The sequence below is a fragment of the Humulus lupulus genome, chromosome 9 (assembly GCF_963169125.1).
Source record: "Humulus lupulus chromosome 9, drHumLupu1.1, whole genome shotgun sequence".
NCBI classification, from domain to species: domain Eukaryota; kingdom Viridiplantae; phylum Streptophyta; class Magnoliopsida; order Rosales; family Cannabaceae; genus Humulus; species Humulus lupulus.
This window is the reverse complement of record NC_084801.1, coordinates 128,417,036-128,489,124: the sequence shown is the minus strand read 5'-3', so window position 1 is coordinate 128,489,124 and position 72,089 is coordinate 128,417,036. Positions and strand designations below refer to the sequence as shown.

The 72,089-nt window shown below is 39.4% G+C and overlaps 2 protein-coding genes and 1 long non-coding RNA gene across 20 annotated transcripts; all 3 read right to left on the bottom strand.

Moving 5' to 3' along the window:
- Positions 1-4,814: 4,814 nt before the first annotated feature.
- On the bottom strand, positions 4,815-8,546 carry LOC133802422 (uncharacterized). 2 transcript variants are annotated; one of them, XR_009877318.1, is made up of 4 exons: positions 7,801-8,546; positions 7,443-7,548; positions 5,444-5,500; positions 4,815-5,082 (listed from the first exon to the last, which is right to left on the bottom strand). It is a non-coding gene; the product is annotated as an uncharacterized LOC133802422 (long non-coding RNA). The 2 variants fall into 2 exon arrangements; XR_009877319.1 differs by lacking the exon at positions 5,444-5,500 and having other exon boundaries at positions 7,801-8,542.
- A 17,858-nt stretch (positions 8,547-26,404) lies between these two features.
- On the bottom strand, positions 26,405-53,613 carry LOC133802419 (uncharacterized). 17 transcript variants are annotated; one of them, XR_009877310.1, is made up of 8 exons: positions 53,338-53,613; positions 52,687-52,822; positions 46,554-46,630; positions 45,613-45,830; positions 32,388-32,445; positions 32,092-32,167; positions 27,317-30,719; positions 26,405-27,242 (listed from the first exon to the last, which is right to left on the bottom strand). XR_009877310.1 is itself a non-coding variant. In XM_062240720.1 (7 exons), exon 7 carries the CDS (start codon positions 29,314-29,316, stop codon positions 28,360-28,362), a length of 957 nt encoding a protein of 318 aa, XP_062096704.1. In that variant the 5' UTR covers positions 29,317-30,719; positions 32,092-32,167; positions 32,388-32,445; positions 45,613-45,830; positions 46,554-46,630; positions 52,687-52,747; positions 53,338-53,613; the 3' UTR covers positions 26,405-28,359. The 17 variants fall into 17 exon arrangements, 1 of the variants encoding a protein (XP_062096704.1); XR_009877308.1 differs by having other exon boundaries at positions 52,687-52,784; XR_009877313.1 differs by having other exon boundaries at positions 52,698-52,784.
- Positions 43,693-45,606, bottom strand: LOC133802418 (uncharacterized). Its single transcript, XM_062240718.1, has 3 exons — positions 45,276-45,606; positions 44,477-45,189; positions 43,693-44,380 (listed from the first exon to the last, which is right to left on the bottom strand). The coding sequence occupies exons 1-3, from the start codon at positions 45,433-45,435 to the stop codon at positions 43,853-43,855; spliced, it is 1,401 nt and encodes a 466-aa protein (XP_062096702.1). The 5' UTR covers positions 45,436-45,606; the 3' UTR covers positions 43,693-43,852.
- Positions 53,614-72,089: the final 18,476 nt, after the last annotated feature.

Below are 72,089 nucleotides of genomic sequence, written 5' to 3'. Positions count from 1 at the left end.
ATTTTTTTTCTTTTTCCTTTTATTATTATTTTTTCTTTCTTTATTGTTTGTCTTGCGAGGAACTTGAGATGACTCATATGCAAGTCCTCATGAATTTTGTTCAACTTGACTTTGAGCCTTTATACAAGGCATGGCGGAGATAAAAAGCTTTGATAATGAGGTTCCCATACCATGGTTTGTCCAAAGAGGTCAATTAGAGGTCTTCCTTAATGGGTTGAATGTCGAAGCGAGAGAATGGGTAGAAAGAGGAGATGGTACCACCAATTTCTACCAATTATACGTGGATGAAGCCTATTGGATGTTGGAAGACATGGTAGAATACAATGAATGGTGGTATTGGAATTGTTCAATGACCAACCAAGGGTGGGAGAGCAATTATAACAATATGGAGCCAACTTTTAACAATTGCACTCAAGGATCAAATGAGGAAACTTGGGATAATTTTCAAGAAGTAATTATAGAAGAGAAACCTCACCAAGCGGCTCAATCATGTTCATTGGAGGTATTGATGATGGAGTATATGGATAAAAATGAAGCCTTAATTCAAAGCCAAGATTCATCATTGAGGAATTTGGAAAATTCAAGAGGGAAAGAGCAAAGTGAGGAGGTCAATTTGGGGAATGGTGAGGAGATGGAGCTACCAATGGAAGAATTTGAACATCAAATGGAGACCTCTTCAATCCAAAGTAAGGAAGAAAAGGGAGAGAAAATAGTAATGTCGAATGCTATCTCTACCCAAGATGTGGATAAATTGTTTGAGCAAAGTAGTGAAGAAAGGCTGCATCCACCATCACACTCCATGCAACAAGTACTCGATCCTCAATATACTGAGCTAATGATAATGGAAAAGTACACATATGACGATCCTTATAGGCCACCACCATCTCCACCTCCATTAGAATCATTCGTTTGCATACATCATGCTTATATTTCCAAAGAAAGTCAAGTTGAACATTGGAGCTCATCAATTCCAAATCTAGCCAAGCTTGAGGGCATTCACAATGACAACCTTCAAGTTGTCTTGTATGCCGCTTATTATGGGCGTCAACCACTTATTGATGCCTCGACGAATAATTTTATATTTGCAACCTAAGGAGGATAGCAATGAATGTCACTACAATGGAGCAACGCATGGATTACAGGGAAGTTTCTCTTTTCCTTTTCTTTTATTTATACATTGGGGACAATGTATTACATAAGTTTGGGGGAAGAGCTTTGTTGCATTTATATTGCGTAGGTTTTCTGTAATGTCTTTGTTTTCTTTATTATGTAGTTTTTTTTAGGTTGTGTTGTGTCTAGGGTGTTTAGAATGTTTGATCAGTCAAGTTGATAATGATTAGCTGATGATAATGAATGAATGAATTGCTCATATAGTTTGATGAAATGAAAGCCATAAAAATTGAACCAAATCTGTGTGCTTGGTTGAATATTTCTTTGAGTTGCTCGGGTCCATTTAAATATGTGAGAGCTTGATCATGATTTTTAGATAAATTTTGTGCATTTGATGATATTTATGCTTGCTAAATTATGGTTTAAGGAAAGATGGATGATTATGCTTAGAACTTGTTTGCTTGTTACTTGAGACGAAATCCTAGATAATGCATGTTTAGGAAGGTGATTTAGGCCATTTTTGGAACGATTGAGCCTTTCAAGCCAGCCTTGATTAATTTAATCCCTAGTTTCCTTCTTTTTGAGCCTTACGTTAAATTTTTTGTCGTGACACCTATTTTGAGCCTACTTCAAAGACGTTATAATGTTTCTATCCCATGAATAATTACCATGAGCATATAAGTGAATGATGATTGGGGATTTGTTTTGTAATGGTGTGTATTTTGGATTGGGTGTTATCAATAGAAAAAAAATTTGAAAAAAAAATAGATTGAGAAATATTCTTAAAAAAAAACAAATATTGAAAGTAGATTACACTCTTTTTAAACATGGGGTGAAAAGAAAAAAAAAACAAGTTGGGGGAGTGTAATTTTGAAAGAAAATGAAATGTAAGTGTGAATTTTCTCAATCTAAAAAGAGAAAAAAATATTGGGATTGTCTTTGGGCTGTAATGTGGATATCAAGTTTGGTTCGTATGGTTTGTATGCTTATGGTAATTTTGAGCTTAAATGACATTTCATCTACCTATGCCTAAGCCTATCGTTATAAGCTATAAAAGTCCTATTGATTCTTGGGCATGTGTTGTCTATATTAGTGGAGAGTAGTAAGTGAAGCAAGCATATGAGATAATAAGATTTCATGGTTTGTGGTGAGAAATTTGGTAAGTTTAAATGGATTCAAATGCATGTTATTTATTTATCATGATTAGGAGAGCATATATTTGTTTTGATTTGAGTGAGTTGAAGAAATATTTTGATCAAAATTCTAGATTATCATTATGGTTGTATTCTTTTTCTGAAAACTATACGAGCAAGACAGACATAATTTGGAGGCTTAATTTGTTGTTGTCAACTTGATTTGTTTTTGTTTGGTTGTTTAGGATTTTTAGGATTGTTTGGAGTTCTTTACTCGAGGGCGAGTAAAGGTTAAGTTTGGGGGAATTTGTTAGGGTCATTTTATGTTTGTTTTAGAGATCGTTTTAGGTTGTGTTTTTAGTTATTTAGGATTGTTTAGTGCAGATTTATGCTTGTTTTCTTCTTGTTTCAGGTTTTAATGGTCAATTACATAATATGGAGTGAAATGAGAAGAAACATGTTAAATATGATAAATAAGATGGATTTCGTGTTGATTGTGGAGTTTTAAGACATTATGTGTGGAAAATACTACATTGAAGATGCTCAACACACGTCGTTTATGCTCTATGACGCAAGTATGAGACTTTAAGCCGCATTTTGACCATGATTTATTCACTTTCTGGAAATACTTCTAGAAATAGAAGTTGTAGATATTTCTTTTAGCTTTCCATTGAATCATTCAATTCGGAGTTATATCGAAGATGTTATGATCAAAATACGATGAGCTAACGCTGCAGGTTGTTCGAAACGAGTTTCTTTCTATTCTGACTTTAGCGCTACAGCGCCATAATAAGAGCGCTACAGCGCTGGTGACACGATTTTCAGATTTTAGACGACTTTTTGAAGGGTAATCTGGTCTATTCACTTGGGAACACTTGAGGGCTATTTAAGGGACATTATTCTGCGATTATAGGGGGACTGGAAGTTTTATAAACCCTAGATAAAAAGAGGCTGCTATAATTATTTTCTCTGTTTTTTTGTTTTTCATCTGAATTCTTTAGGTTAATTTTATGAACAATTATCTGCAGTTTATTTTCATCATGTTATCTATGAACTAATTTCTTTTATCTAGGAATTAATGTAGTCACTGAGATTTCTATTTAATTTTATTATGATTTTCTATTGATACTTATTTTCTATTCTAATCTATATGATGTGTGTTTAATGCTAGTAAATACTTGATCACTATTTGCTTGATTTAATGGTTTTGATTCAAAATTCGAAAGATGAGAATTGAATATGCTATCATTTTATAGACATAGGGTGCATATTGGACGAAAGTACCTATATGACTTGTGTAGTAATTAGGTTTCCATGTTTAATGCCTTTTATATGTTCAAGTTTATCACAGAAATGTAGAAAACTTACATATAGATTGAGATCTTATATCTTGAAAAAGAATAGGAATCAATTATATTAACCTGACATTAGAATAGAAAGAAGAGATTTAGAATTGATTATTAAAATTAATAGAATGAACAGTTGATGAAATTAATTCCTAGGTTGTTTTTATTATTGATTCTTAAGTAGTGATTCATTGTTTTGTTTCCAGTTCTTTAATTTTGGTTTATAGTTTATAGGATTTCTTTTATTTTTAATCATTCACTTAAATTTTAATTAACCAAATAGAATTCAAAAATAAATAAGTGGTATTTGGGAGATAGTCTCTGTGGGACGATATCCGTTCTTACAGAATTTACTACTTGACACGACTACGTATACTTGCGTAGCTTTAAAATTTCGCAACAAGTTTTTGGTGCCGTTGCCAAGGATCGAACCCGGGTCACCCGCGTGACAGGCGGGAATACTTACCACTATACTACAACGAATTCATTAAAATTTTAAATTGCACGTCATTCATCTTTTGTTTTCTAAAACTTAAAATTAATTAATTTTAAAATTTAAAACCAGGCTATAAGCCTAATCAAAATTATATATATCCAAAAATAAAACACATATACATTATTTCAAATTATTATATATGTTAAACTATCACCAGTAACTATTTCTTGGACTACAAAAAATTTTACACATAATTAATAATAAGAAAGTAGAGAAATTACATTAAAAAAATTATAGTGTCATAGTGCTGTAAATACTACTACAAAAGTGGGATTTCCCAACAGTTTTTAACTGTCGCTATTGAGCAACGATGATAGTCGACTAACTGTTGTATTTGCCTATGCCGGCGTAGGGGTAGTTACGCCGACAATTATTAGGTGTTACTGTCGTTGGCTATGCTGACAGTTATTAGGTATCGCCGTTGCTGGCTACGTCGACAATTATTAGGTGTCGGCGTTGCTGGCTACGACGATAGTTATTAGATGTCGCCGTTGCTGGCTACGCCGATAGTTATTAGGTGTCGCCGTTGCTGGCAACGCCAATAGTTATTAGGTGTCGCCATTGCTAGCAACCACGACAAATTTTTTTTAGGATGCGCAATGTGTGCCCTTAAAAGTTATACTTTTAATTTTTAAAAAATTAATTTATATTTATTTTAAATTAAAAAATTATGATTTAAATGAAACATTTATATACAAATCTAGAAACTTATAGATTACAATAATAAAATCTTTAGAAGGAGCTAATTATATTAACAATTTAATTGTCTTCTTTTTAAAAAAAAAAAAACTAACTTTTACAATTGAAATTAATCTATCTATTACATACAATGGTAGAACACAACAAAACTATATACATAAATAAAAACCTCACTGTACATAATTCTTACAAGCAAGAAAGAAAATAATACCTAACAACTTGAAGAAGAATTTCTTGTTGCCTTGGTTCTCTTATATAATTGTCTTGGTTCTCTTAAATATCCAAGTAGAGTTTTAGCCTACAATACAGAATAAACACCATTAAAGTCAAACCAAAACTAAAATAAATTTCAAAACCCATCAGAACTTCCAAGGCATAATCAATATGATATATCTATTCTTGAGATTTTAAAAATTAATTATGATTAAATTGGTATACGATAATTAGTACATCACAAACTTAGATAAGGCCCCATGAAGTTATGGCCAATGTGGTGAAACATGTAGATACAATTGTTTTCACTCTAAATTTTAACAAAGACAGACACTCTGGGAAGTCACAAATCAGAGTTAGAATACAACAAACAATACAAGCTTATATATTTTGGTTCCTTTCTTTCTTGAGTTGAAAGAGAATCAGTAGAGTTCATCACCACTCACCACTAACACTGAGAAGAGAAGCTGAACAACTCCTTCACATGCATGAGTCATGCCTCACTGATGGAAATGCATAATGAAAATTATACAATAATTTATCAGCATGAAATGAATGTAGCGGAAATATACCAAACAAACCACACATAAACCATATCACTTTTCTATCTGAAACAGCTAAGTGTAAGTCTATGCCAACCTGTTCAGCAGCTTAAACTTAGAATAAGGTATAAATATATAATAAATAATTAAACGCCGCATAAATTTATATCAACTCAGTAACTAATTCAAGTACTTTACTTTGTATGTGAGAAGACACTTCAATTTAGTCAACCCATAGCAAAAAGCAAGAGAATAGCCGAAAGTAGTTTCTGTGGTGCAATTACAAACATCAACCGTACAGCTCTTCAATAATTAAAAGTATACTTCCCAAAAAACAATTTAAAACCATAAATGAACTCAAAGAAACATATAAACTTTATACAAACCATTCAAGTTGTGATGGTCTCCACTCATACTAACTATTAATAGTGTATTATACTCTTCAATGTAGTGACACCATGTTTCTAATTGTATATTAATTTATATTTAAGCTGATGTCACATCTACCAAATGCATGTACTCCCAATCAAGTTATCAAAAAAAACAATGTTATATATTACAGATGATTTCTTTATTTCCTTTTGAGTTATGCAAAGCATACAAATTCTATTATTTTTTCAATATGTACTAACTAGTGTCTACATATATAATTATAATAGTAATATGTCATAGCGTTTTATATCTATTATCAATTCTTATAAACTAATCACAAACGATTACCTATGATGACTTTTCAAAATGTTTTCTCAAAATACTATAATATTCATAAAGTGCAATCTAATAGTGTTGATGACAATTGTAAAAAATATTAAAAATCATTTGATCACAAGGTTTGCAAGTTGTAAAATCTTTTACTATAGTATTTCCAACACCTTTTTTTTTATTTTATTTTTAACCTTTGCCAATAATATTATTTATTATTTGAAAACCACATGAATATAGTTAACTCATAATATTTAGAAATCACATGAATGTTAAATTCTGCAAAAGTAGGCACCAAATAAAATTAGAAAGAGATCCAATTCGTTTCATTCCTGAAAATATCAAGGTACCAAATACACATAAGGACTGAGTATGACTGCCACAAATAAGCACAAATTTAAGGCACTCAAATACAATACATCAAGCAAGCCCAAGTGAAAGGTCGAGTACAACTACCACAGGTAAACTATTTGTTCAGTGTATTTTGTTCAAGTAAATTACTTTAAGTGGGCAATATTCTATTTCCTACAAATTTAGAAGGATTAATACTATAGTCAAAGACTTTTTCGATCTTTTTTTTTGGCACCTGTTCATCTCTCAGACAAATGAGAAAATAAATTAGTTGGTGATAAAGCTCATCAGTAACAATATGTAAAGAGATTTTACCAAGAAACATAGCAGCTTAAAATTTGATTTTCTTTTAAAATTAAACTTCATGAAAATTTAATGACTGACAACATTTAGCTACATTAGTCTTATTGTTTAGTAAGATTTCTTATGTCTTAAAATAAGGTGTCAAAAAAGCAATTAATAAGATTCTTACTATTGATTTTCTCCTCTATCTCCAAGTTCAAAAAGTAAATTTAAGTAGAAGATGAAAGGAAACAACAAACAAAGAATAAACATTTTTTTGAAATAGAATGGACCACAGTTCAATACAAAAGGCATCATATTGCAACTTCAGTCAATAAATCAGCTGTTAAAAAAATATCAACGAATGAAGAAAATATTGAATTCAACAAAAACATTGTCTAATCTTAAAGCATAAATATGAGAATAGATAATGATTGTTAGAATGATTTAGAGGGATTGAAAACCAAATAATTAAAAAGAAATTGAGATATACCCAATTACATTTGATCAAAATGGAAAGTAATCAAGATATAATATAGAATTTGTAAATAATTTTGACTGAACTCACCTCACCTGACCAAGAGAAGAGATAACAATTTAAGTCTAGTCCACCACCATGAGCAGAATAGAGAAGGTCCCAACGTCTTGTGGTCTGAGAAAATCAAAACTTGAACCTATAAAATAGCCATTTTTTACAACACAACTTTAGAGATTAAAAAAATACTACAGCTGCCATTTTTTACTCTAGAAATTTAGCGATTCCAAAACCAAAAAACAACTACAGTAGGCCTTTGTAAATTTCAAACCAAATAAAGGAGACAAACTCAATATCGTAAAATATTTATGCCTTTTATTAAAAAATTCATATCTATAGAATCATATAGGTATACTACATCCGAAATTAAATAGAGAGATTCATATTTTACCAAAATTTCAAGAAGAAAGAAGAGGGGGCTCAGACCCCTCTGCGAGACCGAGCCACCTACGACCCCTCTGTGAGACCGAGCCACCCACCCCCTCTGCGAGACCGAGCCACCCACCCCCTCTGCAAGATCGAGCCACCCATGACCCTGAGCCCGTCGTTTGCATCATTTTCACAAGACCCACGAGCCCCTGTCATTTGCGCCATTTACCGATGACCGGCCCCCGAGCCCCCACCGTTTTCCCAATACCCATCTCTGCCAATGAGCCTGCATCTGGCACAAGGAAGACCACGAGCCTAGACCCACACCTCTTCCTCATCACCCACGACCTCTCCGCTAGCCCAAGCCACCCATGACCTCTCTGCGAGACCGAGCCACCCACGACCCTCTGCGAGACCGAGCCCTCCAACCCCGTCCATAACCCCATCCTCGATCCACGACCCTCCGCAAGCCCGACCCTCCACGAGGGTAAGTAGATAAGGGATATATATAGAGAGAGAGAGGGAGGAATTTGGGAGGTGTAGGAGAAGAGAGAAGAAAAGGAGAAAGAAAGTGGGAGAGAAAGAGGGAGTAGTCGGGGGTTTTGAGGAAGAAGATAAGTGAGAGAGAGAGAGAGAGTGAATCGGGGAAGAAGGGGAGAGAGAAAAAGGAAAGCCATTTTTTTTCTTTTAATTTACTTTGTTTGAATTAAAATATATTTCTTATTAGTTTCATATTTTAGTGTTTTATTAATAAATAATTTAATATAATATTTAATTAATTATTAATATAACTTAAGGTAGTTTGGTAATTTTTAAAAAATGAGTTCCAAAATTAAATTTAGGATACCAAATAGGTACAATTTGCAATTACAAGGTATCGAATGAGTATTATTGAAAACATAGGATACCAAGATTACAATATTTTTCCAATCAATAAAACAACTCATTTTTAACTAATACTAATTTTATAAACATGTCAAACAATCATATAGTTAAATTAAATTAAAGTATTGTTACTCTTAATATCATAATTAATTTAAAGTTTGATATAAAAATTACTATAAATACAAAAGTTAATAATATGAAAAAAAATTTTAAAAAAAAATCTAGTTTGAAAAGTTTTTAATAAATACATAATTTTAATAAATATATATTTACATAATTTAGTTTATTTTTAAAATTTTATTATTCATTAATTATATTTTTAAATTTTTTAATTGAATTTTAGCAATATTTTATAACTTTCGGCATTGGTCTCGAATTAACTGTCGACATTGGGGTCAATAGCGTCACATTTTAACTGTCGGCATTGGTCTCGAATTAACTATCGGCATTAGGGTCAATAGCGACACATTTTAACTGTTAGCATTGGTCTCGAATTAACTGTCGGCATTGGAGTCAATAGCGACAGTCAAAAGTAACGGTGATAGTTATTAGCTGTCGGCGTTGGTCTCTATGCCTATAATTTCTAACTGTCGGTTGTATTTTAGTATATGAAAATGTGAAATTGCTCCCTGTCCGTGTATCTATTGAAAGATTTGATTCTAAATATAGAAAAAATACAGTTTATTGAAATAAAATATTTATGAATTTAAAATTTGGAAATGAATTTGATCAGTACCATTGATTGTTTAATTTTAAAATGTAAAAATGAATTAAGTTTATATTTTAAAATTACCCAATTATATCTGAAGAAAATCTTAATAAGCAAGCTAGATATATATTTTTTAACTATATATATGACGAGTACGTATATTACTTGGACTATAAACATTTATATAATATAGAGATCATTCGAGAAAACTCGCGCAGATATATTTTCAAAGAACATAACACAAAAAACAAATACATTTCGACGTGAACATGGATATGGAGATGATGAAGATGAAGATGTTGGATTGAAATCCTATTATGGGCACATATATTTTAATTATGATGTTATTATCACTACTACAAAAATGAGATTTCCCGACAGTTTTTAACTGTCACTATTGAGCAACGACGACAGTCGACTAACTATCGTATTTGCCTATGTCGGCGTAGGGGTAACTACGCCGATAGTTATTAGGTGTCGTCGTTGCTGGCTACGCCGACAATTATTAGGTTTGTCATTGCTGGCAACGCCGACAGTTATTAGGTGTCGCCATTGCTAGCAACGCCGACATGTAATGACCCAACTATTCTAAGACCTTGGACCATTAGAACTACTAAACATAGCTATTACTTTGAAGAACATATGCATAAGAAATAATAACAACTTTATTAAAACTTCAACATAATATTGTGAAAATTACAAAGTAAAATAGAATTTTGGTATGGGTACCCATTGTTTAAAACATAAAACATAATTTTAAACTAAAGAATTTTTTTTTTACAAAACTAAATGCGGAAAATACATAGAAACATAATTAAATAGAAAACTAAAAATAACGTCATCCTCAATTGACTCGCAGCCCATTCATTCCATTCATCCTCAATACACAAGTCAAGCCACCAAAAATCCTCCCGCCTCCGTATCTAGTTTCTTGCATCACACTAAAGAAAAAGGAGTGAGCATAATGCCCAATAAGGAAAATATACTAACAAATATAACATAAAACATAAACATACGACTATAACAAAAAAAAACATATACTATAATTCTAACCCATGTACATGGTAAACATTGAGGTTTACTAGCTAAGCAACTATAAGCCTCAAAATACATTGAGGTTTGCTAACTAAGCAAATATAAGCCCCAAGGAACATAAAAGTATTGGGGTTTGCTATTTAAGCAACTATAAGCCCCAAAAACATAAATATCATAACATATAATAGCATATCATAAAATAACATACTATAATAACATATCGTAACATAACATACTATAGCATAATCATAACATATAAGCATATAATAACTATCCTATTTTCCTTACTGAAACCGGGATATTTGAGAACAAATGCAAAACTTGGAACACTCCTAAAACCAACAATAAGAATGGTGAGTATTTCTAAAGGCTAAAGAATAAATGTGGAAACTAAACCTTCAAGAAGAAACTTACCAAGAAAGATCTTTAAGTTTCAAGAACCTAATGAAAACCAATAACAAAAGTTAGGATCTGAATAAAAGAAACTAAAGAAAACTAAGGAATTTTAAAGAACTGGACTTAAAGAATAAGAGTACCTTAGTTGACCTTATGGATTGGTCTAACTTCAATACCGAAATACTAAACCTCACTTCTCAAGTGTTTTATAAAGCTTAAGAATGGCAAATCTTTTTCCCAACCCAAGTGTTTATCACTCTATGGTAGCACTAGCACCTCGGAGTCTCTGATCACAGCTTGAAGAATGAGAGGAAGGGCTGGGTACTAGGTCCTATTTATAGAGTTCTAGGATTAAAATATCTTCTTATTGGCTTGAATAAAATAATGAATATTAAATGAAAATATTTGAATATTCGTCAGTCAAAGGCTTAAGACTCGGTCAAAACATTCAAAGGTAGGTCTAAGTAGTCAAGGCTTGATTTTAAAATTAAAAAATATATATATATAACTTGGGGTGATATATCACCCCTATGTGGCGATATATCGGCTCTGCCCTAATCCCGAGCCTCTGTTCGTACGTTCGTGCAACGTCAACGTGTTTTCCGTATCCTTCGTCAGGCGATATATCGGCTCCTAGCTGCGATATATCGGCATACGTGAATATTTTAAACACGTAATTGCACTTTTTCAGCATTATTAAGGTTGGATAACTGCTTTGACTGAGTCAAAATACGACCCTAACAGTTTCTGGTAGGTGCTAAGGCTGCTATTTCTTTTTTTAATCATTAAAATACTTAATTCCTTAATAATCATGCTTATGACAAGTGTCATATTCTTATTGGCTCTATCTAAACCTTAGGTTATAATAAATAATATATCTAGGACCAGCAATATTAATCAAACCTTATGTTATAATTAATATTCTTAAACTATAGGTTAAACTTATAAAATCCATAATTGTTGCTATGAGTTTCCAACTAAGTCCCGGTTTGAACCAAAATCCAAGAAATCTAAAGTACTACAGCTACTACTAACTAGCTAACTAAGTAAACAATTTGGGACTCTACAATTCTCCCCTACTACAAAGAATTTCGACCCCGAAATTTACTTACCAAACAATTCCGGATACCGAGCTTGCATGTCCTCCTTTAACTCCCACGTTGCCTTTCGTTCAAAACTATTTCTCCATAGGATTTTGACTATCGGAATACTCATAGACTGTAATTCCTTCATCCCTCTATCTAGGATGCTAACCAACTGTTCCTCATAACTCAAATCTTTCTGGAGTGATATCGTATCATACTTGAGGACGTGAGATGGGTCTGACACATATCTATGCAGCATCGAGATGTGGAACACATTGTGACTATCTGCTAGAGCTGGCAGTAGGGTTAATCTATATGCAACTGCTCCCACTTTGTCCAATATCTCAAAAGGACCTATAAACCTGGGACTAAGCTTTCGTTTCTTCCCGAACCACTTCACACCTTTCATAGGAGATATCCTTAAGAAGACTTGATCTTCGACTTTGAATTCCACATCACGCCGCTTAGTATCCGCATTACTTTTCTGACAACTCTGAGTAACGAGCATACGTTGTCTAATCAGCGCTACTACATCCTGAGCTTATCTAAGAGCTTCAGGTCCAAGTAGTTGCCTTTCTCCTACTTCGTCACAATGTAACGGCGATCGACATCTCCTTCCATAAAGCAACTCATAAGGTGCCATCCTGATTGTTGACTGGTAGCTATTGTTGTAGGAGAGTTATATCAGTGGAAAATACTTACTCCATGATCCTTCGAAATCAAGTACACAAGCATGCAACATATCTTCTAAAATCTGTATGGTACGCTCGGACTGACCATCTGTCTGAAGATGAAAAGTTGTGCTAAGACTTAACTTGGTACCCATGGCTTGCTGCAGGCTTCCCCAAAACCTCGATGTAAACACCGACCCTATATTGTCTTAGGGATTCCATGCAATCTTACTATTTCTTGAACATAAATGTCTACATATTGCTCTGTTGTATATGAAGTCCTGATAGGCAGAAAATGAGCTGACTTGGTTAATCTATCTATTACTACGCAAGTCGAGTCGTGCTGCTTATTCGTTCGAGGCAAACCCATCACGAAATCCATGGCTATGTCGTCCCATTTCCATTATGGAATGCTAAGTGGTTGTAATAAGCCTGCAGGGCGCTGATGTTCTGCTTTTACTTGTTGGCATACCAAACATTTAGACACGTACTCCGCTATGTCCTTCTTCATTCCTGGCCACCAATACATTGCCTTAAGATCGTGAGTCATCTTGGTCGACCCTGGGTGAACTGAGTATGGGGTATTGTGTGCTTCTGCTAAAATCTTCACCTTAATCCCTTGATTATTTGGCCCACATACTTGATCCTTATATCTCAATAACCCTTGACCTGATATTGAGAAATTTGTGGCTTTCCCTTCTCTAATTGCATCCATATGTGCTACTAACGTGTCATCATGCCATTGCCCAATCCGTAAATCTTCTAACAGACTTGACTTGATGGACAAGTTAGTCAGTTTACCAATGACTACTTCTATTCCAGCATTGATCAGCTCCTGCTGTAGCGGCTTTTCTATTCCGGCTAATGCTGCTAGACTTCCATAATTCTTCCTACTTAGCGCATCAGCAACTACGTTTGCCTTTCCCGGGTGGTATAAAATTTCACAGTCATAATCCTTTACTAGTTCTAACCATCTGTGCTGCCTCATGTTGAACTCCTTTTGCATGAAGAAATACTTTAAGCTTTTATGGTCCATATAAATCTCACACCGTTCTCCATAAAGCTAATGGCGGCAGATTTTTAATGCAAAGACCATCGCTGCCAACTCCATATCGTGTGTTGGATAGCGTTGCTCGTACTCCTTCAATTGCCTTGAGGCGTAGGCTATCACCTTGTCATTATGCATCAGCACACAACCCAATTCTTGCTTCGATGCATCACAGTAGACTACAAACTTGTCATTAGGTGCCGGTACACAAAGTACTGGTGCTGAGGATAGCTTATCCTTAAGCAATTGGAAGCTCTCTTCAAACTTATCTATCCAGTTGAACCTTTGCTGCTTCCGGGTGAAGTTGGTAAGTGGAGTGGCTATCTTAGAAAATCCCTCTATAAACCTCTGATAATAACCTGCTAGTCCCAGAAAACTTCTTACTTCTGATGCATTCTTTGGTCTTGGCCAATTCTTCATAGCCTCTACTTTAGATGGGTCTACAGCAATTCCATCCTTGGATACTATGTGACCGAGAAATGCTACCTGTGAAAGCCAAAATTCGCACTTCTTGAATTTGGTGTATAGTTGATGCTCATTTAGTCGCAACAAGATTAACCTTAAATGTTTCTCATGCTCGACTTTATCCTTTGAGTACACCAAGATATCGTCAATGAATACTACGACAAATTTATCCAAGTAGTCCTTAAAGACCCTATTCATTAAGTCCATAAATGTGGCTCAGCGTTGGTAAGACCGAAAGACATGACTAGAAACTCGTAATGCCCATAACGAGTTCTAAAATTTGTCTTAGGAATGACTTCTTCCTGTACCTTGAGCTGATGATACCCGGACCGTAAATCAATCTTTGAGAACACGGTCGCTCCTCGGAAATGATCAAATAAGTCATCAATCCGGGGTAGCGGGTACTTGTTCTTAATTTTCACCTTATTCAGCTCACGGTAATCTATGCACATCCGCATACTTCCATCCTTCTTCTTCACAAATAGAACCGGTACTCCCCTTAGTGAATGGCTCAGTCCAATGAATCCCAAGTCTAAGAGTTCTTGTAGTTGCGTCTTTAACTCCTTGAGTTTGGTAGGTGTCATTCGATATGGTGCCTTGGAGACAGGCTCAGTGCCCGGTACTAGTTCGATTGTGAAGTCAATTTCCAGAGTCTATAGCAACCCCGGTAAGTCGTCAGGAAATACTTCTGGAAATTCCTTTACAATATGAACGTCTCCAACTTTTAGCGGTGTTTCTCTTACCACATCCGTAATGCTGGCTAAGAATGCTTGACATCCTTTTTCTATCATCTTCTGAGCTTTGAGTGACGAAATAAGCAGTGTGCGTAGTCCTGAAACCTTTCCCATAAAGCATAGTCTCTGACCGTCAGAAGTCTCGAACGTTACTTTCTTGCGTTTGCAGTCGATGGTTGCGCCATGCATTGCTAGCCAGTCCATTCCTAGTATCACGTCGAAGTCTTTAATCTCCAGTTCTGTCAGGTCTCCTTCTAGTTCTATGTCCTCAATCTTGATCAGTACGCCTCGTACTACCTATGATGATAGGATTATTTCACCTGAAGGTAGTTCTGTTTCAAACCTAGTTATAAATCTTTCACAAGGTTTGTCTAATTTTTCTATCATTCCTAACGAGATATACGAATTAGTGGCCCCCGAATCAAATAATACAAAACATACATTATTGAGGATAGAAACCTGGACTATAACCACTTTATTGCTAGCATCAGCTTCTCCTTGGGTTAAGTTAAAAACCCTGGCAGGAACCATCTTGTCATCTCTTTTTCCCTCTGGCTTGAGCTGGGGACACTCTTTCTTTCGGTGACCTTCCTGACCATAGTTGTAGCATCCCTCAGTGTTTGCACGGCACTTACTAGGATGTTTCTTTTGGCATTTAACACATTGAGGGTATTCTACATAACCCGGCCTATTACCTCCATTGTTCGTCCGTGCCATTTTATCGTTGTCGGACTACTTATTATTAGGATGCCGTCTCTTTTGACCATTACTATTGTTGGGCTGCTATATGTTGTTGTTGTGATTGTTCCGATCAATCTGAGGTTGACTTGGCTGTTAGGCTCAGGCTTACTGGCCTCCTCTTTACTAACATTCGCCTGAAGCCTTTCCACTTCTATTGTCGTTTCTATAACATCGGCATAAGTAGTATTTCCTAGGTTTGCTAGCTTAACCCCTAGCTCGTCGAAGTCCTCTAACGAACTTGGCCACCCTCAGAAAATCAGTTGGAACCATCTCTGGTGAAAACTTGGCTAATCGATCGAACTGCCGAGCATATTCTACTATTGATAAACTCCCTTGCTTCAGACCAGCGAATTCCTCGACCCTTGTAGCGATGACAGCTGAGTTGTAGTACTTTTTGTGGAACAACTCCACAAATCTGGTCCAAGTCATGGTGGCGACATCGTGAGTCTGTTGTACTAGGTCCCACCATATTCTAGCATCCCCCCATAAGGACCTACTTAATGGGGTGCTTGAGCCATTTGCTGAGGTTGTGGTTGCGACTGAGTCTGAGTCTATTGTCGCTGTTGTTGCAGTAATTCCTCAACTTGCTGTCGTAGCCTGGCAATTTCTGCAGTGTTGTCAACCTGCGGCGGCGATGCACCTTCATTAACAGCAGCATTGGTTGCACGCCTTCCCCTTCTGCAAACTGGAGGGGCTTCATTGCTCTCAGGAGCGGCGTTGGAGACATTGACATTGTTGCGAGCAGATCTTATGAGCGACATCTTCAGCAGAGTTCTAACAGTCGAGAAAAACATGTTAGAACTTACCTTAATAGGCTCTAAAACAAAACTTAATCTAAGAAAACATAACTCAGACCTATTAATTATGACTTCTTATGAAAATAATTGTATAAGCCTTCTTTATAATTAGGGTGTATTTCTAAACTTAGAAAGAAAAATAAGCCATCTTTATTATTTTCTAAGTATGTTTCTAATTATCCTATATGACTTAATTCTCAGGCTCGAAACTCATCGTTGATCCAAAGCTAACCATACTGAGAGAGGGCTGGGATCAGTAAAATAGTTCCCACTACTATGGCCCCTTAACTCTCAATATAGAACCCTGGTTAATTGATTTGTATCCACCCTCACCGAACTTAGTCATTATTTATTAAATTTATTATTTATTATGATCGTAAAATAAAATCAAACTCATATTTGTCATCAAAATAACAATGATATTAATTTGGGAAAAGGTTTTCACTATATACAATCATAATTGCAAAATAATAAATAAAGAAATAAACTATAACACATAAACATAATAACTATAACTATAACTGTAACTATAACATAATAACTATATCATAAACACTTACATTGGCGGTTAGATTCGGAGCTTGAGCGTGTGTATCAAGGAGAACTTCATGGATATGAACCGTTTCTCTGATACCAACTGTAATGACCCAACTATTCTAAGAACTTGGACCATTAGAACTACTAAACATAGCTATTACTTTGAAGAACATATGCATAAGAAAAAATTATAACTTTATTAAAACTTCAACATAATATTGTGAAAATTACAAACTAAAATAGAATTTTGGTATGGGTACCCATTGTTTAAAACATAAAACATAATTTTAAACTAAAGAAATTTTTTTACAAGACTAAATGCGGAAAATACATAGAAACATAATTAAAAAGAAAACTAAAAATAACGTCATCCTCAATCGACTTGCAGCCCATTCATTCCATTCATCCTCAATACACAAGCCAAGCCACTAAGAATCCTCCCACCTCCGTATCTAGTTTCCTTCATCACACTAAAGAAAAAGGAGTGAGCCTAATGCCCAGCAAGGAAAATATACTAACACATATAACATAAAACATAAACATACGACTATAACAAAAAAAACATATACTATAATTCATGTACTATAATTCTAACCCATGTACATGGTAAACATTGAGGTTTACTAGCTAAGCAACTATAAGCCTCAAAATACATTGTGGTTTGCTAGCTAAGCAACTATAAGCCTCAAGGAACATAAAAGTATTGGGGTTTGCTATTTAAGCAACTATAAGCCCCAAAAACATAAATATCATAACATATAATAGCATATCATAAAATAACATATCGTAACATAACATACTATAGCATAATCATAACATATAAGCATATAATAACTATCCTATTTTCCTTACCAAAACTGGGATATTTGAGAACAAATGCGAAACTTGGAACACTCCTAAAACCAACAATAAGAATGGTGAGTATTTCTAAAGACTAAAGAATAAATGTGGAAACTAAACCTTCAAGAAGAAACTTACCAAGAAAGATCTTTAAGTTTCAAGAACCTAATCAAAACCAATAACAAAAGTTAGGATCTGAATAAAAGAAACTAAAGAAAACTAAGGAATTTTAAAGAACTGGACTTAAAGAATAAGAGTACCTTAGTTGACCTTCTGGATTGGTCTAACTTCAATACCGAAATACTAAACCTCACTTCTCAAGTGTTTTATAAAGCTTAAGAATGGCAAAGCTTTTTCCCAACCCAAGTGCTTATCACTCTATGGTAGCACTAGCACCTTGGAGTCTCTGATCACAGCTTGAAGATTGAGAGGAAGGGCTGGGTACTAGGTCGTATTTATAGAGTTCTAGGAATAAAATATCTTCTTTTTGGCTTGAATAAAATAATTAATATTAAATGAAAATATTTGAATATTCGTCAGTCAAAGGCTTAAGACTCGGTCAAAACATTCAAAGGTAGGTCTAAGTAATCAAGGCTTGATTTTAAAATTAAAATATATATATAACTTGGGGCAATATATCACCCCTATGTGGCGATATATCGGCTCTGCCCTAATCCCGAGCCTCTGTTCGTACGTTCGTGTAACGTCAACGTGTTTTTCGTATCCTTCGTCAAGCGATATATCGGCTCCTAGCTACGATATATCAGCATACGTGAATATTTTAAACACGTAATTGCACTTTTTCAGCATAATTAATGTTGGATAACTGCTTTGACTGAGTCAAAATACGACCCTAACAGTTTTTGATAGGTGCTAAGGCTGCTATTTCTTTATTTAATCATTAAAATACTTAAATCCTTAATAATCATGCTTATGACAAGTGTCATATTCTTATTGACTCTATCTAAACCTTAGGTTATAATAAATAATATATCTAGGACCAGCAATATTAATCAAACCTTATGTTATAATTAATATTCTTAAACTATAGGTTAAACTTATAAAATCCATAATTGTTGCTATGAATTTCCAACTAAGTTCTGGTTTGAACCAAAATCCACGAAATCTAATATACTACAGTTACTACTAACTAGCTAACTAAGTAAACATTTTGGGACTCTGCCCGACATCAACACCGACAGTTAATAAGTGTCGTCGTTGCTCGCTACACCGACGAATTTTTTTTAGGACCACAATGTGTGCCCTTAAGAGTTATACTTTTAATATTTTAAATTTTTTTTTATATTTATTTAAATTAAAAATTATGATTTAAATAAAACATTTTTATACAAATAAAAAATCTTATAGATTATAATAACAAAAATTTTACAAGGAGCTAATTATATTCACAATTTAATTGTCTTTTTTTTTTTAAAAAAAAACTAACTTTACAATTGAAATTAATCTATCTATTACATACAATGGTAGAACACAACAAAACTATATACATAAATAAAAACCTCATTGTACATAACTCTTGTAAGCATGAAAGAAAATATTACCCACAACTTGAAAAAGAATTTCTTGTTGCATTGTGTTATCAAAAAAATAGGCATGGATGACATGGCAGACGTTTGGTACACATGGCTGACACCTGGCGGAAGTCTTTTTCGACCATCGACCAGAAAGATTTCCGTGGCGCAACGCTCAATCATAATATACAACCAGCTTGGTCGTATGCTCGTTATATTTGGAGAAAATCTTATGCATTTATGATCATATCCGAAATTATCTCCCATGATTTCCTGAGTATCCGATTATTTAGGAAAGAATATCTGTAACAAATTAATGTAATCTTCCTCGAGCCTATAAATAGAGAAAAATGGCTCAAGGAAGGGAATTTTTTGCTTTCTAATTACTGGAGATTAGAGATTTACGAGTGAATTAGAGCTATCACATTCGATACATTGTTTGTTCTTCAGAGGTTGGTGAAACTCATTGAACCCTAGTTCTTTGATCACTCCTTTGAAATATTATATCAATAATAGCTCAAGTGGACGTAGGTTATTACCAGATTCTGGGGCCGAACCACTATAAATTCTTGTGTGCTTTACTGTTTTTGTCATTATCCTCATTTCAACATATCTGCCTACATCAAGCATTTTTTACTCCGTGTCAGTTGACCAAAATCAGGGTCAACATTTTGGTGCTTTCATTGAGAGCTTGATATAATATTGTTGAAGTATCAATGCCTAAAAAAACAAAGAAGACTGAACAAGCGGCTAGCACTGCACCATCTCAACTACCTCCTCCTCCAAACGTGACCGAAGATAAGCCACATTTGGAATTCGATGAGGAAGAACTGGATTCTGAGATGCTGAGGAATACCCTGGGGGTATTGTAGGATGAACTGGCCAATCTGAGGGCCAGCCAGGAAAGTGCTGCTGAGATTATGGCGCGGCAACAACAAGAAATTGAGCGACAGCGCCAGGAGTTGAGTGAGAGGCAGGTGGAGATGGACTGTCGTCAGAGGGAGGCCATGGCAGCCCTCGAAGCAGCCTTACAGTTGGCTAGGAATCAGGCTGCACCTGCCTCACAGCCTGATCAACCTACAAATGGGCCACCCCAAAGGAGTCCCAATCCTAGCCCGCCGATCCAGCCCTCGAGCCCCCAAAGGCCCGAGCAGCCACCAATGCCTCAGGACGATGTCCCGCCTAGGGATCCTGAAGTGCAACCTCCATCCCAGGCTGGTCGCGGCAATCCCCCACAGTCAAGGCAGAATAGGGCCGGGCAGCAGCCCCGCAGTCCTAAATGCCATAGGGGCGAAGAGCCTAACCCACCGAGCAGAGGGCAGCGTCCTTCTGGTAACAGAAGGAACTCGGAGACAGGCTCTGCGCTCTGGGGCCCCCCACGACATGACAATGCACGGGGACCCACTGACCAACGCAGGCCAACCTCTAACGCTCGGGACGTTCCAACCCGAGGAGGCAACCGAGGGAACAGTCAATCCCACCATGGCCAGTCGAGGTTCAGAGATGGCCATGGTTATAATGAGGCCGACTCAGGCAGAGGAAACGCCGGTCGAAGAAATGAAGAAAGAGGTGGGGGCAGAAGCCCACCACCTAGGGATGACCAACCCGAAAGACGTGATGCTGGGGGGCAGCCCAGACAAAATAACGTCTTCAATCGGCTCGGAGGTAGCGAGCAGCGGAGAAGAGACGGGGATTTAAGAGATGTACTCAACGATCACAGGGAATGGCACAACGAGTACATTCCTCTAGCAGACAGGAGATGGGGGAAGAACTTCTTATATCGATCACGATAGATGCCCCAGTGATTCCTGGCGCCATGCAAGCCCAAATAGATGCCCTCAACCAGGCAGTGCAACAGCTAGTCAGGGGAAGAACGTCTTATATCGATCACGATAGGAGAAAGGGCACTCGTTTCGTTCAGAGGATAGGTGTGGCAGAGACTCCTAGAAAGTTTAAAATGCCCACACTTCCGAATTTTGACGGGTATGGTGACCCGGTATCTCATGTTAACAAGTTTAAGATACAGATGGACATCCAGAAAGTGTCCGAAGACGCTCGGTGCAGAATCTTCCCTGCAACACTTTCTGATGCCGCACAAGAGTGGTTCTTTAAGTTCCCCCTGTGAGTATCGTCTATTGGGAGATGTTCATAAAGGAATTTTACGGACAATTCTATGCGGTTCGTGTGCACCCAATTGAGGCAAATCAGCTGGTCGAAATATGCCAGCAAGACGGAGAGCCACTGAAGGATTACGTCCAGCATTTTATGCGAGCAGCTGCTGGAGCCAAAACAGTGGGAGACGAAGGCAAGATGATAGCCATAACTGTAGGAGTTAAGCACTGCACGCCTCTTTGGAACAGCCTCAGAAAGCATGGGGTCAGGACTACCCAGGAATTTTTGGATCGAGCTGATCGATACATCAAGCTCGAGGGTGCCATCGCCAGTGAAGGTAAACCCCCAGGCAAAGATAAGGGGACTGCCGAGCCCGCCAAAGCCGTCAATGGGTCAAAATCCAACGGCAACGGCAAAGGCAACAGGAACGGCAACGGCAACGGAAATGGCAAGAATCGGGGGAAACGGTCGCATAATGAGCCTTCCACCTCTGACAACAAACGAGCCAAGGGTAATCATTATGAACCGTGGTTCACTAACTACACTGCCCTTATTGTGTCTCGGGGAGAGGTTTATCAGGCCACGAGTTCTAGTGTGCCTTATAAAAAACATGCTCCCATTCGAAAAGATATTTCGAAGAGAGACACTACCAAGTTCTGTCGTTATCATAACGACTACGAACATGATACAAATGAATCCAAGCAGCTGAAGGATGAAATCGAGTTCCTTATTAGACAAGGACACTTGAGAAGATATGTACGGGCCTCGGGAAATTCCCAACGAGAGGATCCAGGTGGCAACGAGCATGCGCCCGCATGCCAACGCTCACCACCTTTGCAGCCTGACCCCATAGCTGACACTTTACTCACCATCTGTGGAGGCCCGCACCTCGCAGGAAGCAGTGGAAAGGATAGGGAATGATATGCTCGGACCCTACGTCACGACCAAGACATCGAGATGATGACTGTGGAAGACAGGGCATCAAAGAAGGATCGATCAAAGGATGGTGAGATAACCTTCTCTGATAGCGACGCCCAACATGTCCAGTTCCCACATTCCAATCCGATGGTCGTGGACATTCAAATCGCCACACATGATGGTGAAAAGAGTACTAGTTGATACAGGAAGTTCGGTAAACATCCTGTACAAATCTTCGATGGAACGCATGAAGTTGTCCGTCAAGGACTTGGAGCCCTGCAACCAAACAATTTACGGCTTCTCAGGCGAGGGACTCGCCCCAGCAGGGTCAATCAGACTTCCAGTCATAGCAGGTACAGTGCCTGCTACCAGGACATTGCTCGCTACTTTTATAGTAGTCGATTGTCCTTCGACATATAATGCTGTCATTGGAAGGCCCATACTGGTTGATCTTCGGGCTTTCACCTCAGTATGGCACTTGGCCATGAAATTCCCGACAGACGCAGGGGTAAGACATGTGTTGGGAAATCAGAGAGAAGCAAGGGAGTGCTACAACGCCTCAGTTACAAAAGCGAAGAAAGGAACGTCGAAGAGTACTCCCCCAGATAGGTTGCAAATGGCTATTAATAAACAAGCCCAATCCGGTGATGGAGTCACCAAATAGGGTGTTGCCCAAAGTGAGGATAGGGATTTAGATCCTCGCTTTGGGGATTTTGAGGAAGATGTTGGACTCGTCGAGGACCTGGAAGAGGTCCAACTTGACGAAAAAGACCCGACCAAAGTTGTGAAGGTCGGGAAAAACTTGGAAGCAACCACAAAGCATGCACTGGTGGAGTTTTTGCGAAAGAACCAGGAAGTCTTTGCCTGGTCACACAAAGACATGGCTGGGATAGATCCTGCAGTTATCAGCCATGTCCTGAACATTGACAAGAGTTTTCCACCCGTGCAACGGAAAAGAAGGCTGCTCGATAAGGATAGATCGAAAGCCTTAAAAGAGGAAGTCGAAAGACTGAACGAGAATGGGTTCATCATGGTGGCATTTTATCCATCGTGGGTCTTTAACCCAGTACTGGGTCCTAAGCCTAACGGCAAATGGCGAACCTGTGTGGATTTCACAGACCTCAATAAAGCCTGGCCAAAGGATTGCTTCCCACTCCCAAGGATTGACCAGCTGGTCGATGCAACTGCAGGACATGAGATCCTCTCGTTCATGGATGCATACTCGGGATACAATTAGATCAGTATGCATCCCCCTGATGAGGATCACACTAGCTTTCAGACCGATACAGGGTTATACTGTTATAAAGTAATGCCCTTCGGACTGAAAAATGCTGGTGCGACTTACCAGCGATTGGTTAACCACATGTTCAAGGAATTGATCGGAGTGAACATGGAGGTGTACGTGGACGACATGCTGGTAAAGTCGAAAAAAGCAGAAGGACATGTGAAGGATTTATAAGAGTGTTTCAATGTTCTGAACAAATATCAGATGAAGTTAAATCCTCTCAAATGTTCCTTCGGAGTAGGATCAGGGAAATTTTTGGGGTTCATTGTTAACTCAAGAGGAATCGAGGCCAACCCCAACAAGATAAAAGCCCTGATCGACATGAAATCGCCAATGAAAATCAAGGATGTGCAAAGTTTAACTGGAAGAATTGCCGCACTAAGTAGATTCATTTCTAAGTCGATGGATAAATGTGTCCCTTTCTTTAATCTACTTAGAGGCAATAAGAAGTTCGAATGGACAAGAGACCGTGAACAGGCTTTCCAGGCCTTAAAGGCCCACATGGCACAGCCTCTGGTTTTATCAAAACCCATGGACGGGGAAACTTTGTTCATTTACCTGGCGATCACCGAAATTGCTGCCAGTGCGGTGGTAATGCGAGAGGAAGAAGGCGTACAAAAGACGATTTACTATGTAAGCAAGAGGTTAATCGGGGCCGAGCTCCTTCGTGGAGGTTATTCACGGACGGATCATCCAACGAATCTCAAGCAGGAGCAGGAGTGATATTGATAACGCCAGAAGGGCATCGATTTCACTACGCTATTAGGTTCGATTTCACCGCATCAAACAATGAGGCCGAATATGAAGCACTCCTCGCAGGACTAAGGTTAGCCAAAGATATGAATATAAAAGTGCTTGATATCTACAGTGATTCACAGCTGGTAGTGAATCAAGTCTTAGGGGAGTATCAAGCACGGGGCCTCAAAATGGTGGCCTACTTAAAGAAAACTAGAGATTTGTTGGCGCAATTCGATAAGTATACCCTCCAGCAAATTCCCCGAGATCAGAATTCAAACGCAGATGCCTTAGCCAAACTCGCAAGTGCGAAAGACGCTGACACTTTGAATATAGTGCCAGTAGAGAGATTATGCGAGCCGAGCATACGAGCAGATGAAACTAATATGGAAATCTGGATGGAGGATACATGGATGGCACCATACTTGGAGTATCTCACAAATGGTGTACTACCAGCAGATAGAAACAAAGCCAGAACTCTTCAAAGATAGGCTGCTAGGTATATACTGGTCGATGGTGTCCTTTACCGAAGAGGATACTCCATGCCACTGCTTAGATGCATTACACCGAAAAAGGCTAAAGAACTAATGAGGGAAGTACATGAAGGCTTCTGTGGGGACCGCGCTGGGGGGCAGAGCTTGTCAAAAAAGATTCTGAGGCAGGTTTATTTCTGGCCGACTATGAATGAGGACTCAATGGAGTTTGTGCGAAAATGCGATAAGTGTCAGAGGTTTTCCAAGATTCCGCGCGCAGCTCCCAACGAGTTAAAGCAAATGCAGAGTCCTTGGCCTTTCGCAATATGGGGTATAGACTTGATTGGATCCCTGCCAACAGGAAAGGGTGGAGTAAAATATGCAGTCGTAGCAGTTGACTACTTCACCAAATGGGCCGAAGCTGAGCCGCTCGCTACCATAACGACCAAGAAAGTTCTAGACTTTGTCATCAAGAACATTGTTTGCTGATATGGTTTGCCTCGAAAAATTGTCTCAGACAATGGCACCCAGTTTGACAGCGACTTATTCACAGACTTCTGCGAAAGACATGGAATCGTCAAAAGCTTTTCTTCAGTCGCACACCCACAAGAAAATGGGCAAGTCGAAGTAGTGAACAAAACACTTAAAGATACCATGAAGAAAAGACTTGAAGACGCTAAAGGAGCATGGCCAGAATAGCTGCCTGAAGTACTCTGGTCGTATAGAACTTCTCATCGAACAGCGACAGGTCATACCCCGTTCTCCTTAGCGTACGGGTATGAAGCTATGTTGCCCATCGAGTTAGATCCGCCCTCACATCGACGAATTACATATGACCAGGACCAAAATAGCCAACTGATGATGGAGTCACTAGACTCACTTGAAGAGAAATAGGAAAAAGCCCAACTCCGAGTAGCTGCGTACCAGCAAAAAGTCGCCCGGTATTTTAAGTCAACGTCGGAGATCTAGTACTTCGACGAGTTTTCTTAAACACCCGCGACCCAACTGCTGGAGTACTCAGACCAAACTAGGAAGGACCTTACCAGATTGAAGAAGTCCTTCATCCAGGCACCTACAAGCTTGCACGCTTAAATGGAGATCTCGTTCCACGCTATTGGAACGAAGAACACCTACGCAAGTATTACCAATAAACAGTCCTTTTTAAAGGACTGGCTTGTATTAATTATACTTTTTACAAGTTTTGAAAAAGGGTTAGCCACGTTGTATGGCTAATTGCTTATAAGTGTAAGATCTTTTTAAGATCACTCGTAAAGACATGCTTAGTCCATTTTTGATACGAGAATTATAAGGGACTGTGCGCAGCCAGTCATTCTTGCCAACCTTTTGTAAATTTATTTTAACAAGTATTTGTTCATTACGTGTGTTGTTTTTCTGTATTATAAGTGTTACATTTCCTACCGAGCAGTAATGTTCGCACAGGTCATGGTCAAGGCAAGTGACCAAGGACCTAAAGCTCCTCGATCACTTGGGGGGCATATAAGGTACATCGATAGCAAAGCATACCAAGATGTATGTAAACACATGAACAAAATAAGTGAAAGCATGCTACGGTACTTAGAGTATTTTTCAAATTTTATATTTTGTTAAATCAAGCCAAAGTACTATGCTAAGTTCGGTCATGCGAACATATGTTATAATAGAAAGAAATATTATAATATCAAAAGGCATTCTTTTACACCGCGAGCAGTACTGCTCGAATGTAATTGTTTAATTAAAAGTAAAAAGCTGCCCTTGCAGCAACAAAAACAAATTGTCTTTACAGTACGACCCGTGGACCGTGAAAACGAAATAAAAAGAGAAAAATTCTTAAGGAGCTGGAGGATCCTGAGGGTTGGGAGGAGTGCCTTGGTCGACCGAAGGACCAGCTTCAGCATCAGCACCATCAATCCCCTCTGCTAGGGAGATCTCTGGAGAGGCAGGCACTTTGGCCTTTTCTTCTTCTTCCAGCCGGATGGCGCACTGCGCCATCAGAGTCCTCTTCAAACGTTCAGTCAAGTAGTCAAAGTTAGCCTCCCGGTTATGCTTCCAAAATTCATAGAAGCAGAGGTGAGTGGCCTCCTTGTACTTCTTCAAATTCTTGGCCCCGTCCTCTTCGAGCTCCTACACTCGTTTTTCAAGCTCCCCCGTCTCCTGCCTGCTGGCGATCAGATCAAGCTCAAGCTGAGCACATGCTTGAGTGTTGAGCCTAGCACTTTCCCTGAATCTTTCCTAGGATTCGTTTGCTTTCTTCAGGGCATCTCGGGCATCCAGAAGCTCCTTGGTGAGAGTAGATTTGTCCTCGCACAGTTGTTCTTTCTATTTGGACAGCTCCCTATTCTCCTCAAGCAGCTTGTTGTGGTCAGCCTCAAGTGCTTGCTTAGTCTCGGCAAGCTAGGAGTCAAAGTTCTTTCCCTGAGAAACCAACGCCCCAAAACGGCGCCAGCCAACAGTTAAAGTTAGTAGCCCCTAAAGACAAAGAATAAGATAAAGTAAGGACAAGAAATCAGAAATAAATGATAAAGTAACAGGAGATAACTTACGCTGACTATCTCATTCAGCCCTCTCTTGACAACTTGATCAGCCTCCATGGAGGTAGTTTCAGTAATGGCTGCTTGGCTGTGTTTGTGCTTGAAGGGCTTGTATATCCTCTCCCTAGCTGAGCTGACCACGAGGCTGGGCAGGGAGCCTTCGGGCCGAGTGTCCAATGCCTCTTTGTAAGGAGCCTTGGAAGAAGGCTGTGGATCAGCAGGAGTGGGAGTCGCCTGCTCGGAGGAAGTTGGAGGTGAGTTCTCCTTGGAGGGGGTAGTGGCTGGAACATTGTCTGTTTGGGCCTTCTTCGAGGGAGTCTTGCTGCTTTCCCCTCGAGCCCTCTTGCTATCTTTCTTTTGAGCAGAAGAAGCAGCAGCAGCCTGGTAGTGCTCAAAAATGTCCTCGGAGTCCATACCTGCACAAAAGGAAGCAGCGCGAGCAGTAAGACTAAATGTTCACGCAGGGTAAAAGAATGAAAGCAAAAGGATTACAAGTAAAGTACCCGCGCTACAACTACTGGTCGTAACATTATTTACTGAACTACCTACTGCCTGGAAGAAATCTGAACTTAAGGAGGGAGCATTCTTAAAGTTGCCATCCCCATCAAATAGATGCGAGGGAATTGCCAAATGATTTAAAAGCGAGATTATTATACCGTTTTCATCCAACGAGTCGTCAGAAAGTTCAGTAGGCTCATCAGCCTTTTATTTTCCTTTGCCCTCAGGGGCCAAGGGTTTCTCCATTCGGTGAGGGATGGCAGGTTCCCTGATCGTAACCCCAGTTGGTCTCCTCCGCGGAGGAGATGCTTGGGCTTACTGCTCGAGTTCCACTTCGGCTTGGGCGTTTTCCGCCGAAGGTTCGCTCGTCGCTGGTTGGGGATTCCAGAGGCCGGCCAACCTAAGGTTAGCCTCAGTAACTAAATTTTTGACACTCTTATCAGCATTCGGCATGCTGGCTAAGAGTGCCGCCCTTGACTCCATCCCTGGAGTTGGGGTTGGACGTAACCATGGGCCTGGAACACAGTGAAATGTCAAGACATTGTGGCAGAAAAACACTAAGCAAAAAAGCTAGTGACGTAAGAATTTTTACCTCCTCGGGTGAAGGCCAAGTTGTCTACAGCTAAGTCGGGAGTAAGGAAGTATTCCTGGTGATACCTCCCCACATTGGAGATGTGAGTAGTATCAGCCAGGAAAGTGCGCCCGGTTTCTTGATGGAAAAAATGGAAAAACCCTGTACCTTCTTGGTTAGGGTTGAACTTAACGTCAAAAAGAAAGTTGACCTCGTGGGGAGTGGGCTCTGGCCATTTTTTGAGTTTGTAAAGGATATAGAGTGCGGCCAGCATTCTATATCCATTGGGGGTAATTTGAAAGGGGGCAACTCCAAAGTAATTTGCCAACCCCTGAAAGAATGAGTGAAGAGGCAAAGTGTCACCTGCCTCAATGTGAAACCGCGACCAGGCGCTGTAGGCCCTGCCTGGCAGGTTAGCCCTCTGGTCAAGGGAAGGTCTAACCAGGGTCACCCCTGTCAGTTTATACTTATTTAAGTAGTTGGCGATCATCCTGATCGTCACTCTACTCTGGGGAACAACATGCCACTCGACATTCGGCTGAGCAGCGTGTCGAGGACGGGCATGCCTTTGTACATTGGTGTCAGGAATATTTTCGCCTCGACCACTGGTCGATGGGGCATCAGCAGTAGGCTGGCATGAGGAGTTTGGGATTTTCCTTTTTTGAGCTTTAGTTTTTGTTCGAGCCATTCTTTGGGTTGGAACTGGAGAAGTGTTTGGGCTAAGGCGAGAGAAAGGGATATCTAGTATCAGAGTAGAGGGGTTTTCTTCGCCTTCAAGAAGCTGAGCTAGGAGGTCATCTTCAATGGGTATTTCTCCTCCCCAAGGGTCTTGCATATGAACTGCAAACAGACAAAGGAGGAGATAAGACACATAGCCTGGGGAGTTACGTGGGGGATTGGGATAACGTTGCTCGTGTCTATTGACCAGCAACATCCTACCCATACACTAAGTTTGGTGCTAACAATTTGAAAAACGGATCAAAAAGGAAATAAAACGTTTTCTGAAAAGAAACTTTTTCAACTCCTAAAGGGCGAGAAAAAACCCAGTTTTTTCAGCTAGCTTAAAGATTGAATTTTTACGTCGATCTTATGCCCTAAACCTATGATCCTTACTATCGAACTAACTCCTAACTTATATAAAGAAGAAATACACTCTTGTACCAAGCATCAGATGATTTATACAAAATCCTCATAAATTTCTACTCAAGATCGCAGGAAATCACAGAGCACAGTACCTACATGCATGGCATCACGAAAATTTTGAAAGACTAAGAGATTACCTGGGCAAAGGGTGGAGATTCAGAAAAATAAAAATTTCGAGTCGGAAAGATCTTCGGCAGGACGTCTGAATTGTTTTGAAATTCTGGGCTCCAGAGCAAAGTTCTTGAAAGTTCTTGATCGAAATGGTGAAGTAAAGGATCATAAGAGAGATAAAAAGGTTACTTATAGAGGCTGAAGTATAGCAAAAAGTGGCAATCATGACTTTCCCATTTTCAAAACGTGGGGGAGTGTATAAGCCATCGAATTGGTTTCTTGAAAACCGAAAAGGCGTGATTAGACATAATTATGTCACGGTTTTCAAAAACGCACGAAGACTCTGACATATTTCGTGGGGCATATGAACGGTTGTTTCCCTAAAGTTTCTTTATCGCTGGTCGCATTAAACAAACTTGGGGGGCAAATGTTATCCAAAAAATAGGCATGAATGACATGGCAGACATTTGGTACACGTGGCTGACACCTGGCGGAAGTCTTGTTAGACCATCGACTAGAAAGATTTCCGTGGCGCAATGCTCAATCATAATATACAACCAGCTTGGTCGTATGCTCGTTATATTTGGAGAAAATCTTATGCAGTTATGATCATATCCGAAATTATCTCCCATGATTTCTTGAGTATCTGATTATTTAGGAAAGAATATCTGTAACAAATTAATGTAATCTTCCTTGAGCCTATAAATAGAGAAAAATGGCTCAAGGAAGGGACTTTTTTTCTTTCTAATTACTGGAGATTAGAGATTTACGAGTGAATTAGAGCTATCACATTCGATACATTGTTTGTTCTTCAGAGGTTGGTGAAACTCATTGAACCCTAGTTCTTTGATCACTCCTTTGAAATATTATATCAATAATAGCTCAAGTGGACGTAGGTTATTACCAGATTCTGGGGCCGAACCACTATAAATTCTTGTGTGCTTTACTGTTTTTGTCATTATCCTCATTTCAATATATCTGTCTACATCAAGCATTTTTTACTCCGTGTCAGTTGACCAAAATCAGGGTCAACACATTGGTTCTCTTATATAATTGTCTTGGTTCTCTTAAATATCCAAGTAGAGTTTTAGCCTACAATACAGAATAAACACCATTAAAGTAAAACCAAAACTAAAATAAATTCCAAAACCCATCAGAACTTCCAAGGCATAATCAATATAATATATCTGCTCTTGGGATTTTAAACAATAATTATGATTAAATTGGTATACGATAATTAGTACATCACAAGCTTAGATAAGGCCCCATGAAGTTATGGACAATGTGGTGAAACATTTAGAGACAATTATTTTCACTCTAAATTTTAACAAAGACAGACACTCTGGGAAGTCACAAATCAGAGTTTGAATACAACAAACAAGACAAGCTTATATATTTTGGTTCCTTTCTTTCTTGAGTTGAAAGAGAATCAGCAGAGTTCATCACCACTCACCACTAACACTGAGAAGAGAAGCTGAACAACTCCTTAACATGCATGAGTCATGCCTCACTGATTGAAATGTAGAATGAAAATTATACAATAATATATCAGCATGAAATGAATGTAGCAGAAATATACCAAACAAACCACACATAAACCATAACATTTTTCTATCTGAAACAGCTAAGTGTAAGTCTATGCCAACCTGTTCAGCAGCTTAAACTCAGAATAAGGTATAAATATATAATAAATAATAAACACCACATAAATTTATATCAACTCAGTAACTAATTCAAGTACTTTACTTTGTATGTGAGAAGATACTTCAACTTAGTCAAGCCATAGCAAAAAGCAAGAGAATAGTCGAAAGTAGTTTCTGTGGTGCAATTATAAACATCAATCGTACAACTCTTCAATAATTAAAAGTAAACTTCCAAAAAAAAAATTAATGGCATGCAGAATCAATTGGTAGAAGATTTATTTAGCACCCTCAAATATCAAAAGCTGGCATAAATATATAAGGTTCTTGTGCAATTACAAAAGGCACCATTAAAAGTTGAAAAACACATCATAAAAAATTCTAGCATATTCCATCATCAAAAGTCAAACAACTTTTACTTAATATTATTAAACAATAAAAAAAAACTATCTCTCCATCAATATCTAAATAATCATCAAAATGTTCAGCAATAATCATAAAATCTATTCATATGAATATTCACCGAAATTCTAATTGATCTTCAATGAAACAAAAAAATAACTTTCACACTATCACCTCTCATAAAAACTATTCATATGAATACACTAACAATAAATGTCCTTTGTGTTATGTGTTTCTAATGTGTGTATCATATAGTCTTATTGTGCCACACGTGTCTATTTAATTTACATGAGTGTATTAAATTTAATTTTCCCCACACCAACTGCTTGTTGATGTATTATATATCTAATAATATGATAGTTATAAGATTATTAAGAATAGAGAGAACCAAATTAATAAAATTGACAAGTAGCTAGATCTACCTTTGTTGAGTATATGAGGCAAAGGCTGAAATTCAGGAGTGTTAAGATCATCTTCCATTTCTTAATCCATGCATACCTAAAATATTTAATTCCAAAATAGTAGCAAATTACACACAAATCAGCAACAAAATAGACCAGAAATCTACCATATTAATAATCCATTCAACCCAATAACAAAATACACCAAAAATCAGTCACAAAATATACCAAAAACTAGTAGTACAATATAAATAATATTCCATTAAAGCAGTAGAAAACTATACCAAAGATGGTATTTATTATTAGTATATGCTCACCTCAATTCATTTTCCAATTCTTCAATCCACTTCTTCAATTCTTGCACTTTCTTCTTTTCTGATTATTAACAAACAAACAAATTAATTATAAGTAAATAAACATGTACATCAAACTATATACTTGTCTCTAATTGAAGCATTACAAAATTTCCCATAGAAAAATGAAATGGTACCAAGAGCCATATATCGAAAATGTTGCTAAACTCATGGTTTTCATTATAGAAGTATGATATATTGATGATCTAGTAAATTCATCCAAATGTCAGAAATTAAGCTCTCTTTGAACATATTTGTTTATCATAAAGAAATGGTTGTTTTTATATAAAGGAACTGCCTCTTCATTTGGTAGTCATGTTTTAATTTAAGCTTACCTATAGGCTTTCTACATTTAAAATCTCTTGTCAAATAACTATTCTACAAAGCTAATCTGTGACGCCCCACGTCACTATGGCTGCTTTGTGAAATGACGACTGGCCCTACAAACCAACACGAGTCTTTTCAGCGTGCTTTGTCCGCACTCACATGCTTCCTAGGAAAACTTCCCAGGAGGTCACCCATCCCTAGATTACCCCAGGTCAAGCACGCTTAACTTTGGAGTTCTCAAGTGATGGGCTACCGAAAAGAAGATGCATCTTGTTGATATAGGTAGTACCCATCAATCTATTTAAGCCCTCTTCAACAGTGTAGTCCCATACCCACACAGTCTTAGAATTATCACACTTGACCTTCCCCAGGTGATGTGGGATTAGAAGTGTTACAGGTGGTATCAAAGCCACGACTATATTGGTCTTGAATGTTCCCACGAAATACACACGATAGCGACAAAGGACCTACTCGTTACCAAGTAAGTATATACATTGTTTTTGAAATATGTTTGTAATGTTTTTCTTGTATTATTTTCAGAAATTAGCCCAATGGACAAAGGTTAAAGCTATAAGAAAAATACCAAACCCTGAGTATGATAATGGATCCGATGTGGAGGATTAGACGCATATAAGAACACATCGTTAAATTTTAGAATATTTTCACTAGTTGTTTTATAAAAGAAAATGTTATTTGCTTTTGTTATTGTTTTATTGTTTAGTAAGTGTTAAGTATTTTTTTTTTTTTGGATTTAATTGAAAGTGTAAAGTTTGAATTCCTCTCTTATGGGTTAACCCATTTGTGAAGGCCCATTTGCTTTTCATTATTAGATTGGATCTAATAACAATTAATAAAGCAAGGGTTTAAATTCCTGTCTTTTGGGTCCAAGTGGAAGTTAGGGGGCCTTAGTAGTGGGTACGATATACTGAACCCAGCCCTCCTCCATGGAAGATTCAATTGTTAAGGCCCATTTACCCGAGTTGGACATAATTGTAATAGGGTAGTTTTAATAGATAGATGGACCTAATAGACAGTAGTACAATAGGCTAAGTTATAACCTCTACTTGTTTTGTTTATCTTAGATATTTTTTTTTTACAATTTTTTTTTCTTTTCTCTTTTGGGGAAACAGAAAAGAAATATGGAACAAGAACCAAGAAGATCTGAAAGACTAAATGGCCATGGAAAAGGCCGAGGCAGAGGCCGGGGAAGGGGAAGGGTGCGAGGAAGAGGAGTAGCCGCCACCCCTTTATATCAAGAATTTCCAGCAACCCCAGGAGTGTCAGAAGCACCCAATGTAGTGGAAGAGCCGACAGCTGCTGCTACTCGAATAAATTTGGAAAGAGAAAATGCCCGTCTTAGGGCAGAGCTAAGGAGAAGGGAAGAAGAATTCCAAATAAATTCAGGGCAACAACAAGTGGCGCAACAAGCATTCCTCTAGCACAATTACTACAATTAGCAGAACCTCGCTACGAGGCAGTGTATGAACGCTTTAGGAAGCAGCAACCACCGAACTCCGATGGCGGGTCAGACCCAATAGAAGCAGAAGAATGCCTTCGATCGGTGGAGTCTGTACTAGAACACATGCGTTTGGGGAACGAGGACCGAGTCTCATGCACTTCAAGTTTACTAAAGAAAGATGCCCGCATCTGGTGGGATATAGTGAAACAGACTAGAGATGTGAACGTTATGACTTGGGATGAGTTTATCCAAGTGTTCAACAAGAAATACTACAGTCCTGCGATTTTAGCCACAAGGGTGGACGAATTCATCACGCTTACTCAAGGGAATTCCTCTGTGATAGAGTATGCCAGGAAGTTTGATAGGCTGGCTAAGTTCGCGGCGAACATGGTACCCATTGAGACGCTAAGAATTCAAAGATTCGTGAAGGCACTGAAACCTATGATAGCTCGTGATGTGAAGTTGATTCGGGGGATAACCACTTATGCAGAAACATTAGAGGTAGCCTTGGAAGCTGAGCAGGCTGAAGAAAGGATTTGGAAAGAAGACGCGGCTAGACGGGACGCAAAAAAGAATAGCAATGAACTGAATGACCACAAACGAAAACATGACGGTGGTCAAAATCAAAAGGCCAACAAGAAGAACAAGACTACATCAGAAAGTAACGGGGATAAGAAGCCCTATGTGGAATATCCCCAGTGCCCTATATGCAAGAGGAAGCATTCAGGAGAATGCCGATATAAGACAAAAGGTTGTTTCAATTGCGGAGAAGAAGGACACATTAAAAAGGATTGCCCTAAGATGAAAGATCAAAAGAAAGATGACAAGCTTGTGCCAGCTAGGGTTTTTTCTCTTACTAGAGGTGAAGCAGAAACTAGTAATATAGTGGTAACAGGTCAAGTCACTATCTCTGGTAAACTATGCAATGTATTATTCGATTCAGGAGCTACGTATTCTTTTGTAGCTATGAATATGATTGATAGCTTAGATAGACCATGCGAACTTTTTAGAGATGAGTTTGTCACGGAGTTACCATCGGGGGAAAAAATGCTATCTAGTAGAGGCATACGTAGTGTTGTAGTTAGAATCGAAGGAAAAGAATTACTAGTAGATTTGATCGAGTTAGACCTTAAAGATTATGATATAATTTTAGGCATGGACTGGTTAGCAAAATATGGGGCAACGATAGACTGTAAGGGTAGGGCAGTCAACTTTAAAACAGAAGGTGGAGACCAGTTCACTTTTAAAGGAGAAGTTTCCCAAAATCGCATACTGATAGTCTCAGCTCTCAAAGCTCAACGGTTAATTAATAGCGGTTGCCAAGCGTTTCTAGCTAGTGTGGTGGACAAAGCACGAGAGACGCAACTCAAACCAAAAGATGTACCTATTGTATGCGAATTTCCCGAGGTGTTTCCAGAAGATCTACCGGGATTACCTCCGAGTAGGGAAATCGAGTTTGAAATAGAATTGGCACCTGATACTGCACCAATCTCGAAAGCTCCCAACTGAATGGCACCTACCGAACTAAAGGAGTTAAAGATCCAACTGCTGGAGCTATTAGACAAGGGTTTCATTCGACCAAGCTATTCGTCGTGGGGAGCACCAGTATTGTTTGTTGTGGATGCTCAAAATTCCATACTTGTAAGAGATCTAAAGCGCGTGGTAAGGTCCCATAAATGCCTAAGAAGATGGCCCCGTGAGCCCCAGCGCCTTATGTGCCATGGCCCTGAGCAGATGGCCTCGCGAGCCCTAGCGCCTTGTGCGCCACGGCCCTTAGCAGGCGGCCTCGCGAGCCACAGCGCCTCGTGTGCCACGGCCCTCAACAAATGGCCTCCCAAGCCCCAGCTCCTCGTGCGCCACGGCCCTCAACAGACGGCCTTGCCTAGCCTCGCCATGGCTGCGTCACGAGGGCCTCGCGAGGGAGCATCATGCACCCTTCACCTCAAGATGCATCTTATATGGAGACCAATGGAAACCCCACCATCTAGAAGTGAAAGCCCAAGTATGATTCAGAAAGGTCATGTTAGTCCAATCTTGTACGGGGTACGGCTTTTAAGACCCCGTACGCCTGACCATGGCACTCTTGCTAGACAAGTAGTTGGAGCACTGAGAGAGAGGACATGGCCTGCATGCTCCCAACCAGATGTCAGAGTCGACACCACTACCACCTCACCACTCCTCTGACATTCGTACGGTCAAGTAGTGGAGACATTCTCATGGTACCTGGCCATGTACTAGTGTCAACACCACTACCTCTGAGACCACTCACCTAACAGTGTACTAGCGTACTACCTGGTCCCCTGGGCCACATTGTATCAGGGGCCATTAGAGCCCACTATAAAATAAACTCCACTTCCATTTGGAAAGGGGATGGAAAAATTACTGTAGCAGTGCACCATAGTGAGTGCAAACTGATTTCACCATTTTTCTTCTGCAATTGTTCTTGGAGTTTATACTTAGATTTCTAAAGCTTTTCTTTTGATAATCTTTACTTTGCAATTTTTCTAACTTAACTTAGTTGACGAGTTCTCACCATCAACAGTTTGGCGCCGTCTGTGGGAAACTAAGTACCAAGCTACTATTCTACCATTACATCCGACAAGAAGAAATGCCAAGACATTCAAAGCAACTCAGGGAGCCACGAGAGGTGGAGGTCCACCTTAACGGAGTCCAGCTGAAGGCCTCCATGAAGGATCCCCCTCCACCCAGAGATGTGGAGCCCCCAAGGGATCCTGAGGTTCTCGAAGGTGATAGAGAGGTCTCATCACCGGCCGTCCCGCCCGGAGAGAGTCCTCCAAGGGCACCACCGGGGAATGCCAACGAATTTCCGCTCCCTAAACCACCACACGTACCGAACTCCGGCCGGCAGGATCCGGGCCCCTCGACGCTTAGACATGATAAGAATCCCCGGGTCCATTCCATGAACTCGAGTTTTAAATCTCGATTCTATGAAGAAGAAATACGTGAGCTCCACCGTAAGAACCAAAGGTTGGAGACCACCCTGGAGAATATGCAAGAGGTGCTGAATGGCCTATTGCGAGGTAAGTCGAGTGTGACCTTGCCCAAGAGAAAAGAGAAAGGTCGAGAGAGGGCAGAGACCACCGTACCGGTAGACGATTGGAGGACTCGACACTCCACCAGTAACACCCCCCGAATGAAGCAACGCGAACATCCTGAACCACCGAAGCAGGCCCAGAAACCAGAGCCGCGGACCAATGTTGCCCCTCGCAACGAGAACGAGGTCACCTCTAAGAGAGCACCCTCAGATTTACGAGAGGAGCTCAACAAAAAGAGGGCAGGTAAAGGGACCACGCCCCCTATGCCGCCTCGAGAGGGCAAAGGAAAGTGGGATCTTAACCCGTCCGCTTTAAGGGACTCCCTAAGCAAGAGGAGGCAGGACCTGGACACAGAAATGAGGAGCCTGCGAAGCAAGATCGTCACCGCCTCTGGCGGTCAGGCTTTTGAGGAAGAGTTTGACCATGAGTCACCCTTCGTGAGGGAGATCCAAGCCATCCGGCTCCCTGGCAACTTTAAGGAACCCAATATGACCCCCTACGAAGGAAACACAGATCCAAAGTACCACCTGGACGCATTTAATGACCTGATGAAGCTGAGGGAAATTAGTAGCGGAGCCAGATGCCACTGCTTTGCTGTCACATTGAAAGGACCCGCATACAAATGGTTCAAAAGACTAAGGCCATGGTCCATCAGATCCTGGTAGCAGTTTTCTAATGAATTCCTCCAATAGCACCACGCCGTGCGGGACTACACGATGCCGGGCACCAGCCTTGCCAATGTGAAGCAAGGAGAAAAGGAGAGTCTAAAGAGCTACATTCATAGGTTCAACATGGAGGCCGCTAAAGTGGGGAGCCAGACCCGCCGGGAGTTAAAAATGGCCATTACAGCCGGGGTGTGCCCGGGAAGCAAATTGTGGGACAACATGCTAAAGAAGGAAGTCACCGACCTAGATGACTTCTACGAGAGGGCGCAGAAGTACATTCGTGTGGAGGATGGCCACGCAAAATTAAAGGCAGGAAAGGAGGAGTCCAACGCGAAGCCCCCAGCTAATGAAGGGTCAAATGGAGCAAAGAAGAAGAAGGCGTATGAAGGGTCAAGGGATGATCAACAGAGGAAGACCAAGCGGGGGAGCGGTCATAGGGAGACCGCTTACACTTTCTATACGAACCTAACAAATTCAAGGGAGCATATCTACCTCACCAACGAGGACCGAGTACCCTTCAAAAAGCCCCCACCAATGAGAAAGGACCGATCCAAAAGGGATCCCAGTAGATACTGCCAGTACCACAAGGATATCAGTCACAGCACGGCAGAGTGCATCCATTTAAAGGAAGAAATTGAGGAGCTCATCCGCAGGGGGCACCTCGGTCGATATGTCAGGAGAGAAAGGTCGAAGCCAGAGGACGAGCCTGCGACACCTCGGGCGCAAGGGCGAGCCCCAGAGATACAGGGGGAAGTCCAAACCATTTTCGGGGGTCCAGGATTTGGGGGAGATTCTCGGAAGGGACGAGACAGGTATGCTAGGGAAGCCAGACGAAGTCCGCCACCCTGTGTCATGAGTTTGGAACAACGACCCCCAAAAAGCTTCAAGGGAGAAAACGACTCAATCACATTCAATGAGGAGGATGCACGGGGGGTACATTTTCCCCATAACGATCCACTGGTGTTGACAGTTCTGTTGGCAAATATGCGTGTGCATCGGGTCCTGGTGGACAATGGGAGCTCAGTGGACATCCTGTATCGCCCTGCCTTGGAAAATATGGGACTGGGCATTCGTCACCTGAAGCCCTGCCAATCTTCCCTGTATGGATTCACGGGGGACTCAGTGCAACCCCTAGGGATGATCGAATTGGCACTCACCATGGGGGAGCAACCTCGGCAGAATACAGTCATGGCTAACTTTGTCGTAGTAGATTGTGCTTCAACTTTCAATGCGGTATTGGGGAGACCATCCCTAAGAGAATTGAAAGCCATAACTTCTATATATCACTTGTTCGTCAAGTTCCCAACTCCAGGAGGGGTCGCTAGTATGAAAGGAGAACAGAGAGAAGCAAGGGAGTGCTACAACACCTCCCTCCGTGCGCCTGTGAAACCGCGGGAACCAATGGCCATGGTGATACATGAGGCGCTACGTGTGCCCGCAGGGAGCCCGCAGGAGCTAGACCCCCGAATCATGGAGGAGTCAGGAGCAGAACCAGTGGAGGAAGTAGAGGAGGTTATAGTAGTAGAGGAACCATTGACATAGCTGAAGGTAGGAAGAAGCCTGCAAAGTGACGTGAAGGAGGGGTTGATAAGGTTTTTGAAGGATAATCTGGATGTATTCGCATGGAGTCACGAAGATATGGTGGGTATAGATCCCAGTGTTATGTGCCACCATTTGAATATCTCCCCTGAAGCGAGGCCCGTTAGGCAGAAGAGGCGGGCGCTAGACCCAGAAAGGTACGCAGCCTTAAAGGAGGAGGTCGACAAGTTGAAGACCAATGAGTTTATCCGTGAGTCATTTTACCCTGTATGGGTGTCGAATCCAGTACTAGTCCCAAAACCGAATGGGAAATGGAGGACCTGCATCGACTTCTCAAACCTGAATAAAGCTTGTCCTAAGGACAGCTTCCCGATCCCGAGGATAGATCAGTTAGTAGATGCGACGGCAGGGCATGAATTACTGAGCTTCATGGATGCCTACTCTGGATACAACCAGATTCCTATGAACCCAGCGGATGAAGAGCATACGTCGTTTATAATGGATAAAGGACTCTACTGCTATAAGGTGATGCCCTTCGGGTTGAAGAACGCGGGTGCCACCTATCAAAGGTTGGTCAATAAGATGTTCGCCAACCAGATAGGGAGGAACATGGAGGTATATGTTGACGATATGCTAGTAAAAACCAAGAATGCTACAGAGCTCAACAAGGACCTTGGTGAGATGTTTGACACACTCAGGAAGTATCGAATGAAGTTGAATTCCATCAAGTGCACCTTCGGTGTATCCTCAGGAAAATTCTTGGGCTTCATGGTCAACTCTAGAGGCATCGAGGCCAATCCTGATAAGATAAAGGCTCTGATAGAAATGAGCCCACCTAAGAGCAAGAAGGAAGTACAATGCCTAACGGGAAGGGTGGCGGCCCTTAATGGATTTATTTCGAGGTCAACCGACAAGTGCCTCCCCTTCTTTAACATCCTAAAAGGGAGCAAAAGTTCGCTTAGGATGAGGAATGTGAAGAGGCATTTATTAAGCTGAAGGAGCACTTGGGGAAGCCACCCCTGTTGGCAAAACCTGAGAAAGGTGAGAAGCTATACTTATACTTGGCAGTGTCTGAACATGCCATAAGCGCGGCCTTGGTTAGAGGGGAGAAGAAATAGCAACAACCTGTGTACTATATCAGCAAGCGATTGGTGGATGTGGAGAACCGGTACCCAGAGATTAAAAAGTTGGCCTATGCTTTAGTTGTGGCCTCGAGGAAGTTGAGACCCTACTTCCATGCTCATGCAATCGAAGTTCTCACGGATAGTCCTTTGAGGCAGGTCTTGTATAAACCTGAGACCTCAAGGAGGCTGGTTAAATGGTCGATCGAGTTAAGCCAATTCGATATCGTGTATACCCCAAGAGCTTCCATCAACGGACAGGTGCTAGCAGACTTCATAGTGGAGTTCACCAGTCAGCCGAATGGAGGAATAAATGAAAAAGGGGAGCAGTCTGTCATAGAGGAAGAACGAGGGGGTCAAGAGGAATGGAGTCTGCATGTGGATGGGGCGTCCAATGAAGGAGGGTCTGGAGCAGGTATCATGATGACGAGACCCGAAGGACACAAGATGTACTGTGCAATTTGGTTTGGGTTTGAGGCCTCCAACAATGAGGCGGAGTATGAAGCGCTCCTGGCAGGCTTGCGTTTAGCCCAGGAACTAAAAGTGACACGCCTTTGTATTTTTAGCGACTCACAATTGGTGGTGTACCAAGTGAAATGGGAATATCAGGCGAGGGGTCCCAAGATGGCAGCATATTTGGAAAGGGTGAAAGGCTATCTGGGACGGTTGGTGGCATACAACATAGAGCAGATCCCAAGAGAGAGGAATTCCCATGCCGATGCACTCGCAAAACTAGCTTCCACTAAGGATGGGGATATCTTGGAGTCGATACCCGTGGAGTACTTACCTAGACCCAGCATCGTAAGTGCGAACATACACATGGTTAGTGTTCCAAAGGAGTCGTTGGCTGAGCCGATTAAGAGATACCTGGAGGAAGGAACCTTGCCTGTGGACAAGAAAGAGGCCCGAAGGTTGGTGTATATGGCAGCTAGGTACACCTTGGTAGATGGGGTTTTATACAAGAGAGGGTTCTCGATGCCACTTTTGCGATGTGTAGAGGAGGAGGAGGCGCTAAAAATATTGCATGAGATACATGAGGGTGAGTGTGGTAACCATGAGAGTGGACCCTCAACGGCTAGGAAGGCCATATGACAAGGGTACTACTGGCCCTCCATGGAGAAAGATCCAAATGACTTTGCCAAGAAATGGGACAAATTCCAGAGACACGCAAACTACACTCGCAGGCCCCCAAATGAGTTAACTAGCATGACCAGCCCCTGGCCTTTCGTTATCTGGGGGATAGACTTGATCGGCGCCCTTCCCGCGAGTAAGGGAGGAGCGAAGTATGCAGTGGCAGCTGTGGACTACTTCACCAAGTGGGTTGAAGCGGAACCCCTCATGAAGATAACAGCCAAGCATATCACCTCATTCGTCAACAAATTCATTGTCTGTAGATACGGAGTGCCCTGCAAAATTATCTCCGACAACGGCACCCAGTTTGAGGGGGGAGCCTTTGAGGAATATTGTAGGGGAAGAGGGATAAAGAGAAGTTTCTCAGCAGTAGTGCACCCACAGGCCAATGGGCAGGTGGAGGCCATTAACAGAGTTCTTAAAAAGAACTTGAAAACCAAGCTAGAAAAGATGAAGGGAGCCTGGGTGGAGGAGCTGCCAAATGTGCTATGGGCCTACAGAACCACCCCGCGCACGACCACTGGAGAGTCCCCATTCTCCTTAGCATATGGGTGCGAGGCCGTCCTCCCAGTTGAGATGCAGGTTAGTTCCTTTAGGGTACATGCGTATGGGGACGAGGCCAACTGCGTAGCTCTGGCTGAGAGCTTGGACATGCTAGAAGAGAAAAGGGAAAAAACACAAATGAGAATGGAGGTATACCAGCAGCGCGCATCAAGGTATTACAACTCAAGGGTGCAAGAGAGAACTTTCAGAGTTGGCGACTTGGTGCTAAGGAAGGTACTCCCCAACACGTGAGACCCAGGGGCGGGGGTGCTAGGGGCGAACTGGGAGGGGCCCTACCAAGTCGCTCATTGCATACTCCCAAACACTTATAAGCTGGCGCGCATGGACGACACTGTCATACCTCGAGCATGGAATGCGGATCACCTTAGGAAGTACTACCAGTGAAGCGCCTGCACCCAATGCTAGAAGTATCGGTTTTCAACGTGTTGCATGTTATCTTAGCTCGGTAGACAAAAATCAAAGAGGTTACTTAGATAACCTCCCAAGTAGGTGTAAGTTCTTTTTTTTATGTAAGTCTTATATGTATCATTGTAACCTGAATTCTATGAATGAAACTGGTCACATCTTCATGCGCTATTTTTTCTACCATATGTGGGCATCAATCAAAGTGCCTGCCGAAGTAAACTTCACCAGACACTTGGGGGGTAATAGTGGCCCATGGAGATAAAGCATACAGCAAACAAGAGGATCCAAAAAAGGACCCCTTGCACCAGGATCCTAAAAAGGACCCTCTATCAGGAGGATCCTAAAAAGGACCCTATATCAGGAGGATCCTAAAAAGGACCCTATGCACCAGGAGGATCCTAAAAAGGACCCTCTATCAGGAGGACCCTAAAAGGGACCATGATCCTAAAAAGGACCCTCTAACAGGGGATCCCAAAAGAACCCATTGTATCAGGGCCTTAAGCAAAGTCCTTATGCATATAAAACAAGGAGAGGACCTTACAAGGCATCCCTTGGGTTCACAAGGATTAGCTACCCTTGTGAACATCAAGGAGGCCAAAAGGTCTTACAAAAAAAAAACAACAACATACTTCCAAATAAAAGGCAGATGCTCCCACAAGAGGAAAGACATTAGAGAGAGCACCCTCCAATAAGCCTAGAGCGGCCGCTAAGCCGTCTAGCCAAAAAGGGTCCTAAAAGAGACCCTTGCAAAAATAGTACTATGAATAACGACGAGAAGGACACTTCTCGCAAAAAAATAATAAGCGCGAGCAAGAATATATAAAATGATAGCTAGAACCCAAGGGGTCAAAATGTCCTTACAAAAGTAATCAAGAGGCAACAAAAAAGGTCCCAGTGAACCATTTCACATGGGCTCCAAAGGACCTCTAGCCTGGTAAATAAAAGAGGGGAACCTACCAAACCCCATCATGCAGGCTCAAAAAGACATCAAAAGCAGAAGAATAAGAGATAAATAACCACACATGTATATATATATTGAAAAAGGAGTCTTGATAACATGAAAAGATTCACAAAGTAAAAATAATAACAATAATATTACAAAGGCTCAAGGTGAGCATATGCCCACAGCGGGATAGTTGACAGAAATGAGGATATGACGACCTCAGGGCCTCCTACCACGGGCGCTCCACACGGCCGCTTGAGCAACGACGTGCTCGTCGAAGGAAGAAAAATCAAAGTTGGGGTCCTGCCTCCACACACCGTAAAGGACGTGGTCTATGGACCTATACTCGATAGCTGTCTGAGCCGCCTCTAAGGAAGCAATTCTCTCCTGCGATGTGGCTACATTGGCCCTAACAGCCTCGAGTTCGGCCCTAGCAGCCTCAAGTTCGGCCCTAGCAGCCTTGAGTTTGGCCTCTAAATAAGTGACTCTCTCCTGTGACGCAGCCGCGATAGCCTTGGTCCCCTGGAGTTCGCTCTCTAGGCTGTTGACCTTGTCTTGCAGCGTCGTGGCTTTGGCAACCGCCTTCAGCTTCCTTTTTGTCGAGACAGAAAGTTTGGACCGAACCCTTTTTAGTTCAGTCTGGGTGTCCTCAAGCTCCCCGACTCGGGTCGTGAGACGGTCCCTCTCAGCACTTGACGCGGAGAGATTGTTAGCCGAGTTGGCAAACCGCTGAGCCACAATATGGGCCTGCACAAGAAAGTTAACAACAGAAATAATAAGTAACAAAAAAAAATGTATGTACATCTATATATAATAGGTCCGACACAAGATGCATGAACTCACCCAAGTAGTGGTGCGCCTTAAAGTTTCCCCAAGGTCTGACAGAGCAAAACTCCCAAGACTGTTCCAGTCAGGCTCAGGGAGGTCCGAGGCGATTTGGGTGAACCACCGCCCGTAAGTGGATGACATACGATTCACCCAGGGCGCCCCATCCAGGCCAGGGGCACCTGGCTGAGTAAGGACAGATGACCCGCTCGCTGAAACGGGAGGGGGCGCAGAAAAAGTGGAAAAGTGAGGCCCAAGTAGATCAGAGGGGGGTGCTGGAAAATTGGCAAAGTAAGCCCCCGATGGACCAGGGTCGAGAGGAGCCTGAGTGAAAGCATCATAGCCCTCAGGGTCAGGGCAAACAAAACACCCCAGTATGGCATGCTGGTCTTGATATTGGGAGGCTATGTCCTGGTCATAAGAGGCATAAGGAGGGCATCCCCCAGGAGACGGGGGCAGCTGGTGAGGTCCCCCACGTTCAAGGGGGGCTTCCTCCGGCTCATCCTCAGCCTCACCTTCATCTGGGCAAGGCTCGACCGACATCGCCTTCATCTTCTTGGACCCGGGAATGGTCCACAGCAACTTGGGGTCAGAGACTGGGGACAGTTTGTGGAGGTTTAGATTCTCCACGGTGAATAAGAACGCCGCCTTTTTCAGGGCGGGGTCAGCATTAATGAGGCCCATCACGGCGTCCGCCTCCGACCCAACGACCAAGGGAACGGCAAATTGCTCTGCATGACCCACGCCATTGTCAAAACAAACATAAGTATAAAATAGTAAGTTCCAATAAAAAGAAAAGGAGGCTCAAGGTACTTACTGGGGGAGGCGTGGAAGTCCTCATGGGGAGAAAGAGGGCCCTTTACGAAGAAAATGTCCCGCTTCCAGGACCCCGGATTGGACACTGAGCCCTCTATCAAAGGGACCTCGCTATTGGCCTTTTGCAAATAGTAAAAGCCCTTGGACTTGGGAGAGGGCATGAGGTTATACAGGAAGTGCACCTCTAGCGTCGTAGGGGCACATTTGGCAAGTACCGCGAACGCAATGAAAAGGTAGCTCAAAGTCAACCAGCCATTGGGTGCCAGCTGAAGTGGGGCCAGGTCAAAGTAGTTAAGGACCACTACGAAAAATGGGTGCAAGGGGATGGTACCACCCACCTTCAGAATGTGCTCAGTAAGGGCCACGAAGCCGGCCCTAGGGCGGTCAGCCCGGCATGTCTCCAAAGGAGCGTATAAGGCGTACTCCGGAGGAACGCGGTAGTGCTTCATAATTTCTTTCAGTTTGCTTTCTGACACATGTGACACCAGTTCGGATGCCAGTAAAGGAACCTCGTCCGGTTCATTGGTAGATACATGTCGTCGTGCCCTCGGCATATCTGCAAAACCAAAAGAAAAAGGTGAGGAAGAGACAGGACACTTGACCCTCCATTTTCTCTTCCTAGCAAGAGTCTTCCACTGGGGGACCGGCTGCGGAAGCACTAGGCTAGGGAAGATTGAAATTAAGGGCTGAAGGGAAGCAGAAGCGGCCCCATGACAGTCATCAGGTGAGGATGGGCTGGGGGGCTCAGGCGGAAGGTGCCCCTCCATAAACTCCAACTCTAAAAGGGTCACCCTAAAGCTCGCTACATGGTCACTAAGGTCAGGGGGAAAGGTGTTCTGTCTCCTCTTAACGCCAAGTCAATTTCACTCTCCACCACCCAAATTTTACGCCTAAGGTCAGCCATGTGCTCAAGGTGACGGATATGGGCCTGCCTTAAGGAGTCATAGTCTTGGTAAGGGCTTTCCTCAGGGGACTCTGAGTCTGAGGACAGGTCAACAAACTCAACTCTCGGAGGTATGTCGAACGGACCATCACTGGCCATGAGACCTCGTCCCGAAAGCAAAAAGGCGTTCACGTATAAATGAAGGGATGGCTACAAAACACAAAGGAATGGGCTTAAAAGCTCTAGATGCAAACGCCCTAAATGATCCACTACAAGGTATTAAAAAAAAAGAGGGGCATGAAACTGGGCAAACTCACTGCGAACTCAGGCCAAGGTACCCCATCCCGAGTAATGCTAATTTGGACCCAAGGAACATGAGGGAAAAAGAAAATATACCTCAAGCAGGTAAAATGGAACACTGTCGAGGTCAAAAGGAGGTCGAGGGCCAAAATCACCAAATGGTCGAAATGCGTCTGCAAAAATAGACAAAAAGGATGTGTTAGCCTCCAAATAGACATACCAAAAAATTAGCTCATGTAAAAAAAAAATGAAATGAAAAAATAAAATGAAGGAAACTATGGCAAAAATGAGGATGTGGGGGATTGAACCCTCTACCTCTTGAAAGAGGAAGGATTCTCAAAACCACTAAGCCAAGGAAGTAAGGTGTAAATAAAAAGCCTTGCATGAAAGCCTATTTATAAGAATGAAAAAGAAGAGTCTACAAGAGCACCTAAAGGTCCTCTCCTAGACTGGGGGGCAAGTGTGGATGCTCAAAATTCCATACTTGTAAGAGATCTAAAGCGCGTGCTAAGGTCCCATAAATGCCTAAGTACATACTTGTGCCTACGTCCCTAGGTGTGTATTGGGAAGCCTTGCCAGGCAAAGCCCTAGCAAGCGTGCAACACGGGACCCCTGTCCCGCGCCTCGCGCGCAACGGCCCTCAACAGATGGCCTCGCGAGCCCCAGTGCCTTGCGCGCCACGGCCCTCAGCAGATGGCCCCACGAGCCCCAGCACCTCGCGCGCCATGGCCCTCAACAGATGGCCTCGCGAGCCCCAGCGCCTCGCGCGCCACGGCCCTCAGCAGGCGGCCTCGCGAGCCCCAGGGCCTCGTGCGCCATGGCCCTCAGCAGATGACCTCGCGAGCCCCAGTGCCTCGCGTGCCACGGCCCTCAGCAGACGGCCTCGCCTAGCCTCGCCACGGCTGCTTAACGAGGTCCTCGCGGGGGAGCATCTTGCACCCTTCACCTCGAGATGCATCTTCTATGGAGACCAATGGAGACCCCACCATCTAGAAGTGAAAGCCCAAGTATGATTCAGAAAGGTCATGTTAGTCCAATCTTGTACGGGGTACGGATTTTAAGACCCCGTACGCCTGACCATGGCACTCATGCTAGACAAGTAGTTGGAGCACTGAGAGAGAGGACATGGCCTGCATGCTCCCAACCAGATGTCAGAGTCGACACCACTACCACCTGCACCATTCCTCTGACATTCGTACGGTCAAGTAGTGGAGACATTCTCATGGTACCTGGCCATGTACTAGTGTCAACACCAGTACCTCTGAGACCACTCACCTAACAGTGTACTAGCGTACTACCTGGTCCCCTGGACCACATTGTATCAGGGGCCATTAGAGCCCACTATAAAATAAACTCCACTTCCATTTGGAAAGGGGTTGGAAAAATTACTGTAGCAGTGCTTGTTCTTGGAGTTTATACTTAGATTTCTAAAGCTTTTCTTTTGATAATCTTTACTTTGCAATTTTTCTAACTTAACTTAGTTGACGAGTTCTCACCGTCAACATTTGTCAAAAAGAAGGACGGGAGTATGAGGATGTGCATCGACTATTGAGAACTTAATAAAGTGACGATCAAGAACAAATACCCTTTACCTCGAATAGACGATCTTTTTGATCAACTACAAGGATCTACATTATTCTCGAAAATAGATTTGAGGTCAGGGTATCATCAGCTCAGAGTACGAAAAGAAGATATCCCAAAGACAGCTTTTCGGACTAGATATGGACACTACGAGTTTCTGGTAATGTCTTTTGGCTTAACAAATGCACCAGCATCATTCATGGATCTTATGAACCGTGTATTTAAGGACTACCTGGATAAGTTCGTTGTGGTATTTATAGACGACATATTGATCTACTCAAAAACGAAAGTCGAGCATGAAGAGCACCTACGACTGAAGTTGGGACGACTCAAAAGTCATTAGTTATACGCTAAGTTTAAGAAATGTGAATTCTGGCTAGAGAAAGTGGCATTTCTATGACACATTTTGTCTAAAAATGGCATGGAAGTAGATTCAGCCAAGATCGAAGCAGTGAAGGATTGGCCCAAACCCAAGACTGCCACGGAGGTGAGAAGTTTTCTGGGATTGGCAGGATACTATAGACGATTTGTTGAAGGGTTCTCCAAAATAGCTACACCCTTAACAAATTTGACAAGGAAGCAACATAAATTTGAATGGACGGAGAAATGCGAAGAAAGCTTCAAGACGTTAAAGGATAAGCTCATAACAGCCCCAGTTCTATGCGTCCCAAATGATAAGGGAAAGTTTGTAGTATATTGCGACGCGTCGAAGCAGGGACTTGGATGTGTTTTGATGCAAGACGAAAGAGTGGTCGCCTATGCCTCGAGACAGCTTAAGGAGTACGAACAGCGGTATCCGACTCATGACTTAGAGTTAGCAGCAGTAGTTTTCATTTTAAAGATTTGGAGGCACTATCTGTATGGAGAAAAGTGCGAAATCTATACGGACCATAAAAGTCTAAAGTATTTCTTTACACAGAAGGAGCTCAATATGAGGCAACAAAGATTGCTGGAGTTAGTAAAGGTCTATGATTGTGAGATCTTATATCATCTGGAAAAGGCTAACGTCGTGGCAGACGCACTTAGTAGGCGGAGTTACGGAAGCTTGTCAACACTTAAGGGGATAGCTCAACACTTACAAGATGATATTAAGAGGTCCGGAATTGAGCTAATAACTGGACAACTAGCTGACCTCACAATCAAGTCAACTCTAATGGAGGAAATAAAAGAGAAACAACAAGAGGACGAGTTTCTTCTTAAGATGAAGGCAGCATTACAAAGTTCATAAAATGATGATTTCTCCTTGACAAAAGAAGGCATGCTACAATATAGAAACCGAGTATGTGTGCCAGAAAGTGGAGGATTAAGAGAAAGTATTATGAAGGAAGCGCACACTACTCCGTATTCACTTCACCCGGGATCGACCAAGATGTACAACGATGTCAAGGCAATGTATTGGTGGCAGGGGATGAAGAAAGACATCGCAGAGTTTGTAGCAAAATGCCTTACATGTCAACAAGTTAAGGCCGAACATCAAAGACCCGCTGGAACTTTGCAACCATTAGATATTCCCGAATGGAAATGGGAAGATATAGTGATGGACTTCGTGACGGGATTACCAAGGATCACCAAGCAGCATGACTCTGTTTGGGTGATAGTAGATAGACTCACAAAATCTGCTCACTTCTTACCAGTAAGAACAGTTTATAATGCTGAGCAGTATGCAGAGCTTTACGTGGCGGAGATAGTACGACTACATGGAGTTCCAAAGACGATAGTCTCCGATAGAGGATCGATTTTCACATCAAAGTTCTGGGAAGATTTACATCGTGCAATGGGCACTAAGTTAAAACTAAGTTCGGCATTTCACCCTCAAACTGATGGTCAGTCAAAACGCACCATACAAATATTAGAAGATATGCTGAGAGCGTGTGCTTTAGACTTCTCAGGATCATGGAGCAAGTGTCTTCCATTAATAGAATTCTCTTACAACAACAGTTATCAGGCAACGATAGGCATGACGCCTTATGAGGTGCTATATGGAAGGAAGTGCCGATCACCACTTCATTGGGATGAGGTTGGTGAAAGACAATATTTAGGACCTGAGGCTGTAAGAGAAGCAACTGGGGCAGTAGAAAAGATAAGAACAATGAATGATTTCCGCTCAAAGTCGCCAAAAAAGCTATGCCGACGCTAAGAGACGAAATGTTGAGTTTTTAGTAGGCGACTAAGTCTTTCTCAAAGTTTCTCCAATGAAGGGAATTATGCGTTTTGGAAAGAAAGGAAAGTTAAGCCCGAGGTTTATAGGTCCTTTTGAGATATTGGACAAAGTACGGCATGTAGCATATCAATTGGCTTTACCGCCATCATTAGCTGAAACACATAATGTTTTTCATGTATCGATGTTGAGAAAATACATATCAAATCCATCCCATGTGCTCGATTACAAGGCTCTGGAGTTAAAACAAGATTTCAGTTATGAAGAACGGCCAGTACGCGTTCTAGAGCAGGGAACTAAGGAGTTAAGGTCCAAAAGTATCCCTATAGTTAAAATCTTGTGGAGCAATAGCACTGAAAGAGAGGCAACATGGGAATTACAGGCAGATATGAGGAAATGATATCCCGAGATATTTGGAGAGTAAAATTTTCGAGGACAAAATTTCTTTAAGGAGGGAAGATTGTAATATCCAAGTAGCTCAGTTATTTAATTGTTTGCTATTTAGTTATGATATGTTCATTAATAGTGTTAATTTAAAATAATACTTTTAGTTGTGGTATTATTTTAATTAATTTTAGAAAAGTGAGATGATTGCATAGATTACCATAGAACTATCTTATTAGATAAATTGGTATTTATCTTTAAGTTTAGAAAATAGTATGTTTAATTATATAAGTCCCTTGAATATGAGGATCACGATAGGATATTGTTGGAGTTTTAAGTGGTTTAGTTTAAAAAATAGGAATTTTGTCAATAGATAAATAATAAATATATATTCCCTAGAACTATGTCATTCGGTTATGTAAAAATAACAAGATAAGTTTTGAATATTATTGTTTATCTATTAAAAAAAATCTTGGGATTAGATATTTTATTCCCATAACTAAAAGCCACTGATAGGAATGTTAAATCTATTTAAAATAGTTGGAATATATATATATATATATTATAGATATTACTTACATAGTTGTTAGATAATTAGACGATATGGAGTATATATATATATATTTGTTTATAATTTTATCTCATATTTTGGTAATGGCAGATATTAAAGATTTTTTTTATTTTAATTTATGAATAGAAATATCTACATAATAAATCATTAGAGCTTATGGAAATATTCCTTAGAATAAGGGAATTTAAATTTTTTAAGTTAAATTAATAATTGGAAGTTGGCCTAAGTTTAGTTTTTAAGTTGAAAAATTCTAGAGATATTTGTTTAGTATTTCAAATTTTAAATAATTATTGTTAGGTCATATAAGTCTATAAATAAGAGCATTAAGGAGAAGCTTTGAGTTGATAAATTAAGAAGAAGAGAAGAGAAAGGCTTTGTGGTCGAAAGTTGTAGATCTCTTCAGTTTTTGGAGGTTCGGGTATTGTTTGGTTAATGTAAGTTTGTGTCACTTTTGTTATCTTTTTTATGATTTAAATAATATTCTAAGTAATTAATGGAGTTTTAATGATTTTAGGGTTCAAGTGGTTATCTGATGAAGAAAGTGGTTTTTGTTGTTTCAATCATATTCTTTGGGTTCCACACTTTGCAATCTCTCACGCTCGTTCTTTAATTCTGAGGTAAGGAAAATTAGGCAGTTTAGTATTAGGATCTAGTTATATGATTTGTGTTTGTATGATATAACATTTCAGGTACAATAAAGGAGTAAGTGTGTCTGAACCTAAGGTGTCCAATGATTTATGACGGACCTATGTCCGATAGGCTCGGTTGCCAAAACTTTATGACGGACCCTTGTCCGATGTATGACGGACTTTTGTTCGGGGCTTAATTGCCACCCCTGTATATTAATTTATCTTTTTATTATATCTGCCTTGTTATTATGACCCATAGTTATGATTATAATTATGATATATGACCTATGATTTATGATCTATGACCTATGACCTATGACTTAGAGTATGATCTGTGATCTATGACTTAGATTTATGATTTAGAATTATGACTTAAGATATGGTATGATCTAGATGTTTGTGTTTGTATGACTTTTGTGAATTTATGTTATGTTTGATTATATGACTAACACTTGTTTGTATTTTCTTTACTGGGCTTAGAAGCTCACTCCTTATGATGTTGTTATTTCAGGAAATTAAGGATAGAAAGGCCAGTGGCGAGGGGGACCTAAGAGCTTCGTAGTGTATTCGTTGGGGACCATATAGTCGAGCAAGATTGAGCGGGCCAAATTATTTATTTATTTAAAATTTTATTTTAAAGTTTGTTTCATTTTTATGTTAAAGACAAGTATTTTATTTTTATAAAATCATGGATCCATGTATTTATTTTTAAGCTTTTATTAAATAAAAGAGCAATATTTACGATTATGACCCAACACTGTGTTCTCGGTAATCTATGAGAATTTAGGGCGTTACATAATCCCAAGCTTTTTTCTATAATCACTACCAAGCACATGATCAAAGATCGAAAATGTCGCAAACATATATAAGTATATATATATATATATTATTTCAAAGAGATAATACCATAACCAAACCTCTGATAGTGACGACCTCTTCCACAATCTTGACTCAATAACCATGATCACTTCCAAAACCACCATATTAAAGGTCAACCGTTAATCCTCCATAACCATGTTAACCATCAAATTATTTGAGAAATCTCAAACCACAAATAATATGTCATATAAGGTTAAACATATAAACGTACATACATACATTCTAAAAAAACAATATAAATCAAAACAAAAATTAAAAAAACACATAGATATCACAATATTTAGGATGCCGAGAGAGACCTAAGGTGTGCACACAACAAACCCTTAAAGTCTTCCCCGTTCACACACACACAAAAAAGAGCACAAAATTAGTAGAGAAGAAAATTGAAATATGTATATAAAATAAATATATATATATATATAAACTTGATTGAGAGACTTTTCACCAAATAAAAAAAAAATCTGTAAAACAAAACAGAAATTAAAATAAAATACATAAACACACATATACATATATATATATATATAGAGAGAGAGAGAGATTAATAGAGAATGTGAGAAAGAGGGAGCCTACTGTGTTAGAAAAAACACACACACACACACAAATGTCATATAAACAAGTGAGATAGGCGGTAAAATAAAAAACCAAACCTTGAAATGGGTTTGGAGAGTAAGATACCTGTCACCCACCGATCTGAGGGAGGGAGCTTGAGAGTAGAGGGGATCCGAGGCAGGAGCTTGAGAGAAAATGAGCCCAGCGTCGTTGACGAGAGACCTCAGCTGCATGAGAAGGTTTGGGTTCGTCACCTTCTTTTTCTTCTCCTTCAATTTTGTGCTGATGAGAAAAAATGAACCCTAAGCCCAATTCGGGGTTCGGGGCTGAAAGTGAAGGGAGGGAGACTTGTATAGAAGGAAATGAAAATTTTGGAGGGGTTTTTTATTGGTTTCACGCGAAATAAATTATGGGTGAGGATATAATATTGGTTGCAAACAACTAAATGAGATTTGAATAATCTATGTATTTTTTTATAATATATTATTAAATTGGTGGATCATAATTTAATAACACTATTATATAAAAAATAATTTTAATTACTTTTACAAGAAAAAAATTATACTAGAACACCATAATAAGTATTATTAATAAAATTTTATTTAAAAAAACTTCTTTTATTAAATATATAATAACTAATTGAATTAATAATTAAAAAAATTAGACAATTAATGAAAAATTATTTTTTAACTAATAACTACTCTATGTTGCAAATTAATAATTAATACTTTTTTATGAATATATTTATATAATATAAATTTTTTAAATTATTTTCAATATTTAACCAATAAATAGAACAACTTATTTTCAATATTACACTGATTTTATAAATATGATAAAGAATAATGTAGTTAAATTAAATTTAAGTATATTATTCTTTATATCATAGCTATTTAAATTTAATATAAAAATTATTAATTATAAATACAAAAGTTAATAATATGAAAATTTTAGAAACAAAAAAAATCTAATTTTAAAAGTTTTTAATAAATACATAATTTTTATAAATATATATTTACATAATTTAGTTTTTTTTAAATTAAATTATTCATTTAACAAAAGTAAAACGTTTTAAATTCAATCTATTCTCCATTTCTAAATATAATGTCACTTATTAATCATTTCAAGAAATAATACATAATTTGAGACATAAATCCATCTATTATCTCATTATATAATTAGATTTAAATTTTAATATAAAAATTGTTATAAATACAAAAGTTAATAATATGAAAAATTTAGAAACAAAAAAAATTTTAAAAAGTTTTTAATAAATATATATTTAAAAAAAATTAATTTATTTTCAAAATTAAATTATTTATTAATTATATTTTTAGATTTTTTTATTTGAATTTCGACGAAATTTTATAACTGTCGGTATTAGTCTTGAATTAACTGTCGGCGTTGGGGTCAATAGCGATACATTTTAACTGTCGGCATTGGTCTCAAATTAACTATCGGCGTTGGGGTCAATAGCGATACATTTTAACTGTCGGCATTGGTCTCGAATTAACTGTTGGTGTTTGAGTCAATAGCGACACATTTTAACTGTCGGCATTGGTCTCGAATTAACTGTCGGCGTTAGGGTCAATAGCGACACATTTTAACTGTCAGCATTGGTCTCGAATTAACTGTCGGCGTTGGGGTCAATAGCGACAGTCAAAAGCAACGGTGACAGTTATTAGCTGTCGGCGTTGGTCTCTGTGTCTATAGTTTTGAAATGTCGGCGTAAAGTCCCACTAAGAAATTACGACAATCAACAGAGTTGACTGTTATGGTTGGGTGTCGGGAATACCCATTTTTGTAGTAGTGTATAAAGTTTGATACAAAATAAAGTGACAAATTATATTATAAGTATCATATGATATTAATATGTTATGGAATAAATGTATAGAAACCATAAGTTAAATTTATAATTTGATGAGAGGCCAAATTATAAATATCCAAAATTGATATTAATATCTATTAATATATACGGTTGTGGTCCCTAAGAAACAGTACGACTCTTATTCTCTTCTTTCCCATCACAGAGAGAAACTACTTTCTTGGAAGATCACAACCATCTCTGTATCATCACCAACAATGGCTTCAGGTTAGTGCTTCCGCTTTTGTGTTCATTTTCTTCTTTAATTTAGCAAAGGATTTATCGAGTTATGAATTAGGATTTCTCATATATGCATTTATAGTGACATATTTTTTATTATGTATTGGAGATTATTGTTTGTTCATGTTATTTGAGTGCATTAGAAATGTTAGCAAGTGGAGCTAGAGCCACATTTGATTGAATTATTGAAGATTTGATGGTTTTGTTTAAGAAATTTGTGGATTTGTTAAAGTTAGGATTTTGATCTTTTATGGACTATAGACTGCTGAATTTTTATTTATTTTTTTAATTCACACGATTCAATTTTATATCATATATATGTGTTGAAAAAATGTTGTATAACTTCTGCTGTTCAATTTTTTTTTTCGACGGCTTGTGCATGTGCATAAAGGTTTTGGTTATACTATTTATTGTTTTTTCGATTACTATTTTGGGTTTTTTCTTTGAAGTTATGCAATTCTTAATTTATGTGATATTTTAATTTGTTGCAGTTTATAAATAAAGAAATGGGTGAATTTAATGACGGATAATTATCATCCTTATCTAGTGTTAAGACAAATAGTTTTGCCTCAATAGAAATGGTAAGAATATACAATTCTTAGCAAAAATATTATAAATAAATAATGATTGATTAAATAAAGTTACAAACTCTATAACTGAAAATACAAATAAACAAATAAGAAGAAGAGAATAGTGAAAATACAACTCTAAGCAAAAGATTACAAGTAAAGTAAATGTATTTGAAACAAAAGAAAGGAAGATTACAACTCTAAACAAAAGTTACAAGTAAATAGAACAAGAGAATAAGAAGAAAAGCAATAGTATAAAATGTAAGTACAGAAACAAAAATAAACTCTCACTTACACAACCTAAGTGAAGAGTGTTGGGGATCACCAATTTGAACTAGGTTTAAAACATTTGTCCAAAAGCTTATTTCCCCCTAACTCAAGCACTAAGGGATATCTCTCAGATATTGGAAATGTTTTATGGAATTATCAAGCCTCAAGGTGTTTCTAGCCAAGTCCTCTAATAGATAGAAAAGTTGTGTCTTTCAAGTGAGCAATAGGCTCCTATTTATAGAGTTTAGAAACACACTTTGAATTTCAAATTCCACCAACCCCCATGGCTGTTACCAATGATTAATTGGATTATTATGAAATTAAAAATGAGATTTGGGAGTTATTTTAGTTTTTTGAGTCGTTCAACAAAGATTGAAAAAACGGTAAGTTTTTGGCCTATGGCCGCGGCCACTGCTCTCTGTCCAACAAGTCGCGACCACCAACATTCAGTGGCTGCGGCCACTGACCATTTTCAGGACAAAATTTTGTGTTGTTTTTCCAAACGGTTCCAAACCCTCCCAAATGATTTTGTAACCCCCAAAACACATTATTAGGGTTAAAATCATATCTCTAACGACCATTTCACATATGGCTTTATCAAATTCATCTCAATATTGTGTAACACCAAATTTACACAATAAAGGGTAATATTTGGAAGTTACAAATTTGTAACACCAAGTATGTTACATATTTGGATATATCTTATATATCTAAATATTGTAACTCTCTATTATATGTTACAATATGTGACACTCTTTGTCACATTTAATTAATCTAAAACATTATATTATAATATAATATAATATTACATTATATTATAAAATAATATAACATTCCCCCACTAGATTAAATAGTTATCTATTGTAACACTTATTTAATCAATCATTATATTTTAAAATATAACATATCCCCCACTTGATTAAATAAGAACTCCCTCTTATAGGAGTCATTGCATTAGTGCATAACATAAAGTGTTTTTCAACTTGAACTGTACTATAGTGTAAATATCACAAAATTTGACGAAAATTTGGTTGCACTAGGAATTGAACCATCTTTTCATGATAACAAATCGGTGATAACACACACACCTTTGCGATGTTCACTTGAGACCTCTATATCTCACTTTGCACCGTTAATGGCCATGTGCACTTTCCATTCATGGACGTTCTTGAGAATACTCCCAATTCTCATGAGAGGTGGCACCACCCCTAGGTCCATATAGGTAGAATTCTTATAGTATTTTGTTACCAAAATACTTGTCTTCACAAGACTGAATTCTATTAAAAAACATTTTGGTTTTAACCCTCAACTTGGTAACTCACAAGTACTCAATATCTCAGATAGGACTTGTTTTGAGTACAATTATTATTCACTTGATTGACTTGTTGTTACCTATTGAACCTAACACTAGTTGAATAACTAGTGTTTAGATAGGTTACAATCAATCGTGAATCTCTTTAGGGAGTTTAAGTCCCATCCCTCGAGATGATGTAGCCACTAAATCCCTCATTAGTGGCTTAGTGAAAGGATCCGCCAGATTTTCACTTTATCTCACATAGAATATTGAGATGACTCCTCTTTGAATCAATTCTCTTACATATCCATGCCTTAGACTAATATGTCTAGACTTCCCATTATACACTCCACTGTATGCTCTAGCCAATGTCGTTTGGCTATCACAATGTATCGATATAGTGGATACATTCTCTTTGATTAGGGGTATCTCTTTCAACAGATCCCTTAACCATTCGACCTCTTTGCCGGTAGCAGCTAGAGCTATAAACTCTGCATCCATAGTGGAATGAGATATACAGGTTTGTTTCTTGGAACCCCGAGAAATTGCACCCCCACCATGTGTAAATACCCAACCAGTTTTGGACAAGTTGTCCCCAAGATTGGATATCCAGCTTGCATTTGTATATCCTTCTAAGATTGAAGGAAATTTGGAGTAGTGAAGGCTTAGTCCTTTGGTTTTCTTGAGATAACCTAGGACTCTTCCAATAGCCTTCCAGTGATCCACACTTGGATTACTTGTAAACCTACTAAGTTTACTCACCGCAAATGATATATCAGGTCTAGTACATTGAGCAGCGTACATTAGACTTCCTATAGCACTAGCATACTCCAATTTAGCCACCGCTCTTCCTTCATTCTTCTCTAGTTTTACACTATGATCGAATGGAGTATTGGTATCTTTAACCTTGAGATGGTTAAATTTGTTCAATACTTTCTCAACATAGTGGGCTTGACCCAACGCAAAACCCCCACTATGTTTCTTTACTTTGATACCAAGTATGGTGTCAACTTCTCCAAGATCTTTCATCTTGAAGGTTGATGATAGAAACCTCTTCGTTTCTTCTATCCATTTCATGCTATCACTTAGAATAAGCATGTCATCCATATGTAATCAAACAATGATCACATATCCCTTACAAGTTTTGGAATACAAACACTTGTCTCCATTGTTATGTCTAAACTCATTAGACATGATGGCTTGATAAAATTTCTCATGCCATTGCTTAGGAGCTTGTTTCAATTCATATAAGGATTTTACAAGTCTACATACTTTATGTTCATCTTTTGGTAGGACAAACCCTTCAGGTTGTTCCATATAGACCTCCTCATTGAGGTCACCATTAAGGAATGTCGTTTTGACATCCATTTGATGAACATACAAGTTGTGTATAGAAGCTAAAGTAAACAAAATTCTTATAGAAGTTGTTCTTGCAACAGGTGCATAAGTATCGAAATAATCGATACCCTCTTTTTGCCTAAACCATTTAGCTACTAATCTAGCTTTAAAGGTTTGGATAGTGCTGTCAGTGTGGTATTTTCTCCTAAATACCCACTTACACCCAATTGGCTTAGACCCCGGTGGGAGATCTACCAATTCCTAAGTGTTGTTGGAAAGAATGGAATCCATCTCATCATTGATGGCTTCTTTCCAAAATGCACTATCTCTCAATTGCATAACTTCTTTATAAGTCTTAGGATCATCCTCAATGAGAAGTACGATAGGGATTTTCCTAATGACTTCCTCTCTATTTCCTTCTGCCATGTAGAATGAAATTCGTTGAGAATCTATCTCATCCACTACTAGAATTTTCTCATTTTTAAGTCTTTGACTTCTTCTAAGTTTAAAGGGTTGCTTTACATTCTTTTGAGAATTATCCTCTTGAGAATCAACTTTGGATGTAGAAGTTTGAGAATTGTTCTCATATAACAAATTCTCCTTTAGAGATGTTGAAGCTTGATAATTGTTGTCACATAACATATTCTCAAAAAATTCAACTTCTCTAGATTCAATCACAATATTAGACTCTAAGTCTAATAGCCTATAAGCTTTAATATTGTTGTCATAACAACCAAAAGCACACTTTATGGCTCTTGAACCTAACTTTGTTCTATTAGGTTCATTTTCTTGAAATATGCAAGACACCCCCACACTTTGAAGTACCCTATGTTGGGTTTTCTTTCTTTCCATAACTCATATGGAGACATCTCATTTTCCTTCATCGGTATTCGATTAAGAATGTGACAAGCGGTTAATAACGCTTCACCCCATAAGTTGAAATTCAACTTAGAAAACACCAACATAGAATTTATCATCTCTAGATAAGTCCTATTTTTCCTTTCGGCAACACCATTGTGTTGTGGTGTATAAGGTGCAGTGCACTCATGAATTATACGATTTTCTTCACATAATGTATTGAATTCATTAGAGAAGTATTATGCCCCTCTATCACTTCTTAGCACCTTAATCTTTTTACTTAGTTGATTTTCAACTTCTAATTTATATAATTTAAAAGCGTCAAAAGTTTCATCTTTATGCTTTAAAAGAAACACATAGGTATATCTACTAAAATAATCTATAAAAGTAAGAAAATACTTTTTACCACCTCTAGTTAAAACACCATTTAATTCACAAAGATCACTATGGATTAAATATAGTAAATTAGATGATCTTTCTACATTAGGAAATTGTTTCTTAATCATTTTTGCCTTAACACATGTTTCACATTTACCATAGTTTTTAATATTGCATGCAATCATACCACATTTTACTACTCTTTTCATGGTTGAAAAACCTATATGCGATAGTCTAAGATGCCACAAAATTAAAGAATCATACTCAACAATATAGCAAAATTAACATTTTTATTGATAACATTGAAAGTTACATCATTGGTGCACAATTTAACCATACCCTCACAAGAGTACCCCTTTCCCAAAAATACATTTGATTTGGTAAGTATAAGTTTACCGGACTCAAAAATGGCTTTAATGCCGGGCTTGCTAAGCAAATCACCACTTACCAAGTGTCTACTCATTTCAGGAACATAAAGTACATTCACTAATGTAACTTTCTTGCCGAAGGTGAAAAAGACTTCAATGGTACCTTTTCCAAGTACCTTGGATTTGCCCTCATTGCCCATTTGAATCTCATGGTTGCCCTTTGACTCTTCAAAGGTCTTGAACAATGATTTGTCATAGGTGACATGGACGGTGGCACATGTATCATGCCACCACCCTTTCACCTTGCCTTGGACCGCATTCACCTCACTAAGGGTAGCTACTATGTTTTCCTCTTGAGTTGCATTCACCTTAGGTCCTTGTTGGTCTTTTCTATGCCTACACTGTCTAGCATAGTGACCATTTTTCCCACACACAAAACAAGGACCTTTCTCGCCCTTAAACTTGTTTTGGTTGGTTTTTGGACCCAAAGGTTTCTCGTTACCCTTTTCCCTTTGTTTTTGGGATGTTTTGGTTGTGACACCGCATTTGCTTTGGAAGTCTCTTCATTAGACCCTCCACAAGTTTATCTCTACATATTGATTCCTCTTCGATTTGAATATGCTTTTGATTTCCTCCAAAGAATAATCCTCATTTTTATGAAGGATTCTTTTCCTATAGCTCTTCCAAGTTGGTGGTAATTTAGCCACTATAGCACCAACTTGAAAGACCTTGGGAAGCTTAATCTTGAAAACTTTAAATTTGCTAACAATTATTTTCAATTTATGTATTTGAGGAAGAATAGGTTTATCACCAAAAAATTTGAAATCAAAGTATTGAGATATCAAAATCTTTTTGGTACCTTCCCCTTCTGCTTTGAACTTTGTCTCAAGTGCATCCCATATCTCCTTGACTGATTTGGTCTCGGTGTAGAGGTCATAGAGCCTATCAAAAAGGGCATTGAGGATATGACCCCTACAAAGGAGATTGTCCTCCTCCCTCTTCCTTCTTTTCTCCACCTCCTCAGGAGTGTCCTTGTCGGATGGCGTTGGGAGAGGTTGTAGAGTGGATTCTAGAATGTAGGCGATTTTGAGAGTGGTCAAAAGGAATCTCACCTTGTCTTGCCACCTAGTGAAATTGGACCCATCCAACCTATCCAACCTCACTAGGTCTTGATTCATTATCTTGATGGTTTCACCTTCCATTGAAACAAACAAGGGTAAGCTTTTGAATGTTAGGAAAAATGGTTTTGCCTCAATGGAAATGGTAAGAATATACAACTCTAAACAAAAATATTACAAATAAATAATGATTGATTAAATAAAGTTACAACTCTATAACTGAAAATACAAATAAACAAAGAAAAGGAAGAAGAAGAAGAAGAAGAAGAGAATAGTGAAAATACAACTCTAAGCAAAAGATTACAAGTAAAGTAAAGGTGTTTGAAACAAAAGAAAGGAAGATTACAACTCTAAAAAAAAGTTACAAGTAAATAGAACAAGAGAATAAGAAGAAAAGCAATAGTATAAAATGTAAGAACAGAAACAAAAGTAAACTCTCACTTACACAACCTAAGTGAAGAGTGTTGGGGATCACCAACTTGAACAAAGTTTAAAACCTTTGTCCAAAAGCTTATTTCCCCCCTAACTCAAGCACTAAGGGATCTCTCTCAGATATTGGAAATGCTTTCTGGAATTATAAAGCCTCAAGGTGTTTCTAGCCAAGTGCTCTAATGGATAGAAAAGTTGTGCTCTAATGGATAGAAAATTCTATTTATAGAATTTCGAGACACCCTTTGAATTTTAAATTCCACCAACCCCCATGGCTGTTACTAATGGTTAATTGGATTATTATGGAATTAAAAATGAGATTTGGGAGTTATTTGGGTTTTTTGAGTCGTTCAACAAAGATTGAAAAAACTAAAAAAAATGGTCAGTTTTTGGCCTGTGGCCGCGGCCACTGCTCTCTGTCCCATTGACCGCGGCCACCAACATTCAGTGGCCACGGCCACTGACCATTTTCAGCACAAAATTTTGTGCTGTTTTTCCAAACGGTTCCAAACCCTCCCAAATGATTTTGTAACCCCCAAAACACATTATTGGGGTTAAAATCATATCTCTAACAACCATTTTACATATGGATTTATGAAATTCATCTCAATATTGTGTAACACCAAATTTACACAATAAAGGGTAATATTTGGAAGTTACAAATTTGTAACACCAAGTATGTTACATATTTGGATATATCGCATATATCTAAATATTGTGACTCTCTATTATATGTTACAATATGTAACACTCTTTGTCACATTTATTTAATCTAAAACATTATATTATAATTTAATATAATATTACATTATATTATAAAATAATATAACATCTAGTCGATGCTCTCCTTGTAGAATTGTGTCTGTCATTAGTGGGTTTACTAGCAAGTAGAAAAGTTTAGTGAAAGAAATTCGATTTGGTAGCTTACTATGGTTAAGAAAATGTACTCTAAAAAGGAAATTGATTCAGTGGTTGTTAGATTCAATGTTAGTGATGGTTGTTTAAAAGTTAATGGAATTGTTTATCAGTTGAGCACCCCCTTTGTTTTTGTATATTATTGGTATTTATGATGGTGGAGAACATTTAATTGATTTGAAAAGTGATAATTGTAGTGGGATAGAATATTGATAAGTTGTTTGGAGGATAGGTTGAAATGTAATGGCAAGCGATATGGAATTTGTGCATGATTTTTTGCTTTTTGTTGTGAGTGTATTCCTAATGCCAAACATAACAGTTTGTGTTGGGAGAGAGTATGAGGTTCCAATAATGGCATTTCCTGACGTAGCTAGTGTTAGAAGAATAAACTGGGCTTCAATGTCATTTAAGTTTTTGGTAATGTGTTTGAGTGCATTTACAACAAGAAGATCACAATTCGTTTGTGGGTGCTTGTTTTTTTTTTTTGCACGTGAGTACAACTTTTTTAATTATTTGTTTGTTTTGTGTATTTGTCATTGTGTAGCATTTTAAAATTATATATGTATGAAGAAAAAATATTTTGTGGTTTTAAAATGGTAGGTTTTTTTCTTCATCATGTGCGGTGTAATGTGTCCTTTGTAGACAAAGCATATGTCCGATATGGTGGTGGTTAGATTTTGAAACTAATAATATGATAGATTGGATTGAAAAGAATGGGGGATTAGGATGTTCGAAGGTATGTTTAGTTAGTTTAACATGCACAATTTTTTTTATGTAAATTAGATTAGTTACCGATGTTCCCCTTGTTTTGAATTTTTTATTTTTTTTGGAGTATTTAATTAATTTTTGTTTTGATCATTTTAGTTATTAATGCGAGAGGTGGCATGTGGATTTTATAGGAATGATGTTAATGAATGCAGCATATCTTGATTGTGTTATAGAGTTGAAAATTTAGAGAAAGAGATGTTAGAATTGAAGGCTATTAATGGGACATTAGGAGACGTTAGTAAGTATGGTGTGAGCTTTGAATCAATGAAGTTGGGTAGCGTTATGGTAGTGGCAGGAGACAACAATTCCAATTATGATGGTAGTGATTTGCACAAGTTGAATGGAGAAGTATAACGTTGGAAGTGTTGTTCTGATATGAGTAATTTGAGGGATTTTGATCTTATTGTTATGGAGTCGATGATAAATGAGCAATACAAGGATCCAAGATAGAGTTTGTTGGATAATATAGGGATTGGCGAATTAAGTAAGACAAAGCGGTTGAATGTTGGTAGATATGGTCACCAGAGGTCATTGTATGAAAATTTTGGTAATATGATTGCATTATACAATAGTAGTGACGATGTGAAGGTGGGTGCATTCAATTAAGTCATCAGTTAAGTGAAGAAGATTTATGTTTTGCCCTATACATCTTTGATGTTGTGTTGAGAGGAAGGTACAAAGTTGCGATTTGGTTTTTTTAGCATACTAAATTATTTTTTCTGTGTATGTTCATATATATGTATATATAGAGAGAAAATTATTAGGTGGATAGTAAATGTTTGGGGTTTTTTATTTAATATATTTTAATAAAATTGCTTATGTTGTAGTGAGTTGTTAGTGGAGACTCGAAGTTATAGTCTGGAAAGAATAGATTTGCTTACTTTAGGAATAGAATATCATGTTGATAGAAAGGTTTGATTTCATTTTTTTTTTATGTTAAATTTGAATTTATTTGTGTGTATTATTAATTTTTGATATGTTATTTTAATTTAAAGTTGGATTTGTTTTATTTGGTGCTAGATCATTGATGCATATTCAAGTTTGTTATCATTTGTTACTGTAATATCCCAAATTCCCAATGTGGCTTAGTGCCTGTATTAGGGGGCCAGGAGGGCCATAATTGATGTAATGCGTTATTATGTGATTATATGCATGATTATGTGCATTGTATTATTATATGGCTATATTTGTATATTTATGTGCATGTATGTGATATATGGGTGAGATCACATTATTATGTGATTATGTTTGAGCTATTCGGCATGCGACGATCTTAGAAAGCAAGTTAGCGGTTTAGTCATAACAAGGTCAATTACCGTGATATTGGGTAATGAGAATGATTATTTGATGATATATTGGGAGTTATTGAGATCAGGAGGAAATTCTTGGAATTTTGACTATTTTACCTCGAGGCATTTTTGGGACCTCGAGCATTGGGGTTTACTTGAGATTACATAAGCTCGAAGTAACCTAACAAAAAGAAAATACGTTCAAAACACTTTCTCTCGTTATCCCTTTTTACCGTTCGTCACATTTTCGAAGGAAACTCGAGTTTTAGGACTCAGATTCAAGCTAGGATCGAGTTATAGCGATTCTAGGGAAGATTAGAAGCTTTTCACCAGAGGATTTAGCTGGGAAACGACTCAATCAGAGGTAATCCATGCTTTAAGTTTTGAGTTTTCAATTTTCTAAGCTTTGATTAGATTTTATGTGTTGATGAGTTTTTGAGTTGTTTGAGGCTCGTGTTTTGATGGTTTTGGGCCATTGGGATGTTTGGGAACTTTGTTTTTAGGATTTGGATATGTTTTGGTAGGTTTTTGGAAGATTTTTAAATGGGAAAAATGAAGGTTTTAGCTGGGTTCCAGGTTGGGCCGCGCCCAAGCTTAATGAAGAGGAGAAGAGTGGCTGATGGGCATTAGGGTCGCGGTGCCTAGTAGGCAGGCCGCAGCGCAAGGTGCAAGTAGAATGGGGCAAGGGTCTCTGTCTGGAGGCGGGTCGTGGCTCAGGGGTATGGATGTGGGGCCGCGTCGCTTAAGGATAGTTTTGGCCAAAGTTGTATTTTAATCGTGGGAACTCAAATCTAAGGGCTCGGGGTCGATTCTACTACCCGATTTAGTAGGATTCGAGGTCCCGGGGCTAGGAATTGGTCTGGGAACCTTATATTACTCATTTTATTGATGGGATTTCATTCTCAAGGATTGTTCTTAACTTATTTTACACTCGAGCCTGAGGTAAGAAAAATGCACTCATTGTGTGACATACATCATTATTGATGAAGTATGTTGAGTGCTCTATATATATGAATATTTGTTGCATTATAAATTCTTGGTTGCATTGCTTTCTTGAGAATGGCACAGACTTATTAGTCAGAAACGACAATAGTGCTGAGTGTTGGTCGTAAAGCTCTGACTTATCAGTCAGGATCGGCAATAGTACTGAGCACTGGTCGTATGGCATTGACTTATGAGTCAAGAGCAGCAATAACATAGTGAGCCCTGGTCGATATGATTAGATCTAATCAACAAGAGAATTATATGCTCGTCCGACCTATTTGTCGAAGAAAACTAAAGGGCTTGGCTAGTCTATGGCTAGTTACTCAGAGCAAGAGCTAAAAGGCTTAGGTGACTTGATGGTCACATGGCTTAGGGTGGAGGACCCCAGGATGTCTTATTAGTAATCTATTCAGGGCGCAGGACCCCAGGATGTCTTATTAGTCATCTATTCAGAACGCAGGACCCCAGAATGACTTAACAGTAATCATCTGATTAGGGCTGCTAGCCCAGAATGATTTTATGATTCATTAATACTTGTATACCTGCAGTAATAAGTTTTCTTATCGAGCCTTGGCTCACGGGTGCTATGTGGTGCAAGTAAAGGGAAAGAAAAGCTTACACAGCCTTGAGTAGAGAGCTTAGGTGGCGACGTGTACACATGCAGCCACTTGACCACCACGGCCAAGGTGTTTCTCAGGGGAACTAGGGTTTAACCCTATTTTTTTTGCTTAGGTCGGCGTATTGTAGCTTTTGAATTATAATGACCATTTTGGATTGTAAACAACTTTGTAAACACTTTTATGGGATCCCATGTATAGCATAACGTTTTTAATAAAATATTCATTCCTTTTGACCGAGATTTTACCCCTGCCCATTAATAACACTTAGATGCACGTTTATGGCCTAAAGACTCGTTTAGCGAGTTAAGCACTATTTAAAGTACACAGTGTGATGGTCTTTGCTAACCAGGGCATTACAACTTGGTATCAAAGCGTGCCAAGGTTTAGGGTTCCTATAGACTTGCTGGGCATGTACACTCACCACTGAAGACAAACTCGACTCATGGTTTGGTAACTATTTATGTGGTTATGTGTTTAACTGCTCAAATAGAACATTAATGTTTTACCTGCATGCATGAGATACATTGATAGGGCTGGCCCTTGACTGCTGCATGATGAGCAAGAACGTGCTTATTAGCACTGATATGGCTAGAACTTTCTTATTAGCATCGTTAATTGTTAAGTGCTAAGTGTTAAATGTTAATTGTTATGTGTTTATTTTTGTGGTCTATTTAGAATGATTTATCACTATATATGATTACATATATATAATATATATTTGTTGTGATTAAAATTTGAAAAGTGAGTTTAAGATGGAGATTAATCGATCAATATATTAATATAAATGAGAGCACCAAGGAGATGGTGTGGCACTCTAAAATTGCTCCAAAGCATTCTTTCTATTTTCTCATTTTTCACTTTTTTTATTCTTTCTTTTAAAAATTTATGATTAAAAATCTATATTATATATATAAAGGAGAGCACCAATGAGATGATGTGGAACTCTAAAAACTCTTCAAACCACTCTATCTATTTCGTCATTTAATATAATTTTTTAATTCATGTTATAGATTATAATAATAATAAATGTGATTTTTAAAATTTAAATTAGATTTTTATAAAATATTATTATTTAAATATAGATAAATATCTCTTTGTGAATATATATATATTCTAAATATTCTTTATTAATCTCATATTTTCCTCTATTCTAATTTCTCTTTTTTTTTTCTCTTCTCTCTAAACTCTTTCAAGTTCAACTTTCAATGAATTCCAATTCATATTTCAAAATTTGATTGATTTACGTATTAATGATAACACAATCATCTCGGGTATTTATTCTCAATTATTAATGTTTGTTAATCTTTAAAGTTTGAGTATATATTCAATTATTAATATTTGTTAATCTTTAAAGTTTTTATTTTAAATTATTGATCTTTATATTCTAGCATCTTCATCTTATTTTTCTATCATGTTTTAGATGTTACGAATGATTATGTTTTGTGTGTGATATTGAGATTGTTGGAGGTGGTTGGGAAAAAGAGACATCTCTTTGTGAATATATATATATATATATATAAATATATAGATTCTAAACATTCTCTATTAATCTCATATTTTCCTTTATTCTAATTTCTCTTTTTTTTTTCTCTTTTTCTCTCTAAACTCTTTCAATTTCAACTTTCAATGAATTCCAATTCGTATTTCCAAATTTGATTGATTTATGTATTAATGATTACACAATCCTCTCACATATTTATTCTAAATTATTAATGTTTGAGTATTTATTCAATTATTAATGTTTGTTAATCTTTAAGGTTTTTATTTTAAATTATTGATCTTTATATTCTAACATCTTCACCTTATTTTTCTATCTTGCTTTAGATGTTACAGATGATTATGTTGTGTGGGTGATATTGAGATTGTTGGAGGTGGTTGGGAAAAAGATACATCAAAGTTATAACGAATTAATAAGTATAAGTTAATCAATAAATCTTCAAATAGATTTTGTAGCATCATTAATCGAAAGATTTTCTACCATCTCCAATGATGTGGAAGTTATTGCGATTTCTAATATATTTATAATTTTTATTTAATTACTATTATCATTTTAAATGAATGCAAAAGAACTTGTAGAAATTTGGAGAAAAATTGCAAGTGAACCATAGAAGAAAAACTCGTATATGGCTCTTAGAATAGTCTGATATTACAAGAATTTTTCCAACCCATTAGTTTGAGGGATGGAATTCTATTTATAGCTTGGCTCTAATGGCCTTGGATACAAGGTGGTCCCAGGGGACAAGAAGGTACTTAGGTACGTTTTCATGGTAGTGGCACAGGTCGTGGCGGAGCAGAGGGTTGTGGTGTCGATACTGATAAATGGTCAGAAGCATGCAGGTCATGCCACCACTCCTTGTACCTCCACTACTTGCCAGGGACAGATGTCAGAGGTTGTCTGAGAAGGACCACGTCATGTACCTTGCCCGTACGTCCACTACTTGTCTAGCGTGGGGATAGAGTCGGACATCTGGGGTCTTAAGGGTCATACCCCATACATGCTTCGTACATGTATGATCTCTTTGAGTTATGCCTAGGTTTTTACCTTTAAATATTGAAGTGTTTATGGGTCCTCTTAGGAGACACGATCCCAAAGTGTGTGGTGCGAGGCGCGGACTTGGGGCACGGTGGCATCTCGTGTGGCGCATGGGTACGCGACACCTGGGCGCGAGATCATGGGACCTTCAACGATGCGGGCGAGGCGAAGTGCACGGGTGGCTTCGCGAGTTTCCTGGGTGCGCGGCACCTGGGCGCGAGACTATAGGGCCTTCAGCAAGGCAGGAGAGGTGAGGTGCATGGGTGGCTTTGCGAGGCGCCTGGGTGCGCAGCACCTGGGTGTGGCACATGGGTACGCGACACCTGAGCGCAAGATCATGGGACCTTCAACGATGCGGGCGAGGCGAAGTGCACGGGTGGCTTCGCGAGTTTCCTGGGTGCGCGGCACCTGGGCGCGAGACCATAGGGCCTTCAGCAAGGCAGAAGAGGCGAGGTGCATGGGTGGCTTTGCGAGGCGCCTGGGTGCGCAGCACCTGGGTGAGGCCCATGGGTGCACGACACCTGGGTGCAAGATCATGGGACCTTAAGAGAGGTGGGCGAGGTGAAGTGCACGAGTGGCTTCGCGAGGCGCCTGGGTGTGCGGCACTTGGGTGACGCCCATGGGTGTGCGACACCTGGGTGCGAGACCATGGGGCCTTCAATGAGGCAAGCGAGGTGAGGTGCACGAGTGGCTTCGCAAGGTGCTTGGGTGCGCGGCACCTGGGTGAGGCCCATGGATGCGTGACACTTGGGCGCGAGATCATGGGACCTTCAGCGAGGCTGGCGAGGCGAAGAGCACGGGTGGCTTCACGAGGCACTTGGGTCCATGGCACCTGGGCGAGGCCCATGGGTGTGCGACACCTAGGCGCGAGACCATGAGGCCTTCAATGAGGCGGGTGAGGTGAGGTGCACGAGTGGCTTCGTGAGGCGCTTGGGTGCGTGACACCTGGGCGCGAGATCATGGGACCTTCAGCGAGGCGGGCGAGGCAAAGTGCAGGGGTGGCTTCGCGAGGCACCTGGGTGCGCGACACCTGGATGCGAGACCGTAGGACCTTCAAAGGACCACAAGTACAAAATGTGGGTCTTTCACTGGTGTGGAATTCTTAGCATCCACACTTGCCCCCCAGTTTACAAGAGGGTCTTCAGGCTCTCTAGTAGACTTCTTGGAACGATGCTTTTGGGATGCCCGCGACGTATTAGCTTACTTCTTCATTTTAACATTATAGAAGAATACAATTTGGAGTTGAAGATTATTATGAGATTTTTAGAGCAAATGTGAGCCTATCATTGTGCTTCACAAATCCCAAGGCAAGTGCCAAGCTCCTTTCTTGACCATTGATCAAGTAGTGGATCTAATGGCTTAGATGATTTTGTGGTTCTTATAAATAGACCTTCATCTCAAGCATAATATTTACATTTTGTCTTCTTAGCTTGGTGGTATTAGTGTCTTGACTTCCTCCAAGAGGTAAGGGGTTCAATTCCTTGCAAACTCATTTTGGTGGTCTTTCTACTTTATTATTTGAATTCCTTTCTTTTATGCAAATGTCCATATAGGTGCTTGGAGACTAAAATACCTTTCTCCTTTATTTTTGTAGGCGCATATTTTTGACCCTTTACATTTCTTCGACCGCAACGGTGCTTTTGACCCTTGGCCTTCTTTCGACTGCGATAGTGCTTTTGACCCTAGGCCTTCTTTTGATTGTGACAGTGCTCGATTTTACTTACTCAAGGTATACTTTCTTTCTTTCTTATGTTCAATGGGTCTAATTAAGCATTACTTGGGATGGGTTTCCTTGACCGGAGCTCCTTGTGAGCCAATCCACACACATGCCCTTGCTTGTACCCCGTAGTTGGTCATTTTGAGCGCTTGTGTCTAGAGGATTTGAGCTTGTTCCTTTGTGTTTTGTAGCACCCCCTTCACCTACACGCGCACCCTTATTACCTATGAGACAAGGTTCCATGGCATGTGAAGGATCGTCTGGCGTTCCTCCGGGGGTCGAGTTTGTAGACTTATCTTTAGACTCGGAGTCCCCTAAAATCAACCCTCACCAAGACTATGACACTTGTTGGCAAGCCCGTATATGTCACCTTGAGCACATGGTTGTACTTAGGTGTAAAATATGGGTGGTGGAGAGCGAAATAGATTCAGTTTTGAGGGGTGATGGAGTTCCTTTCTCCTTTGACCTTAGTGACCACATTGCAAACCTTAGAGTGAGCCTTTTCGATCTACATATGGAGTTGGAGTTCATGGATGGAAACCTCCCACCTGAACCTCCTACCCCGTTTTCCCCTTATAGTTGTCATGAGGTCACCCTGGGTTCCCCTCAACCCTTGTCTTTGATTCACCCTTGCTCAGTGCTTCCACTCTCAGCGCCTTGGTGGAAAACTCTTGCTAGAAAGAAAAAATGGAGGGTAAAGTGCCCTATTTTGACCTCACCTTTTTCTTTGGGTTTTGTAGATATGTCGAAGAAAGCGCGACGACAGGTGGCTCGCGAGGGGCCAGATTCTGGTCCTCTACTGGCGTCATCTATTGTGTCCAACATGTCAGAGAATCGGCTTTTGGAGTTATCCGAGAAATACCATATTGGTAAGGAGTACAAGCTGTATGTTCCTTCCAATAAGTGTCGAGCCGATAATCCCCCCTAGGGGTACGTGGACATGAGTGAGCATATCCTGAAGGCTGGTGGGACCATTCCCTTACACCTGTTCTTCATCATGATCCTTAGCCATTTCGACCTTGCTCCGCTCCAGCTAGCGCCTAATAGATGGCTGACCTTAAGCTGCCTATACATGGGGTTTATTGAGCTCAACCATCGTGCTCCTACAGCTCAAGAGGTGCACTTTATGTAAAACCTCATGCCAACTCATAAATCCAAAGTCTTATGTTTCCTACAGAAAGCCAATTCCCAAGTTTCCCTCATAGAGAGCTCTGTATCCAACCCGGGGTCCTGGAAGCAGGACTTTTTCTTCATGAAAGGTCCCATTTTTGTACGTGAACACTTTCACTCATCCCCAAGTAAGTACTTCAAGTTTTTCTTCCTTTT

What these genes read in the sequence shown, in the direction of transcription:
- LOC133802418 (XM_062240718.1), bottom strand. Translation starts at nt 45,435, where the DNA reads ATGCCCTCTCCCAAGTCCAAGGGCTTTTACTATTTGCAAAAGGCCAAT. An exon ending in GGACTTCCACGCCTCCCCCA is followed by an intron (nt 45,190 to 45,275) that starts GTAAGTACCTTG and finishes TGGGTCATGCAG; the next exon opens with AGCAATTTGCCGTTCCCTTG. An exon ending in TAAGGCGCACCACTACTTGG is followed by an intron (nt 44,381 to 44,476) that starts GTGAGTTCATGC and finishes TTTCTTGTGCAG; the next exon opens with GCCCATATTGTGGCTCAGCG.
- LOC133802419 (XM_062240720.1), bottom strand. Translation starts at nt 29,316, where the DNA reads ATGGGTAGGATGTTGCTGGTCAATAGACACGAGCAACGTTATCCCAAT.